Source organism: Gossypium arboreum, chromosome 11 (assembly GCF_025698485.1).
Source record: "Gossypium arboreum isolate Shixiya-1 chromosome 11, ASM2569848v2, whole genome shotgun sequence".
NCBI lineage: Eukaryota > Viridiplantae > Streptophyta > Magnoliopsida > Malvales > Malvaceae > Gossypium > Gossypium arboreum.
The window spans coordinates 20,819,323-20,889,698 of record NC_069080.1 but is presented as its reverse complement, the minus strand read 5'-3'; the positions used below and the strand labels follow the sequence as shown (position 1 = coordinate 20,889,698).

At 32.5% G+C, this 70,376-nt stretch overlaps 2 protein-coding genes and 2 long non-coding RNA genes across 7 annotated transcripts; 2 read left to right on the top strand and 2 right to left on the bottom strand.

The window, feature by feature from the left end:
• Positions 1 to 16,088: 16,088 nt before the first annotated feature.
• On the bottom strand, positions 16,089 to 21,796 carry LOC108470628 (3-hydroxyisobutyryl-CoA hydrolase-like protein 5). 3 transcript variants are annotated; one of them, XM_017771991.2, is made up of 16 exons: positions 21,713 to 21,796; positions 21,296 to 21,369; positions 21,093 to 21,176; positions 20,932 to 21,000; positions 20,771 to 20,834; positions 20,444 to 20,517; positions 20,248 to 20,331; positions 20,021 to 20,105; positions 19,836 to 19,921; positions 18,367 to 18,488; positions 18,030 to 18,090; positions 17,819 to 17,917; positions 17,261 to 17,362; positions 17,130 to 17,171; positions 16,572 to 16,678; positions 16,089 to 16,327 (listed from the first exon to the last, which is right to left on the bottom strand). In XM_017771991.2, exons 2-16 carry the CDS (start codon positions 21,326 to 21,328, stop codon positions 16,288 to 16,290), a joined length of 1,152 nt encoding a protein of 383 aa, XP_017627480.1. In that variant the 5' UTR covers positions 21,329 to 21,369; positions 21,713 to 21,796; the 3' UTR covers positions 16,089 to 16,287. The 3 variants fall into 3 exon arrangements, with proteins under 3 accessions (XP_017627480.1, XP_052878112.1, XP_052878111.1); XM_053022152.1 differs by having other exon boundaries at positions 21,717 to 21,780; XM_053022151.1 differs by lacking the exon at positions 21,713 to 21,796 and adding an exon at positions 21,490 to 21,641.
• Positions 21,797 to 45,645: 23,849 nt separating this feature from the next.
• LOC108473720 (protein FAR-RED IMPAIRED RESPONSE 1) lies at positions 45,646 to 50,453 on the top strand. Of its 2 annotated transcripts, none has more exons than XM_017775441.2 (8): positions 45,646 to 45,912; positions 46,365 to 48,595; positions 48,711 to 48,767; positions 49,303 to 49,371; positions 49,461 to 49,529; positions 49,759 to 49,827; positions 49,921 to 49,968; positions 50,050 to 50,453. In XM_017775441.2, exons 2-8 carry the CDS (start codon positions 46,433 to 46,435, stop codon positions 50,104 to 50,106), a joined length of 2,532 nt encoding a protein of 843 aa, XP_017630930.1. In that variant the 5' UTR covers positions 45,646 to 45,912; positions 46,365 to 46,432; the 3' UTR covers positions 50,107 to 50,453. The 2 variants fall into 2 exon arrangements, with proteins under 2 accessions (XP_017630930.1, XP_052877694.1); XM_053021734.1 differs by having other exon boundaries at positions 45,647 to 45,778.
• Positions 50,454 to 58,423: 7,970 nt separating this feature from the next.
• LOC128284327 (uncharacterized) lies at positions 58,424 to 60,633 on the top strand. The gene is made up of 2 exons (XR_008274735.1): positions 58,424 to 58,648; positions 60,485 to 60,633. It is a non-coding gene; the product is annotated as an uncharacterized LOC128284327 (long non-coding RNA).
• Positions 60,634 to 65,053: 4,420 nt separating this feature from the next.
• Positions 65,054 to 69,100, bottom strand: LOC128284346 (uncharacterized). The gene is made up of 2 exons (XR_008274765.1): positions 69,019 to 69,100; positions 65,054 to 65,326 (listed from the first exon to the last, which is right to left on the bottom strand). It is a non-coding gene; the product is annotated as an uncharacterized LOC128284346 (long non-coding RNA).
• Positions 69,101 to 70,376: the final 1,276 nt, after the last annotated feature.

Here is a 70,376-nt window from a genome sequence, read left to right as displayed (position 1 = left end):
TTTAATAATTTATCTTTCAAATTAAGATGAAGATTTTGTTTTATTTATTTATTTACTCTTTCCAATAACTTCCTTGTCAATCTAAAATTTTTCAAATATCTTCCAAATCCTTATTTGGTTAATTTTTTAATTATTTAAATTATCCTATCACATCTTTTTCTGAATTAAAATATAGTTCATGTTCCAAAATAAGTATAAAAATTAAAACATATAATTGATGAGAAGTATATCATGAGAATTAAAATGACTTTAACCTTTAAATAAAATCTGAAGAAAGTAAAGGCAACATGAGCCTATAGAGATATCCAAACTCCGTCTCCCAAAACCCAATAGGAGAACTTCAGTTTTTTTTTTCTTTTACCAAGAAACGACAGCTTCGACCAATACGCTAGGTTTAGCACAATGTCTTCAAGCCAAGGAGGGGAGGGGTATATGTACTGAGGTTATACAAGACCCTTGGTTAGAGTAGGTCAAAAATGATAAAAATGGGATTGGGCTGATCTTGTTTACCGACAAACAAGTTTAATGAACAACCAAGTGAAAATTATTTGAGAAAAGAGAGAGGCTCTGACTTTTCACCTAAGCAACAAACAAATAAACAATCAACTAGTTTCAGTTCATGATTTAGGGTTCGGTTCAAACTATTTATCAATTTTAATTTTATTTGGGGTTTAAAACAAATGCCTACTTGGAAATTCATGGTTTAAAACAGATGCTTAACTGGTGAAAAATTATAAAATTTATTTATCAATAACGCGGAAATATAAAAAAAAAAAAGAGTTAGAATGCGAACTTGGATTTACGTTACTCCTTATATTCATAATGACCAAAATAAAAATCTAAAATAAAAATTTATGAAAATTTGTAATTATTTGTATAGTTTACTATAAAATAATATTTATTTTGTATAAGTTTTAACATAATCATATTATAAGTTTATAATTATTTTTCACATGGTATAAATCAAAATTAAATCATTAAGTATGATAATTTAATTTATTTTAAACCTAAAAGTGTAGTAGTACCTATCATTGATTGACTCATTAAATTCATTAACTGTTGACGTCCCCACCCCAAACCCACTTCCCACTTCCCACTTCCCACTTCCCACTTCCCACTTCCCACTTCCCAAATCTGTAATCTATTATTACCAATTAATAAAAAATAAGACATGACACCCAAAAAAGAAAAAGACAGAAGGAGCACTGTTTCTGTTTTAAGATGTTGACACGTAATTTTTTTACTTCAAATAAAAAAAACGAAAGAGAAAGAAAAAATAAAGCAAAGAAAAAAATATCTTATCTGCTACTGCTGCCGCTGAGCGGCACACGACCAAGCGGAATCTATGGCCACAAATTTGTTAATGTTTTTATTTTTTATTTTTACACGTTCAAAGGCACACCAGATCTCAACTTACCGTGAATCCGTCTAGGTTCAATTTCAATTGAATTTGAGTTAAATTTTAACAAATTAATTAAATTAACTTAATTCCATTTAGATCCATATATTTATAATATGTGTAAAAGGAAGTCCAAAACTGCTTCTTACCTTCTTTTTCTTTCTATTTTTTTTATCAATAAATTATCAAGTGTTGTTTGCATGTCAAGTTAGTGAATTTGATGATTGAAATTGAAAATGTTAGTGATCATGTTAATATCAATGAGTTCGAATGAGTTTAAAGATGTTTGGATATGCTCCATAATGTTTGAAAATGATATAGTAATGTTTTGAGCTAAACTAGGTGATTTTATAGGTCATTTTTAGGTCTTGATAAATTTATTTTGATATAAATAATCAAATATATCGATATAAATAAGTTAGTAGCAAAAAAATGAACAGTGCTAACTAGATGTATCGACACAAGTACTCTCTTATATTAATAAGAGTGAGTCAAACAAGTATTCCTTCCCTATTTTGAGTTGTTTTAAACCTAAAAACCCGAACTTGATCTTAATCATCTCTGAATATCTAAAACTCATTTAAAAATGCTTCTAAAGTGTTTTAAATGACCCCAAGTTGATGGTCTTGTTTGAATTGACTATTTCTCAAGTATTTTTAATAAAACTTAAATAGAAACTAATCGGAATTGCTTTAGCAATGAATGAGATATCTCATATCGGATTCGACAATCAAATCGAGTATAAGGTATCATATTATTTTATATAGATAAGGAGAAATTTCACCGTTTTTGATAAATATAAATCTCAAAACCCTAAGCTAATCTTACTTGGATCACAAATTCTAAGTTTCCCTATAAAGGTTGTATTAGTGTCGATCATGGATTTGCTGTATATAATACTAATACTATAGGACCTCATTGGTACGTAAGTGCTTTTACTGTTGTGCGAAAAAGAAGTGTTTTTATCTTAATACATGTATTTAGTTTATTTGAAGCAATAACAAAAATATTTGTAGCTAAACAGAGAGAGTTCAGTTCAGCAATAGATCGAGAAAAATATAAAAAACAGCACACATAAAAAGTAGGAGAAAAACAAGAAACGAAATATGAGGAAAAACAATTCTTTATTAAGGCACCAGATATCTTACACAAAACATGTCTTTAGTATGAACTCCCCGAATGGCTTTCAGTTCACATGAAGCAGCATATATAATTTTCACCATCATCAATACAAAACTATTCATTGTTTCTTCTGCCCAGACTTGAGTTCCTTCACCCTCTCCTCCGTAGCCTTCAACGCTTTCCCGTATATGCTTACTAACTGCAGAGCGTAACGAGTCAAAGGGTTATTATTTATTATTACAACTCTGCTTAAAAACACCTAGAGTTGCTATTTCCATATGTCAACCAAGAGAAACAAAGGAGTAGCAAGTTTTCAGTTATTCATCTTTATGTAGTTTTGGCCCTCTACAGCACCAATATTTATAGCAATCACGATGAACATGACATGCTTCAAAATCTATACATAATTCAGCAGACAGAGGTAACATCCAATTAACTTACTTCATCAACCTCTTGAGGAGTAATATTTATAAGCGGTGGAGACATCATTATGTTGTCGCCTAAAACACGTGTTAGCAACCCATGCTTCTCACATTGTGCTCCAAGATATATAGAATATATAGCAGTCAAAGCTGTGTATTTTCAATTCACTACCTGCGTACTGTATATTCCTTGCTCTAATTACACGTCCTTTTTTTCGGGTCTCCCCGTTCTTCACTAGTCGTTCCTAGGGAATTTTGTTAGGAGGTGAAAAATTAAATTGTAATTTTGGGATAATAAAAATGTAATTTTATTATTTTAATAGTTTATATTTTTATAATTTTAAATAATTAAATTAAATTTTTATTATTTTAGGAAGCTAAAGTATAATTTTATCTTTACTAATTTAAAAAATTTATAGGACTTATATAGATTTTTTTTCTATTTTAGTGGGGCGGAGCTCTTGCCAGTCCCCTAGCTACACCCTGGTCATCCCCTTTTTCAAAATAATTTTGAGAGTTCTTTTTTTCTATGTGTGATCTTCTTTTTCTCATTTATTTGTGTTGTTTTTTAAGAGTTGTCTTTATTGTAAAAAAAATAGAAAATATATTTTTTTCAACTTTTCTATCCTCCTTATTACCCCTTTTTTTTAACCAGCCTATTATCCCTTTTTTTATGCTTTAAAACTCCTATTTTTAACTCCCATCAGGAAGTAAACTAAAAGAATTTTCCATTGCCCACATATGTACATAAATATTATAACTTTGGCCCGCGTGTATATATATTAAGAATAGATATATTTTATAATTATGTGGAGTGTGTCTAGCATTTTTCTAACACTTTGCATGTACTTATCGCTACCCGTGTCGCAATGTTGAAGACAAACGCAACCTCTTAAAAAGCAAAGGCGACGTCGCGATGAGAAAGCATGTGACGCTATGATGACACGACGTATTCCTCAAATAACGCAGTCGCATTTTGATAGTCAAGCAAGACTTTTTCTCTTAGACAAACTCTAATTACTCCAAGGATATTTTAGTCATATTAGTCTTCTGATCTTAGCCTATTTAAAGGGCGATTATAACATTAATAGATGTGAGAAAAATAACTTTTTAATTGAGAGAGGGTTTTATTTTCAAGATTAGGGATTTGTACATCTAGGTCATTTATTCTCCATCTTGTACCCTCGTTTGTTTTACTCATTAGTGAAAAGTCAAAGCCTACTTTTCTCATGGTTTTTTTATCCTTTTGGTCATATCGATTAGAGGAGTTTTTCCACATAAATTTGTGTACTTAATCTTCTCTATTTTTTTGTTGTTTATTCGAGTTGATTCCCAATAAATTGGTATCAGAGCTTGGTTAGGATTCCGCAATCGACTCGTTCAAAGAAGATGACAACAAAATTCGATATCAAGAAGTTCAATGAAATCAAAAATTTCAATTTGTGGTAAGTTTAGAGGACTATAATCCTAGTGTAGAACGACTTAAAGGTCATTACCGATCAAAAGTCTAAAAATTCAGATCAGTCTGAATGGGATGAACTTGATGAGAAGGCTTTGTCTGCAATTCAGTTGTGCCTTATGAATAATGTGTTGTAGGAGGTGCTGATAGAGAAAAAGAAACTTGCTTTATGAAGGAAGTTAGAATCCCTGTATATGGCAAAGTCTCTAACTTATCTATTGGTGTTGAAACAATGTTTGTACATATTCTATATAGTCAAATGTGAATCCATTGGAGCTCACATAAGTGAATTTATTACTCTCTTGAATGACATGAAGAATGTCGAGGTTAATATAAATGATGAAGATCAAACTATGCTATTATTGTGTTATTTGCCCCATTCATATAAGACATCCAGAGAGACCCTGATTTATAATAGAGATAAGCTCTTATTCGAAGAATGTGAAGGGTAATTTGTTGAGCAAAGAAAAACTCAATAATGATTTGGGTTTAGGTAGCAAGTCGGATCAACAAACTTTATTTGATTGTAAGAAGCAGACAACAATCTAAGGATTCATATCGGGGCAAGCCTAGGTCGAGATCTAAGTCGAGGAATCAAGAAAAAACATGTGGCTACTTTAAAAGGTTCAGTCATTTCAAGATAGAGTGTTATAAGATGCAAAATAAAAGCAGGAAGGCTACTAAGTGTGACGAGAAAGAGAAGGAGAAGGCTGAGGTAGCTGATGCTAGTGTAGCCAAAAATAAGGGTGATGATTTGTTGCTATTGTATACGGTTGAAAGGTCTAAACTTATATCCGAGTGGATCCTAAATTCGAAGTGTTCTTACCATATGTGTCCCAATAAGGACTGATTCTCAACATATAGTTTAGTTGAAGGTGGAGTTGTATTTATTGGGAATAATTCAGCCTATAAGATAACTGGTATTGGTACCGTTTAGATCATAATGCGCAATGAAATCATCAAGACACTGTTAGATGTCAGGCATGTGCCTGATTTGAAGAAGAACCTCATCTCTTTGGGTATTTTAGACTTGAATGGTTGTGAGATCATCATTGATTCAAATGGCATTAAGATATATCATTGAGCTCTCATTTTGATAAGAGGTTAGAAGACCGACAATCTATATATTCTACAAGGATCAACAGTGACTGGTATAACAACAATTTCCTCGTCTATTACGGAGTCGGGCTTGACTCAATTATGGCATATGAAACTTGGCCATATGAGCGAGAAAGGTATGACCATCTTCAGTAAGAGTGGTTTTCTCTTGAGTGCAAGAGTTGGAAAACTAGATTTTTACAAACACTACTACATTTATGGGAATCAGACACGAGTCAACATTGATTCTATAGTACACAGCACGAAAGACACCCTTTTTGTAACAGCCTAAATTTCAGTGGTGTCGGAATAGTGATTCGAGATCACTAAATTCCATGATTGGGATTATAAAATTAAAATAAAATAATACTTAGAAGTGAGAGAGATGTTAGAAATATTTTAAATAGGTGAAATTAAAATTTAAAGAGAAATTATTAAATAAATTAAGTTGAAAAAGAGGTATCGAGACCTCGATCTCGTAAAACAGAGCCATAAATATTTTTATAAATATTTATGGAGTGTTAGTAATATGATGTTAAAATTTTGTTAGAAAATTTTATCGTTTGGGTGGTTAATTAAATAAAAAGGACTAAATTGTAAAGGTGTAAAACTTGTGAAAGTGATTAAATAGCTTAAGTGTCTAATGAGGAAGGACCTAAAGAGAAAATTTTCCCAAGAGAGATATTTTGGACGGCAATAGCTGAGAAAAAGTCAGGAAATTAGTGAAATAAGGGTAAAATTGGAATATTGCCAAGACTAACTAAATAAAGTTAGGACTAAATTGGAATTATCTAAGTTTTTCTTCATTTTTTCTTCTTTCTCATCAGCTAAAATGCCATAGGAGGCCTTTAATAAGCTGTTTTTTCATATTTTTTCATCATGTGAGTTTAATTCTTGCTTTTTCTTTGTAATTTTTGTGTTTTTAAGACTTTTACAACTAGGTCCTACTATTAAATTCATTTGTTTTTGATTCTATGAGTGAAATTGAAAGTTTACATGAATAATTTATGTAATTTTATGATGATTTAGCATGTATTTTAATTTTTAATCTTATTATATGATGATTTTATTAAGCAATTTTAGTGGAAATTGATTTTTGGACCTAATTATGAAAAAGTTTGGAATTAAGGTCTAATGCTAAAATTATGATTTACAAAGGTTATTAAGTAGTTTAAAGTAATAGAATAAAGTGTTAATTGAGAAGAATTAGTTCAATTGAAGGGTTAATTGAGCAGGGACTAAATTGTAAAAATTGTAAAATTTAGGGTAAAAGTGAAATTTTGAAAATTAAAGTGCATAATCTGTAAATTAGAGTAGAATTTGAATAAATACTAATGAATAAATGAAAAAAAATTATATTATAGATCAAGAAATCAAGGATAAACGAGGAAAAGAGAAAATTTCAGAATAGTTCCAGAAATCTCTACAACTACTGCAAATTGTTCCGGGTAAGTTCGTACGGTTAAATTATTAAATTTAAATGTTATTTTATGAATGGTGATTAATATTTATGTATGTTAATTGTTGAAAATAAGTAAATTATGTACAAAAGTTACGAAATTGAACTGAGTATTTCGGAGAACGGAACGCAGGAAATGAGTACGATCGTTTAGTGAAAAAGATGAATTAAGTAAACCGAGATTCAACATTTGTTGCGAACTCTCATGTTTGCTTTCCGTTTAGCTCTTACGAGCTTCCGTTAACTCATATGAGTTTTAGTTAACCCTTTTGGGGTTTCAGTTTAGCTCTGATGAGCTTCAGTTATCCTTCGGGCTTCCGTTTAGCACTGGTGTGCTTCAGTTAGCCTTCGGGCTTTTGTTTAGCACTTGTGTGCTTCAGTTAGCCTTCAGGCTTCCGTTTAACACTTGTGTGCTTCAGTTAGCCTTCGGGCTTCCGTTTAGCACTTATGTGCTTCAGCTAGACTTCTGGCTTCAAATCACGATGTACTCAAATTCGTAAGCCATTCCTTGAATGGATAAGTTGGTAAGTCGTAAATGTAACATGTGGAAAAAAATGTAAGTAATGTTTTCATTATTATTATTGAGCTCAATTAAGTAAAAAAAATTTTAAATGAGTTTATGACTTACAGGATGAAAGTAACTTACTTGAAATGTCCATATGATTTGAAATTTTGGAAAACTAATATTTGGTAAGATTTATAGTTAAATCCGACGAACTTACTAAGCTATAGTTAGCTTACTTGTAATGTTTATTGCTCTTTGTAGATTAACGGGAGGGTCAGAGTATCGGATCATCACGCTCAAGTCACACTATCTCGATTTTCCGGTAGATTTTGTTATAAATACTTTAAATGGTTTATATGGCATGTATTGGAGCTTATATGACTATGTTTTATATTAACTCATGAATATATTAGTTAAGTTAATATAAGTTGATATATGATATGAATGGAAATTAACTAAGATGTTTAAATACTACTTGAAAGTATGAATGGATATAATGTTAGATAAAATAAGGACTAGTGATAATGATATGAAACGAATGTGATTTGGATGAAGATTGTATTTATTGAGTTGTTGTTTATGATGAATTGGTTGCAAATTTGAAATTGCAGGGAAGGTTAGATGTTTCTAAAGGGGTTATATTGAGTTTTTTTTTTTAAATAATAATAATAAAATAAATAAACACAAAAAAAAGTAATTATATTACGAAAAAAATTTCTGGAGTACTTGAATAAGTCCCTATTCATTTATAATACGTGATTTAGGCCTCGAGGGTTTATAAAAGAGACTTAATGATTTAATTTTAATATGTTTGTTGTTTATTCATAAATTTTTTGTAAATTAACCAATATGTTTGGTAATGCCTCGTAACACAATTCTGGCGACGGTTTGGGGTTAGGGGGTGTTACACTTTTGCTACATTCATTCCAATTTATGGGGTCTAGTTCAAGTCACCTCTAAAAGAGGTAGCGGATATCTCTTGACCTTTATTAATTACCATTCTAAGAAGGTTTAGGTCCATTTTCTAAAACACAAGAACGAAGTTTTCGGGATTTTTAAACAGTGGAAGACCCTATTGGAGAAGTAGACCAAGAAGTCAGTGAAGCGATTGAGTACAGATAATAAACTCGAGTTTTGAGCAGTTGAATTTAATAACTATGGCAAATATGAATGAATTGACTGACACTGCATAGTTTTCAGTACCCCCAGCAAAAAAGCATTGTAAAAAGGATGAACAGAACTCTACTTGGGAGAGCTTGGTGTATGCTTTTCAATGCAAGCTTAAGAAATGAGTTTTGGACAAAAGTCGTCAATCTGACTAGCTATTTGGTAAATTGGCCACCACATCGAGCATTGGATGGAAAGATTTTTAAAGAGTTATGGTTAAGTAACCTTCCAAATTACTCTAACATTAAAGTATTTGGTTGTCTTGCTCATACAGGTGTTAGTGAAGGAAAGCTTGAACCTAATGTTGTGAAATTATATTTCTTAGTTTTTCTACTAGTGTAAAGGGTTCTAAATTGTGATTCCCTAAAACTAAAAAAATCATGGTTAGTAGAGTTGTTACTTTTGATGAAATTGTGATGCTTCATTCAAGAAAAGAGTTGACTGTTCTGGTCAACACAGTAAAGTAGAGTGTTTTAAGTAAAGAAGAGCTAGATCTAAAGCAGGGGCAATGCTGTGACGAGAAAGCTTTCCATGTCGTAATGAATTTCTCCTTTATGTGAAGTTGGAGGTTCTTCGGAGTAATAGGAGGTTACTAAAGCCACTTCAGATCAGTTAGAGATCCATTTGATTCACAGGCATCTTCTACATCTTAACTACGAAATTATCAACTAGCTCGAGACAGGGAGAGACAAGAGATCAAACCACCACAGAGGTTCTGCCATGAAATCTAGTGGCATATGCTCTAAGCATCTCCGAGAGCATTGATTCAGCTGATCCTTCGAATTACTCTGAGGTTATTTAGGCTCCTGATTTTAACAAGTGGCTTGTGGCCATGAAAGAGGAGATGGAGTCCTAGAAAGAGGATTATCAGCTGCAAGTGGGTGTTCAAGAAGAAAGAAGGATTAAATCCAGGTGACACTACATATAAAGCAAGGTTGGTCGCAAAGGGTTACAACTAAGTGAAGGGAGTTGATTTCCACAATGTTTTCTCTCCTGTTGTGAAACATATGTCCATTGGGGCAATTACTGACCCTTGTTGTATTATACAACCTTGAATTAGAACAGTTAGATGTAAAGACTGCATTCTTTTATGGTGATCTGGAAGATGATATTTATATGAAGTAGCTTGAAGGCTTTAGGATTGAAGATAAGGAATATCATGTCTGGCTTCTATGGAAATCATTATACGACCTGAATAGTCTCCTTAATAGTAGTATAAGAAAATTGATTCTTTCATGTTAAGCATTGGTTTTGTTCAAAGAAGCATGACAACTATGTGTATCTGCATCGTATAAATGATGGAACATTTATATATATGCTGCTTTAAGTTGATGATATGCTGATTGCTACTAACAACTCATCTGAGATTGATCGGTTAAAAACCTTGCTTGACTCTAAGTTCGAGATGAAAGATCTTTGTGCAACTAAAAAAATTTTGGGATGAAAATTTCCAAAGATAGACACTCTGGGAATTGATTTTTGTCTCAGCTGAGGTACATGGAAAAGGTCTTGGAATGGTTTGTGATGCAAAACTCAAAGTCAATTAATACTCCCATAGCTGCACACTTCAAACTCTCGACTTCAGAGTCACCACAGACCGAGGATGAAAAAATGTACATGTCTAAGGTTTCCTCCTCCAGTGTAATAGTTAGTTTGATGTATGCAATTGTCTACACTCGCCCCAATATTTCACATGTTGTTAATGTTGTGAATACATACATGGCTAGACCCAACAAGTTACACTGGTAGACAGTTAAGTGGATTCTTAGGTATTTGAATGGCACATCTAATATTTTTTTGGAGTTCAGGAGAAGTTTAGAGGGTTTAGTTAGCTATGTAGACTCAGATTATGCAAAAGATTTAGACCAAATGAGATCTTTCATAGGTTATCTGTTTGCTTTTGACAACTGTGTTATTAGTTGAAAGGTCACGCTAAAGGCCACTTTGGTGTTATCAACTACAGAAGTAGAATATATGACGATCACAGAGGCTGTGAAGGAAGCCATTTGGTTGAGAGGTCTATTCAGATAGCTGGTCAAGGAAGAATAAACAATTGTTGTATATTGCAATAGTCAGAGTGCTATACATCTCACTAAATATCAGATGCACCACAAGAAGACGAAGCATATAGACATCAGATATCACTTCGTTCAAGAGGTGGTTTCTCAATGGGATGTTCAGATTCATAAGATTAGCATATAGAATAATCTAGCTGATATGATAACTAAAAGTCTTCCAATTTCCAAGTTCGTGCACTATTTGGACTTGGTTAGTATGTTGTAAATATCAAGTTATGCTAGTAACAAGGCCTAGAAAAGAAGGCATATTAAATACGAGTTAATATGGAGATTTGTAGAGTGTGCTTCACATTTTTCGGACACTTTGCAGGCACTTACCGCTGCCTGTGTCGCAATACCGAAGACAGACCCAACCTTTTGAAAAGCAGATGCGACATCGCGACGAGGAAGCATGTGACTCTTTCTCCCAGACGAACCTTGATTACTCCAAGAATATTTTTGTCATATTGGCCCTCTAATCTTAGCCTATTTAAAGGGCTATTATAACCCTTATAGAGGTGAGAAAAAGAAAAAAATAGAACTTTGTATTTGAGAGAGGGTTTTGTTTTCGGATTAGAGATTTGTACATCTAGGTTAATTTCTTCTTTATCTTGTACTCTCGTTTATTTTTCTCATTAGTGAAAATCCAAAACCTACTTTTCCCGTGGTTTTTTATCCTCTTGGTCATATCAATCAGAAGGGTTTTTTCATGTATATTCGTGTGCTTGATCTTATCTACTCTTTCTTTTCGTTGTTTATTTGGATTGATTCCCAACAACTTATATGTTAACTTAGAAGTTATTCAACCGTGCATATCTATATATATTATAATTCTATATTATTTTTATTATATTAATAAATATTAAAGTATAATTATAATAAATAATAAAAACTGATCCAAACAAAATATGGTTACTACAACGTTTAAACAACTAACAAGTTAATCTTGTATAACTTAGTAAGTACTCAAGTAATGTTGAGCCCTTTAGTAAGAACTATCCAAAGTTCATTTTAAAAGATTCATTTCTCACTACTGAATATAAGTGTTTAACTTACAAATTAATAATGAATCCCATTTTTGCCTTAGTTCTTAACATGTTCACACATAAATTCATCCCATGTTTATTTGTTCCTTGTGCAAGCCTTACTTTTTATTTTTAATTTCCTTATTATGGGTTTATTATGGGTTTGTTCTTAATTTTATTTCTTATGACTCATAGCTTAATTTAGTGTTAAACACATAATCCTTTAATTTTGTTGGCTTATTTCAAATTTCATTTTTTTCATATTGATTATGCCTTAGCATGCATGTGCCGAAGCTTAAGAAAATGCAATTGAATATCTGGATGAAGTGAAGTATCTGCAAGTGTAAATGTCAAATTGTAATATAGTAAATTTAAAATGAAATTTTGGAAAGTATTCTGAAAATCATACCCAATGGAGGTTTGTTTGTGATATTATGAATTTATTCACCTTATGAATTAATAAATATACTTCATGAGTATTGTGGTATCAATATTGGATTATGTTTTATATGTATAAATTTTATATTTGAAATGAATTGATATGACTAAAGTTTATACGAACTTACTAAGCATTTGTTGCTTACGTAGTTGTTCTTCTTTACTTTTTAGATTATCAGAAGCTCGATCGGATTGGAAATTTTGTCGGAGTTATACCATACTATCCATTGGTTCTATGGTACTTTTAGATATTTTGGTTTTGGTTATAGTGGCATGTATAAGTATTCTGGTTAATGTTGGCCTATATGAGTTTTGTAAATATTAACCACTTATTTGGCTTGTGTTTTGGTATGTTTTGGTTGGTAAGTGACTTGGTTTGAAATAATGCAAATTAGCTTAGAAAACTTTGGGTACAATTATGCATGTAAGTTAGTTATACATATGAATATATTGAAAACATAAACACACATGTTATAATCTGTCATCTGAGGTGCCTGAAGGAATAATTGTTGTATGTGAAGATATTATCTATATTTAAGGCTTGATTTTTACTTGTTTTGGATGTTATAATATGGCTTGTTTACATGTATGATGATAGTTGTAGATACATGCCTTGTTGGTTGAGAAAAATGGCTTGAAAAATAACCTATTTTCGTCCACACGAGTAGAGGCACGGGCGTGTGTCTCGGCCGTGTGTCCCCTATATCTTTTAAACGAATGCAAGTCAATGAGTTACCCGATCTTAGACACGGTTGTGTCTCTTGATCGTGTGAGTCACATGGCCTGTTCACGACCGTGTGACTCCTGCAGTGTTAAAAATATTAAATGTTTTCGAAAATTTTTCTGAGCTTTTGATTTAGTCCCAATTTATTTCTGACGTGTAATTTGGGCCTCGAGGGCTTGTGTAAGGGATAATATATATGATTTCAATTGGTTTTTGACATGAATGATATATGATATGAAATGTTTGCATTTTCTATCTGTTTGATTTGTAAACTCTAGTAATGCTCTGTAACCCTATTCCGACGACGGATTCAGGTTAGAGCTGTTACATTGCTTGCAAAGCAAAATAGAAGTAAATGTTGACTCACTAGTTGTCTAATATTTAAACCAATACTAAGCTGTATTACGTGGTCAAATTGTAATACGAAAAAACAACTTTTATTAGCAGACAAACCTAAACTTGTCCTTAGTTTAATCGAAAATGAGCAAATCAATTGAAAGACTAATATGATGCCTATCAAGTCCAATTGGGGAGATGCTTTGTTTTGGACATCGGAGCGGATGAATATCAGAATATAGATACATATATGTGATTTACCAAACTGATAATATATTAGACTAAACCCAAGAAGAATGAAAAATGAAAATGAATTGGAAATAAATTTATAATTTTCGAATAAAATGAAGTTAAAAAATGGAAATAAATAATTTGGTCATAATAAATCGTTGAATGTAGATATATTAAATATATTTTCTCATAGATTCTTTTACGGTAAAGCCGTCATGGTTTTAACGGAATTAGAATTAGGTTGAGAAGATTATTTAATTGGAAATTATTTGAGATATTTATTTTGGGAAATAGAAAAACAAATGTTGTGTTGGATCGAATTGTATAGTACTAGGTTAGAAGTCCTAAGTTAAAAGTCCTGAAAATACTTGTAATTGGACTCGATATGGGAGAGGCCAAAAGCCCCTCATGTTAAAAGGGAGGGATGACAAACCCTAGTATTATTAACTAGGGTTGTCGCCCCCTATACTTCTAGTTAAATTAGGAATTTGTTTTTCTGGTTGAAATAAACTTTTAAAATTCAATAAGGGTTTTACTTCTTTTTACTATAAATAGATGGTACCGACAGGGATGTTTAAACAACTTTAAGATATTGTTACTCTGCCCGAAAATAGTGATAGTTTATTCTCAAATATTAAAATTTTGTTCTGGAATAACAGTTTTGTCAATTTCTATTGAAAAAAGATTTTCGTTTTCACACTAAAATAATGAAAACTATTTATGGTTCTATGTTTGATTCGAATAGTTTGAGCCCACATTCAAAGCAATTCGCAGTACAAGAATAGCGGAGAAGGTTGTTCCGTTGAAAGCCAGGAATGACAAAGATCCGTCTAGCCGAAAACACATGTGCAATTTTGATAAAGTGTTTATTGTTATAAATATCACAAACCGACTAGGTTTTCAATTTTTTTCATTTTCTGCTGGGAAAGAAAATCGTTTTCAAACTAGATTTTTTCCAACACCTATGAATGATGTTGATCTTTGATTTGGCAAATAAGAAAATAACAAAAAAAAGTAATTAAAAGAAAACATAAATGAAATTGATATTAAAATTAACTAATTTTTAATAATTGAAAAGAATATTAAAATCTACCTAAAACCCTAATTAATCCTATGAAATAACTTAAAAACAGAAATCAAACCTTCCTAATATGATCTTATAAGCTAATATTTATAGTGTTTATGTTGTATGACCAAATTAGGTCAATTACAATCTATGTAACAGGTTAAATAAGATTTTATGAACTAAGATTGTTCAATCGGTTAACCGACCTGAACTAACATTAACTGAATTAACTGAACTTTTTAAACAATTAACCGTTAACAAAATTGAAATTTTTCAAAAAAAAATTAATCAAACTGAACTTTTTCGATTAATTCGACTGTTTAACAGAATTAACCAGAATTTATATGTTTTTTTTTTAGTTAAAACAAGTATAAAACATATAAAAAATTAACCGAATTTAATACATGTAAAATGTATATAAAAAATATAAATTTTCGGTTAATTAACCGATTTCAAACCGAATTAACCGTTAACTGAACTTTCAAAAAATTATTAACTGGCCATCGACCGAATTAATTCGGTTAACCAACCTATTAATCGAATTAATTCGGTTTGGTTGATAAATCGATTTTACCCAAAATTTGCACACATCTAGTATGAACAAAAAACAACTATTATAGATATATGGGCCTTGTCGAACCGATGTCGTGACTTCGATGGAAAATTACTTTAATCTTCGGGACTAGTTGGAATGTTGCGACTTTTGGCTTCATCATGTCGCAACATCGTTGGCAGTATGCCCCAAGTTGTAAAAATCAATTTTGATGCTTCTCTAAAAGGGAAAAATCGAGAAGCAAGGGCGGCTACAATTGCCAGGAACAGCAATGGAGATTTGTAGGTGGAACCAACGCGTTGATGCATGTGTCTATAGCATTAGCGGCTGATGCCGAAGCTATGAGGTTGGGCTCCATACTTGCGGCTGATAATAACTGGGAGTCCGTGGAATTTGAATCCAGCAATCTTCAACTGATTCAATGCTTATTGAAAAAGAACCAATGCCCTTGGGAGATTTTTGCAATTGTTTAAGATATTCTATCTATAGTTTCTAAACGTAAGAGATGTATCGTTTAAGTTTGCCAAAAGAAACAGTAATAGAGTTGTTGACTAGATCGCAAAAAAACTAGGATTAATTCTTGTCCGTCAAACTGGGTTCAAGTTCCACCTGTGAAACTAGTAACACTCTTATAATCTGGTTCCTGTTGAATGAATGGTTTGTTGGAAAAAACAAAGCCAAGAATGAGTCATTAAAATTCAAGCATGCCCTTTATTATCACTTATCAACTATGGTATTAATACTAGAATAAATGTTCGGATATGAGTATATGTTTCATACGAATATTTAAATTCTTTTCATATCCCACTCTTTAATATTCATGTCAGAAAACAAAGCGCCGTACATGAATGGTTCAAGTAAAATAAAGAATGATAACATAACTTATGAAGCAATTTCAGTTTGTAACAATTTTACCATGATCTATCTAGCTAATATGCCTTTATCCGGGCTCCAATCATATTATATTATAAACATAGAAGAGTCTGAATTTAGGACACCACTCAACATATTAACATGCATGTGAGGCTTTAAGTAAATTAATACCTTTATTCAAAGAGTAAAGATTCGAAAGTTAAACACAGAAAATGAACCCGGTAGTGGATACAAAAAGCTGTTATCTAAAGATATGAGATTTCCTCCATGGTGAAAGTAGTGTTTCAGGGAAAGCAGCAGCTCCTAACCATGAACTTTTTCTTGTACTTCATCCGTATCATCTCTCAGTCCTTTCATTTTGCGTATGCTGAGTTCTCGTATTTTCCATCCCACCTATAATTTGGTTCGGATGATAGACCAGAAGACAAAAAATACAATGAAAGATCAGCTATTTTAGATCCATCCTGATACTAATAAATGACATGAGAGGACTCAGGGTCCCAAAGTGTGGGTATACGTCAATGTAGGTATGTGCCGGAAACAAAGCATATTTAATTTCATTTTAGGTAATAGGAGGGTTATATCTCCATCCTCATATTTATATATACATGTCATAAGCAATATAGGTCATAGTTACCTGCAATCTTCCTGTTCTGGAACTTTGAGCTCCAAATCCTCTGTAAATGGCTGAAATACTAGGTCTATCTTCTCATCATCCACTTGATCAAGAATTGGTGGGTCCCACTGTAGTTGTTTGACACATGAGAATTTATGACATGCTTAATGTGAAAAAGGAATCCCCTTAAAAAGTAAGCTACCCACTTATCGGATTTGAGAAGTTCATCCAGTAATAATATGATAGTTTACAAATTCTTCCCAAGTTCAAAGTTTTTAACAAGTAAGCAACCAATAAAAATCATAAGTTATTTCACTAAGATTCTAGGCTGACATGCATGGATTAACACATGCAAAGATACATGAAAGCTATATCACTAATTGACCTGAGTTTGAGTTTAATTTGGATATGGATATGTTTTTGAATTGGACAAGTAATTTAATTTTCCAATTTTTTCCATGTATTTGGAAGATCCTTGAAGTTGGAGGGTCATCCATATGTGTCAAACACAAGTAATTCAAGAAAAGTAAAGAGTTGGAGTAACATAGCATACAAGGATGCATTAGTAAAAGAGGGTACCTTTGGAGCATTATCCTTGTCAATGGTGAGGGCTCTGATACCCTTTCAACAAAAACAGAAGCAAATCCATTCACGAGTTAGATAAAGCTCTTTTTGAAGTTTTCGTAAGTGGTTAAACTCAAATTAATTACCTCGTAGACATCTGCAGAGATTGTGGTCCGTAATATATTCATTGTTAGTCTAAATTCTTTCTTCAGGCTTTCAGCCAGAGTTTGCTTCCTCCCTTCACGAATCTAGAAATATTAATCCAACAATTAATGGTTGTGCTTTGTTAACGACCTTTTGGGGTAAAACCAAGTCAACCAGGTGTGCTTTGTTAAGTTGATACCAGTTCCATAGTTCTACAATTTGAAAAAGTCGAAACAAACACTCGTATGTATAGACATCAGAAAGACTTTGATGGAATCACTGATCTCAAGTTCCAAATCAAGACAATGCATCAATTTAAACATGAAAAAGATAGATGCTTTTAGGTAGACACCATACTGTCAGTAGAAAATGAGATGAACTTCATTCAGCTTTGAAGGATGGAATGAATTTATTTCGAGTTAGTTGCACTTGAAGCAGAAGCCTCATCCTTTACAAAAGTTTACCTTAAATCACTATCAAATGCCTATAAATATAAACCAAAGTTCTGCAAACCAGTTAAACATATGAATAAATGGTAGAATAAAGTAAAAAACTATTACCGATCTCAATGTTATTTTCAATCCTGTTGGCGATGATCTTTTCAGCCCTTTCAGTACAGGACCAATCCATTCATTACCCTCTTTGCTCGCCTCCACTTCCTTTCAGAGAACATTCAAAGAAAGTGAATATCATGAGGACCTTTTCCAATTCAAACTATGTTAATGTTCCTTTCTATGTTGAGAGATTAAAGAAGAAAGAAAAAGAACTTACAAATGATTTTATAATGTCTGCAACAGAATCCTTTGAGAAACATTCATCAATTATCTGCTTCCTGGGGAGTAACAAAAACTATCAGCTTTCACTAATGCTGAGGTCAATGACCTTTCCCAATTCATCTTTTAGTTGACACTTCTGCATCCAAGAATCAAATATAGCTATGTGTTTGATACATGTAAGTCCAATTTGCTCTAAGCTTTTTCATGTGTAAAGCGTCCTTGGAGGGTTTTATCCCGTACCCATGTTCAAATATGTATCAAACATGTCTGTCGAAGATACTTCAAACAAAATAAAGAGTCAGAGCTACATATGTTGACAGAGGTTTTCTTACTTGTTTAAAATACTGTCTTCATCAAGCTGCACATGCAAAGAAAATTCCTCAATTGTAGCCTTGACAGAGTTTTCATCACCAACGTTCAAGCTAATCAGACGCTTCTCAAGCTCAGGAAGTTTCTGATTACAATAGAAAATAAAACGTTATCATGATATTACTCAATCTAAGGGAAAAAAAGCATAGACAAATTGACAATTTACAAGAATCAGAAAACACCTCATTAATTTCAATCTACATATACACAATATTTAAAGATGGAAAGCTCAAATTTTAATTCACATTCTTTGAAGGCTCAAATTGATGAGGTGTTTTCAAATTTTAATATGGATAGAGAAAATGAGGTTCATTAAGAAAGTCTTGGAACTAATTTAAAAGATGAAAAGCTCAAATTTTAAGTCAAATTCTTTGTAGACTGAAATTGATGAGGTGTTTTCAAAATTTAATATGGATAGAGAAAATGAAGTTAATCAAAAAAGTCTAAGAACGAATTTGTTAGTAGATTATTGTTCCTTTTATGTATCCTCAACAGTCAAAGTGTTACTAATTTCAGAATGATTAGCAGATTTCGTATCTCCAACTCCTCAATTTTTTAATGAAGTATCTGTATTTGGTAGCTGTATCTGAGGACATGGTATGAGGATATGATGTTTCAAGACCCTTCAAATACAGAAAAAAAAAAAAATTTAAATTGAACATATGTGTATGTGTAGAACACATACTCATGCCCAAGTTCAAGTAATATAGTCAGACTGTTTAAATTTGCATTAGAGCAAAGTTGGGATCAGCTTCCCACCCAAGCCTCTCCCTATAAATTGTAAAATATATGATACTTCTTGAAGCCAGAAGAAAAAATGGAGATTTTTTTTTTTGTTTGTTTGTTTGAAGCGAACCCCAGCCGTGCTAGGTCATATACTTCTTCACAGAACTTCTTTGCATTCACTCATATACTTCTTCACAGAACTTCTTTCCAAAAGTGAATGCTAATAATACAGGATATAAAGAGAAATGTCAAGTAAATCTTTAACGCTTGCAGCAGCAGAAGGCCAAAAGAAAATGGATTAATGTCCGATGAGAATAGATGGAATATGATCCAAGGTAGGAAATTAAATTATGAAATCAAATTCCTTGAAACAAGCTAGAGCTCAGATTTGTTTGGGTTGTTATTTGTGAATTTGACAGGAGAAGAAACACTTAATACTAATTGTTTCTGTGCACAATAAATCTCACAGCTATTACATAACCATAGCCTATGCTACTCAAACTTGGGTGTGAATGTCAGAAATAGTTATGTATCAGACACGAGTATGTTCAATTCTTTCCATGTTTTTCCATGCATTTCCAAGAATTTCCATGCATTTGAAGAGTCCTTTGAGAGTTATATATCCATATCTGTGATGGCTATGTGTTCAAATACTGGTATTTCATGAAAAATAAAGATTCAAATCAACATAGATAACTGAACTCACCTCAAGAGGGACAAAATGGGTTGCTAGTCCAGCTACAACCAATTCCTTACCATTTAACCTAGCCCCGGTTAAAGCTAAATATTCCCCTGCAATGAATGACCAAATAGTCTTAAATAAGCTTCCAAAAAAAATACCATAACAAAACCAAATACAAATCTATATCTACTTTGGCAAGTCATTCTTACCCAAATGGCCAGGGAGATGGGAAAGCATGTATGAGAAACCACAGTCCACATGAAACCCAATACTTGCTTCTGGTGTTGCAAAGACCTAAGCACAAGCATTCAAAAGCGTACCATACGGAAGATTCAGCACATCAATTCAGTAACAGATAAAGGAAAGAAGGTAAGGTTGAAACTTGAAAGTATTGATTTATGTGCACAAAATGTCAAGAGAATGACTATATACACACAGTTTTTTCTGTTACAACTGAGAACTTCATCGGGACCATCAATGATGCACCACCTCCCATTGAAATTCCTTGAACCAGAGCAACCTGTCAAACACAATACATCAATTAGACTGGTAGATTTCCACAGTGAGCAGATCTCACATTCAATGAACTCCTTGTGTAATGGTATGAGAATACAGTGTGAAAATAAAAAAACCTGAATTTTCTTATAAGTATGAATGTGATAGCAAAGCCAATACATTCGATAGACCACTTCAAGGCAGGAATCCTCTGTCAGAAGAATAATTCATTACGAATCAAAATTCATAATGTTGTGCGCAATTGCACATATATGAGCAGTCATTAGGTGTTATGGAGGAAGTAATAGAATTTAAAACTTATGTTACGAGAACTTCATTATTTTTAAGGTTTTCCAAGTATTTAGAAGATCATATCCCATACCCCTATCCGAACAACATAGTTCAAAGCATAATAGAATAGAACCAAAAGTCCAATATCAGGATAAGACCGATAGAACATTTACTTGATTTCCTTCCCTCATAGAACATTTTTAAATCTCCACCAGCAGAAAATGCACGCCCGGCTCCCTGAATAAAAAGTTACAAACAATATAATTTAGAAATCATGAAAATTGACAGAGAAATCCAGAACTAGGAACCATTTGAAATGACCCAATTTAACAACCTTGATCAGTATAAGCTGAGCTTGCTCATCTCTTTCCCATTGTTCTAAGTATTTAGCTAGCAGGGAGACCTGATTGCAGTAAAAGAAACAAGGATTTCAGAAGATTTGACTTGAAGAACATAAAAGAAAGCCAAGGCAGTGTTAGTTTAAACATTACATACCACTTTGGATGAGATGACATTCAAATGTCGAGGCCTGTTCAAAGTGATGATTCTTACATGGTCTAATTCCTCTCCAACAACAACCTTAAATTGAGTAAAATAGGGGAAAACACAAGAAGTAGTCTTAAATTAAGGTTTTCAAAAAAAAAAAAAAAAACCAAAGAAGTACTTGTAACATTGAATCATTAAAAGGAGATAATTACCAGTTCATCGGGATTAACAACTTCTTTTGCCATTTGATTCGCCAGAACTGATTGTTAAAGTCGAAACCCACAAACTGCACAGAAACAAATAAATAAGTAAAAGAGAGAAGTTGAAGCTTGAAAACAATGAAATTGTAGATATTGTTTAGTTAGAGCAATTAAGTTCATAAATGAAAGGAGAGAGAGGAACATACAAAAGAAAAACTAGTGAAGAAGGAATGGAAGAATATGATATATATATATATATATATATATAGAGAGAGAGAGAGAGAGAGCAAAGAGTAGTTGGTAATGGCAATGGTAAAGGCAAAGGAGCAAAGGGTGGTTGGTAATGTCAAGAATGGTAAATTCAAAGGACAGTTGTGTGTCATCTCATTCATAAATCATAACACTTCAGCTGTGATTCTTCGTTCTTACCTACCTTCCCTGATTTCGCAGTAGTTGAGTGTTTGTGGGTGATAAACGCGCGCCTAACCCCCCTTTCATGCCATAATTTACACCATGGGAATATTAAATTGGAGCGAAAATTATTTCTATGCAAGTACGAATCTTTTAAAATTTATATATGATAATACTTTTAAAGTAATAAAATTTAGTGTAAATTATACTATTAATTTAGTAAATTCTCCTTTTCTCATTTAACTAAAAAATTTATAATTTAATATTACAGTTTTTGAAATTATATTTTTGTTATATGTAGCAATTTTTAAATTAATATAATAAGAAATTTAGTTATCAATTTTATATTTTCCATCAATTTGATTTTAATTTTATATAAAAATTATAAAAAAACTCAAAATTATTTAAAAATAGAATATGCTATATAAAAGTTCTAGAAAATAAAATTTCAAAAATATTGTTGTTGAATAACTAATATGCATGAGAAATAAAAAATTATCGAGAATCAAATAATAAATTAAAAAAACAAAAATGTGAGATCATTTACATGTTTCCTCAGTATTACTTGAAACCAAAATAGTAATATCTTTAAGTCAAGTTACATGTCCTTAAAGAACATCCAAAATTAATGTTACAGAGGTTTGTCAAATAGATTCTAATGTCAATTTTAGCCAAAAATTAAAAATTTTACCACAAAAGTTTCTTTTCTAGACACAATTTAAATTTTCAATTCATTTAAATTATTTTTAAATTGTAAAAATAAATTATAATTTTTTTCTTTTCTTATAACGAAAAAGTTATGTGAAGAAACATAAGTGGCCAAAAATAGAGAACTAATAATTTTAATTAATATTTTTTATTTTTTCTATGTGTTTTAAAGAACGAATCTTGGATATTTCTATAAATATAATAAAGAGAGAATTTGACAATTTAAAACAATTTCCTCTTACTTTCTCTCCTTTATCTATTTTCAAAATTTTTATATATTTTATTTTTATTTTTAGAATTTTCTAATTTTTTCAAAAAGAATTTTATTTTTATCATTTTAAATATAATAAGTGCCGATAGAAAGCATTAAAAAAGGAGAAAAATTGTTATTATACTAATTAAAAAGTGTCACTTAATAATTGGGTGACAAAAAAATTTAAAAATTTTAGTGACCAATTTGTAACTTTTAAATTATGTAACCAAAATAAAAGTTCATTCATAATTTAGTGACTAATAGTACAATTAACCCTAATATTTATAAAATGAGTTTTTTACCCAAATAATAAAGATATACTGAAGTAGGATAAGCCCCCACTATTTACATATCTAGCCAAATTCAACAGTATACCATCGATGTCGTCTGAGCAATCGACAGCACCCCTTTCCTCTGCCACCAATCATTGCTTCAATTATCACATTTAAAAAAAAATTGGGTGAAAGCAATTGACAGCACTAGTATTTGACACCAAAAAAATTGAGTATTTTTATACATGTAAAAAAAAAAAAATTATTCGTATCACCAATGTGTCTGGCGACACCCGAATATCTTAAAATAAATTTTATTTTTAAAAAGTAAAAAAATTAATTAAATGGGTATTGGAACTCGAACTCGTGACCGACGGGTGCATGACATTAGGCCGGTGCCGCCTAACAACTCGACAATACTAGCCTAACGACATGCCACAAATGTGATTCGTCAATCATGACTCCGGTTCCAATACCCGTTTAATTTTATTTTTACTTTTTGTTTCAATATTATTATATTATTTTCTTTATTATAAAAGGGGGTTGGTTTGGCTCCCAACCCCCACGGATTGTTCAATTGGAAGGATTTTTTTTTTGTTGAAGATTGGTGTGAAAAGTCCCCCGAAAATCAAAGTATAATGTATCTTGTATTTTTTTAAGTTATATTTTAGTAGTAATTTAATAAGGTTAGTATTAAGGCATCTTATTTGTGTTAAAAGGTTAGTATTAATTATTTTCTATTTTTTATTATTTATTTTTTATTACAAACATTTGGATGGTCCTTCGTTCCCTCCCCAAAACATAAGGTTCCCCAAAAAAAGGTATGTATTTTTTTCTAATAGTATATAAATAATTAGAATTGTGTTAATTTAGATATTTGTAATATTATATTTAAAAAAATTAGAATTGTGTATGCCAATTTTGTAGTGTATGTTTATTAAGATAGGTTTGGTAGTGCATATTTATTTTAGTAGAATTATTAGAATTGTTAGAATTTTGTATTAAGATACATTTGTGTTGAAAGTAATATTAAGATTGGTTTGACTATTGTATTTTTTAATAATAATTTGTATATTTTAAGATATAAAAGTGAACATTATATGTTTGTTTGATTAATTAGATTTTTGTTGATTATGAAAATGGGCTTCGAAAAAAATATTTTTCGTTATTTTTATATTGTTTATTTGTTAAGTCGATGACTAAAATTTTAATTGTTTGTACATATATCGACATGACTTCTTTAATTACTGCAAAACCTCACATAGCAAGGGCGATCTAATTGCCGGTAAAAAAATGTTATAATGTTGCACGTAATTTTCATAATAGTTGCACGTAATTTTTTATTTAATTGTGAGATATTAACCAATTCTGTAATGAAATATGATTAGGATGTGTACCCCATGTTGAGCCCGTGTGGCCATGGTCCGAGCTATCGGTCAGACGAACGGATTATGTTCTACCTAAATGCCGTGGGATTTGGATCAGCGACATTAATTTGTGTGTTTGAGTTAAGGGGCGACTTAATATTGGCACTGGTTGAGGGTGGTGCCCAGAGACGCACACCTTTCATTTCTCATGTGTGGAATGCACCATCACATTGGAGGATGTCGCAATACAATTGGGGCCCCCCGTGGACAGTGATACGGTAACCGATTCACGCCACACAGTAGATCCTATGGCTCTTTGCTATGACTTGCTTGGATGCTCTACCGATGATGGTACAACTAAATTTATGGGTTTAAAATTTTTATGGCTAAAGGCAAATTTTGAAACATTATCGAATTATGTGACCGAGAGGGAGAAGATGTCCGTTGCTCGAGCCTATTACTGCAGCTTATAGGGGGTACTTATGCCAGATTCCAATAATAATAGAGTCCACTTGATGTACCTGCTCTTACTAATTGATTTGCAATGTACTCATTCCTACAACTAGGGTTCAACAGTACTAGCGACGTTGTATTGTGAGCTTTGCCAAAGGACAAAGCACAAAACACAATATATAGGTGGCTATTTAATACTGCTACAATCCTGGGTGTTACACAAGATGTCATTTCTAGCATCAATGGGTCACAAAGTACATGTGTTCCTACTTGTGAATAGGTAAAAAAAATTGAAACTTGGATCAAGATTTTTTTATTATAAAAATATGTTCTTACGAGTTTGGTTTATATTTTTAGATGGTATACTTGTCTGAATATCGAGAAGTCGGAAACACTCATTGTATACTGACAGATGATCGAGGCATACACCGGGGATGGGGTAATATTTTTTTAATAAAATTAATTATATTTGTAGCAAGCCAATTCTGCCCAACCCGATAAAAATAAAATCAAAACCCAAAAATAAATAGTCCAAAATAGTCCCATTACAAACTACCAGCCTAAATTACAAGGGCCTAAACAGCCCAACAAAATAAAAAAAACCCTAGCAACCTACTAGCCCACAACATGTTCAGAGGAGGCAGAAACCTTAACTTCTTTGTGCCGTTGCCTCCTCGCACGCGTCTGACCCCTCTGTCACCACCGTCAACCACTACCATTGACACCTACAACAAGCAACAAACACGCGAGAGAAGCAAACAACGAAGAAACAAACAAAAAACAAAAACCAACAGTTGTATAATCCGGCTATAAAAGCCACAACAATCATGTTGTAATTACGAACGCACAATATTAATCAAAAAAGAACAAAACTTTGAAATAAAAGGTGAATTTTTATTATATGTCTGTCATTTTATTTTTATTTTCTTATTTTTTTCTTTTTATTTTTTTCAAAAGTATAAAATATAAGAACAAAAAGAAAAGAAGGGAACTCACCTGTGTTGCCGTCGGACATTATCTCCAGCGTTGAAATCAACAGAGAGAAGGCCAAAGGCCAAGCCTTTACTATTCTTTTTTCCTTTTTTAGGCATTTGCTTTCTTGATCTAAAACCCTTGTTAAAAAGGGTGTAAAATGGAAAATTTTGGGTCTTTTCGGCCACCGTGGACGGCGGCGCAGTCGTTGGGGACTGACGGCCGTCACAGTGGTCTGATGACCGGAGCCAAGGCCGGCCAATGGTTGGTGCAGAGAAAAAAAAAATGAGGGCTTTAAGTTTTTTTTAGAAAACAAGTTAGAATGTTTTTTTTATTTGAAATTTGGTTTAAATAGACCTTTGAAACGACGCCGTTTTGGGGTTGACTTTTTGACTAGCGCTCGACCCGACCCATTCTTGGGCAATCCACTTGTTTTCAACTATTGGGCTATTTGCGCGCGCGGTCCTTTCGCTTTTGCGACACGTTGCAATTTAGTCCTTTTTGTTTTTTCCCTTTTTAATTTTGCCCGATAATTTTATATTTATTTCATTTTCGTCCCTTAAGAAATGATGTTCATAAGGATAGGGATATTTTCCCATTTGGTCCCTATCCTTTTTTAATGCGTTTTATTTTTATCCTTGTTAGCCTATTTTTATTATTTATAATTTGTACCCAATTTCATTTCGATTTCAATTCAATCCTTAATCTGTTTAACTTCAATTTTTTGAAAATTGTTTTATCTAATATTTCATTTAATATTTTATTTATTTATTTGATTTCAATTTTAATCAAACTTATATTAGGTTTGATTTATTTATTTACTTATTATTATTTTAATTGGCTTGTTTTATTTTTATTTTTGCCCTTCTTATTGTTATCTTATTTCATTACTTATTTATTTATTACTTTTTATTTACTTTCAAAATTTTAGATTATTCATTATTATCATTATTATTATTGTTATTATCATTATTGTTATTGATATTATCGTTTTCATCATTATTATTATTATTGTTTATGCATATTAACATTATGATTTATTAATATCAATGCCGTTATTACTCCAAATTCATGTCGCACTATCATTATTCGCTAAGTATGATCCTTTTTTATGTTTTAACCGTTTTTATGCTATAATCGAATAGACTAAACATATCATTTTAAACGTTACATTAATTTTTACCCTAATTCGTAAAAAAGGGAAATTTTGAAAATAATGGCAATATTACGTGTTTGGAGCTTCGAGAAGTCGTACCCTAACTTACGGGGTTTCGATTTTCTCGTTCAACCTAAATGGCGGAATATCCTTTAAAATTAGAATATACAATTTTTAAAAAAAAATTTAAAAGGCAAGCTTGTTCTCAAGGGTTCAAAATGTCGTGTCCTGACTTACGGGATGTGACATTTTGTTATTTCAAGGCGAGAAAGTCTTTAACGTTTATTTTAATTTGTTCAAGCATTTTTCTAGTAAAATTAACATTAAAAAAGAGGAATCGTATTTTAATTTTTTCAGGTTTTCAACTTTTCAATATTAAGACATTAATTAACCATTAGGTACCAATTTTATGCGTTACGAAGGTGCTAATCCTTCTTCGTACATAACCGACTCCCGAACCCGTTTTTCTTGAATTTTGTAAACCAAAATTGTTGTTTTAGTAAATCAAAACATCTTATTAAAACGATCAAATTACGAGGTGATCCGATCACGCCTCATAGAAAAAAGTGATCGGTGGCGACTCAATTTTCGTTTTTTTAAATAAATCTACCTTTTTAAAAAAAATAGTTTCGACAATATTAGTGTCATGTAATTAGTTTATTTATTTAATTATGTTGTTGTGAGTATTTTAATCATGTGTTTAATTGTGCAATTCGAGTGGATGTCGTATAGTGCGCCGAACGTTGCTTCCGTCATTCCTCCGTCGGCCAGTGTCCATGCACTCGTGTGGTGTGTTAACGCACCCGTGATCAATTTTCAAATGGTGGAGTGGTACGCTAGGGATCGGGTGCTTCATCAATTTAGGTACCGTTAACATATTTCGAACGTTCCTATACATTTGGGCGATGATGTCCACGAAATTGACAAAAAGGGGAAACATGCAAAGAATTGGGAATTAGAGCATCAACTAAATATTGTGTTGTGAAACACCCAATTGGAGAGAAGACCTCATTTGGAATCATGTTTTCTTGCTTTCACTCCCTTAAGGGACTACCAGCAGTGGTACATGCGGAATGGGTTGCCCTTCTTATATGGTGGCAGATTGATAGTAGTCCATCTACATATGAAACGACGAGGTCCCCTACAAAGAAGACCTCGTTAGCCGTATCCTCCTCTATTACCCAAGTCGACACCTTCTTTGTCATACACACACTCGATTGATAGTTCTTATCATCCAAATTTGAGGAGGTTGCAGTTTTGCCTCGGAGTACTCGAGTTAGGCAATACATCCGAAGATGGGTGGTTGCAGTTCTTCCTATCAGAAACTGAGCTTACCAATGATGTTTAACATATTTAACCCATTGCAACCCCAGTACTACACCCCTCCCGAGCAAACTTTTGTGACACACGATTTCTCGAATTTACTCAGTACACCCCGAGGATTGCCTATGGGTGATAGGAATGTCGGTTTGAGTGAAATGGACATTAATGGTCGGGAGCACCCACAACATGAAAGAAGGCCACCACAACGATACACCTCATAGACAACTCCATCACACTATAAATTTTTATGGTTTTAATTCAGATTATATAACACCCCCTAACCCTATACCGTCACTAGAACAAGGTTACGGAGCATTTCCGGACATATCGAACAAATTACAAATAACTCATAAATAATTAACATACAAAGGATAAATTTAATCCTTAAGTCCCTATAATGGACCCTCGAGGCCCAAAACACGTATTAGAAGTGGATCGGGACTTATCCAGGTGCTCAGAGAAATTTCGTAAATTTTAAATTTTTTTAAAAAACTCAATATAACGTCATTTATATACATCTAACATTCCCTGCAATTTCAAACCAAAACCAATCCAATACAAATGATATAACCAATTCAATTCATACATGTAAACATCTAAAATATACCAAGATTAATACTAGAATTTACTATATGATCATTCATACCACTATTCAAATTAAATTAAAAGTTCTATTCAATTATCAATTCAAACATAATGTTATATATATATACCATTTCATTTATTTAATCTTTCATTTACCAATTTAAATCATCACATATTATCCTTACAATCCAAAACCACGTTAACTCAAAATACAACCTAGGTACATGCCACATATACTAAATAAAATATACATCACCAAGGTTGTTGAGATCAGGATTGGTTAGGATCTTTGGACGATTTTGACTCCTCTGACTGCTGCATTGGAAAATAACCGTCCGCTGAGTATAGACATACTCAGTGGCATTACTATAATTCAACTATAATAACAATAATGAAATATAAATATTAAACATATAACAATTGAATTTTCACAAATATTAACTCATTCTTAAACTTTATTCGTTAATAATAGTAACACAATTTCAACTATTTATCTGTTTCAATTAAATATCATAGACTTCAATTTTCTTCACTACATCAACGTTTAGTTCATGCCTTCCATTTCCAATCTCAATTTCAATCCACAATTTAAATTTCTCATTTCAGTTTTTCACCCTATTAACAGACCCGGACTTTGGCGGATACACAGATCTAACCAAACACACCAGAATGGCACCCAGTGCCTCATCGAATAGTTTAAAGCAAAGTTGACACCCAATGTCTCATCGGCCTAGTCGAAGTAAAGTGGTACCCAGTACCTCATCGAATCTATCCGAAGTACAATAGTGACACCCAGTGTCTCATCGACTCGAGGTCAAAATATCCCTAAACACTTCCTGTAACACCATAAATGATTTAGTGACTGTGACTAGGGGTGAGCAAATTCCGATTCGATTCAAAAAACACGATAAAAAATTCAATTTTGAATTAAATAGTTCGAGTTATTTGAGTTAATCAAGTTATTCGGATCAACGAGAATAAAAAATTAAGTTTTTCAGTTTAACTCGAATATGAATTACACAATTCGAGTTATCCGAAAATCCGAATAAGAAAAGACAAAACTACGTAGTTTTGATAAATGTTTACTTTATTAAAAGTTAAAATTCAAAATAAATAAGTTAAAAGGTAAAACTACGTCGTTTTGATAAATGTTTACTCATTAAGTTAAAAGACTAAATCATTATATTGTTCATGTAGTTAAATAATCTTGTACCTCATCTACTAGTTAAATAATTGGTCCATCTAAACACAACATTAAGTATAAATAATAGAATTCGTTAACTTGACTCGATTTAACTCAAAATTTTTTGACTCGATTCGATTCGATTCGAAAAAATTTCAAATTGAGTTCGGTTGCTAAAATAAGATTTGTCAACTCGACTAACTCGAAAATTTTTTACTCGATTCGACTCGACTCGATCGAATACTCACCCCTAACTGTGACTCAAGAAAGCAGCTTAACCAGAACATGTGTAAATGTGCAAGGGTTAGTTTTACTATGGAAAGCATGTTAGTAAATTGCTTATTATTATTTCATTCGAGCTTACTAAGCGTAAAGCTTACCTCCTCCTTTCCATTTCTTTTAGTGTTGTCAGGTTAGCTCAGGGTTGGAGATCGTCGGAGGCAACATCACACTATCAAACCAACACCTTGACAGTATAAACACATATGCTAGAATTATCAAGTGAGTGGCATGTATAGGGACCTAGTTTTATAACATGTGTTATTATAATTTGGCCAAATATATTGGTCTTTAGTGAGCTAATGATTCTGACTTATAAATCTAGCTATTTATGATATGTTTGATATTGGTGATGTGCATATGCTTGTTTGCCATGCATGGTTGGTAATATGTTATGTGTTGTTGTGAATGTTTAAATCCGTTAACGCCTCGAACCTTGTCTCGACGTTGGATACGGGTGAGGGGTGTTACACTTCCAATCCTATGGCATGCCAACTATATCCGACTCAACGCGACTAGTTAATAGGGTATTTAATTCACTTTCTCTATTTCAATCAATATTCACATCAAGTCCACTTAAATCACAATTTCTCATATATTTACCAATTCAAATACACTTTTCACTTACAAATCAATATGCAATTCAATTCCACAATCCAATTTCACTTTCATTTCAAAAATCCACTTTCAAAATCAAATACACTTTCCATTCATCAATCAAAATACAATTCAATACTAACACATATTTCTCATTCAATTCAACTTCACTTTAAATCCCAAATTCTCTTTCAATTCAACAATTCAATCATAATCCAACACTAAAATTTATTTAACAACCATTTCAATTATCATTCAATTCCATAACTGTAACACCCCAAACCCTGCCCAGAAGTTATGGTCGGATCCGACATGCCACATCAAAAACGTAAAAAAAAAAAATTTCCATTCTAAGTCCAGAAAATCGTACTTGATGTTCAAAAGATTAATTCATTAAGGGTTAAAGTGAATGGAAGCTGTGCACCAGGTAGGAAACCGAAAAGAGGTGGTGAGTCCATCGGATTGCTAAGTACCAAGCTCCTTCGGATCCAATCCTGAACATGCATATCGCCATTGCCACACCTTAACGTCATGGATATTTCTAGGAAACTGATTTGATTAAGTCATTTTTAGGAAAAGTGATTAATTTTGGAAAATACTTTCATTCGGAAGCTTTGCTTGTTGTCGTGTTATTTTGAAATCAACTGTTGTTTTTGAAAACGCATACCTAAAGCTATCCAATTTCAACAGTTAAAATAAGTATTACCTATCTTAGTAATACATATTAAAACCATCAAAAATAAATAAGCGGCCTTATTACATTTAAAAGCCCAAAACCTCAAACGTAATAAAAGGATGTCCAGTTCACGGAAGAAAATCAAACTTTCGAGCGGGTGGCCACTCAAAATTCCCTCACGACTCCAAGCCCACTATGGTTGGGGATTACTGCGTGGATGAAAATAAAAGGGGTGAGTTTGGGGAAACTCGGTGTGTAAATTAACCCAACCATAGCCTATATCAGCTCAAACCACGAAATAGAATAAGTTGGACTTAGCCGAGCAATTGAAATAAAGCCCATAGGCCCATAATGAGCGAGCAGATATTACATGTTTATGCGAAACCCAACCATATCCAACCGTATACACCCCATACCAACCTTACACCGTGTGGGGAGACAACTCGACCCACCCAACCGCTACACACCACGAATTTGCAGCATGGCTGCGAGCAGAATAATGTGACGAGTCACGGATCTGAATAATCGTGGCGAGCCACCGAAACAGAATATATGTGGCGAGCCACCGGATCGAATATTTGTGGCATAGCTACGAGCGCTTCCTCCATAATATAACCCATGTCCCCATGCAACAGATATATAATCATGGCATACATCATACGAATCAGATTGTCATGCTTTTGGTCAAAATTAACCCTAGGGGTATAACGGTAATTTTGCACCTAGGGTATAACGATAATTTTCCATACATAGGGTATTATAGTAATTTAGCTACTTTTAGGGTTTTCATGCATATCCTAACTATTTACGTACTATCGAACACTTACGCATACTTATCGAATTGGGCAGTTGGCCCATGAATCGATCTTTGGCCCATTAAGCCCAAATTATCAAAATGTACGAAATCACGCGTACTGCAGTTTATTACTTTAGATTACCAAATATACAAACTCAACTATCTTACGAGCATTCGCGACTTTCATAAATTCCCAAAATACCGACTTTTCAAAGATTTCACTTTTCGGCTTTTGCCAATCTAGTCTATGAGAGGTGTCGATTTACACACATTTGCGACGATATCTTGATGAGATCCACACGAACCGCCTACAATTGGATTACTAACACGTTAATCTAACTATTCAAATACAAACTATGTATTAACCCCTTACAATATTCGGCCAACCACACCTACAGATCATAGTAAGCTTATAAGAAATCAATAAGCAACTCATTAACAAATTTTTGTCAATGTTTACTACATAATCATAATTTCACTGCAAGCTGTCTTCCTGAGTAACAGTGACTAAATCATTTATAACTGGAGCTACGAAACTCCAAATCAAGTTCCGTTAATTTTCCCTGAAAATAGACTCATATATATTTTATCCATAAAATTTTCAGAATTTTTGGTTTAGCCAATCAATACCAAATTTTTCTCAAAGTTTCCCATGTTTCACTATTTGACTAATCTGACCACTCTTCATTACGAATCAAATTTCTCATTGTACAGAATTCAAAATATGTTCTTGTTTATTCCATTTTAAACTAGACTCATTAAGCTTTAATTACATAATTTATACAGCTTCTAACTCATCTCCCACAATTTATGGTGATTTTCCAAAGTCACGTTACTGCTGCTGTCCCTAGCAGATTTATTACCAAATCACTCTTTTACACCTAACTTGCATGCTTGTTATTTAAACATGTATATCACCAATCAATCATCACATATCTATGATTTTACTTAAGTATAATCTCCATTTCATCATTTTAAAGCACAACATGTTAGCCGATTTTTCCCCTTAGCATCTAAGGCACATGCATGCTCATTTGTTTGGCTCAACTTCACCTATCTTCCATTTTTCATCAAAAGAACATGAAACAACAACCATTTCCTTCATTTTAATTCATGACTAAATGCTCACAACACAACTAAAAATCAAAATATACTTCAAGAGTTAAGGTAGAATCAAGAAGAACTCATGAACCTCAAAATAGAAGCAAGGTACCAAGAACTTACCTTCAATTTTCCTCCTCCTAATGATTGAATACTCAAGAGCTTTCTCCTCTCTTTCTCTTCTCTAACTTTCAGCTATGATGAACAAAGATGGACAAAACTTTGTTCTTTTCACCCTTTTCTTTTAATAAAACTTCATATTTCATCCATTTAATTCTTTAATACAAAAGACATGATATTCTTATCATGAAACATTTACCTAACCCATTATCATGAAGCATTTACCTAACCCATTATCATGGAACATTTACCTAACCTATTATCATGAAACATTTACCTAACCCATTATCATGGAACATTTACCTAACCTATTATCAATTTGTATCAATTTGTACCATAAATTATGGATATCAAGTGTACATTTTGTCTACAACAACATGATGGCTGACCACTTCATGTAAAATGGGAGGTTTGTCATGCAAATCCTCCTATTTTGCACTCCTATTTATTTGGCCACTTCAATTTAGCCTATAGCATTTTCAAACATTTTCACATAGGTCCTATTTCATAATTTCACTCCCTTTTTCTTATGGAACAAAAATTAACTAAATTACCGGGTTCTATCTTAAGCTTGGGCCTTCTAGAGGCCCACTAACATAATTAAACCTATGCCAACATTCACAGAATTCTCGAAAATTGGGGCGTTACAATAACAACACTTACCTCATAATTTACTTACCAATTTATAAATTAAAATTAACATTTAGTAATAAATAATTTGAATTATAGTAATACAAGCCCGGATTTCGTTATTACTCCTCGATAACTTTCTCCTTTCCTTTTTGTGCCGATGCCTCGGGTTCTTAGCTAGCTACGAAAATAATAATAATTTTCACTATTAATTACAGCATTAAATTATAATAAATAATTGAATTTTATTCAATTCCTACTTATTCTCAATTTAATTCTAACTAAGTTTTCTTAATTTTCTAACTTAATTCATACTTCCTTTCTACTTAATTTCTTGCCATATTAAACTCAACTATTCAATATTCATAATAAAACCCTAATTTAAAATTTCTTACAATTTAATCCCTATTACACAAAACTTATAGCTTCTTTTACAATTTAATCCCTTTATCAATTCTAACTTGAAATTCATTTAATTAAATCCATAATTTCACAATTTGTTTAACATGAACTATACTCAAAAACTTATGAACTTTCAATATATCAACTTAATTTCATCAAAACCTTATTCTAAACCTTCTAAAACATCAAAATTAAATAAAAATGATTTAATTGACTTACCAATTAAACTCCAAACTTTTAATCCTTAGTTTCTCCTTTTCTTTTCTTTCTTGTTATTTCCATATGGTTCTCTGTAACTATTTCTCTTTTCTTTTGTTTCTTTATGACTTATATATATATATATATATTAGTTTATAATAATTATTATTATAAAATCTTCTTAATAACAAATGCTTATATTAAAATTGGTCAATTATATATTTTACACTTGTCTCCATTTAATTTGTTTATCTCATAAAAATCTTATAATTTAATTAATTATCTAGTAACATCTTTTATTAAATAATAATAAATATCTATTGTATAATTAATCATATATACACCTTTATACGCACACAATTTATTACATTTGTACATCATCTATGCCATACATTTGTCAAAATCATAATTTATTTATCATATAAAAATCTTATAATATAATAATTTAATTAATAAATATCTTTTAACTTAATAATAATAAATAATAAATATCTACTTACCAATTAAATATAAATATTACAAATGTAGTTATTTTTATTAATACACTTGTATTAAATCATCACCTTTCATTTGTCATGATTTTATTTATTTATTTTATGTAATTTAATATAAAATCTATTTGCTCAAATAATAAGTAATTAAATAGAAATATTACAATTGTATAAATATTATTATTACATATGTATCATTTAATCACCTTACATTTGTCAATTCATTAAACTATTTATTAATTTAATAATATAATACCAATTAAATAATAATTTATACTTTTTATCTTAATATTAATTAATATATATACAATAATAATCTAGAAAAATCTTTAGATTTTTAATTGTTTTACCACCTCAACTATGCTAAATGGTCTATTTGTCATTTTGGCCCTTTTATTTTTATTTTTGATCTACAATTCAACGTTTACCCTTTATTCACTTTAGTCTTTTTTCTTAACTTCTCTCAATTAAGCTAAATTTACTCAATTAAAACCTAATTAGACACACTAATAGACTCATAGGTATTTCTAATAATTATTTATAGGTTCAGTTAACTGAGACGAAGGCCCAATAATGTACTTTTTCAATGTCCGTGCATTTTAGGTCATTACTGATTATTTTAATGTTCAATTTATTTAAAGTTTATAAATTTATTTCATTATAAAGTTTGCCTAATGTTAATGAAATGATTGATATATTTTTAAGTATACGTGCCGATCAAGTTCATGCAAATATACGTGACAATCAAGTTCATGAAAATATGTTACAAGTTCATGCAAATTGTAACATCCTTTACCCGAGACCATTGCTGGAGTCGAGCACGAGACGTTACCAGACTTATCTTACTTGTTTAGGGCATAAAAAAATTTACTTTTAAAAAAATTAATTCACTCACATTCATCCAATAAATCCCTAAAAAGGGCCCTCGAGGCCCTAAAACGTGCAATTGGAACGGTTCGGGACCAAACCGAGAACATTAAAAATGTTCCGATTACTTACACAAATCAAAACAATTTATTTCACTATTCATAATAAAACTGTCTATTTGCGTAACAGTCACTAAATTAATTATAAATTGAGTTAAGAAACTTGAAATTAAAATCCAGAAATTTTCCCTGAAACTAGACTCATATATCTTCTTACCATAATTTTTTGGTTTGGCCAATTAGTACAATTTATTTATTAAAGGTTCCCTTGTTTTGTAGTTCAGCGGATCTGACCTCTCTTCACTAAAAATCAATTATCTCATTATACAGAAATCAGATAACGTTTCTATTTGTTTCTAATGAAAATAGACTCACTAAGGAATCTAAAAATATAAACTTTTAATTGTAATTATTTTTGTACAATTTCTAGTGATTTTCCAAATTTGGAATAGGGGATCACGAAGTCACTCTAAACCAGTCTTACAAAAATTTAAATATCTCATAATATAGACTTCCTTTGCATTCTATATTTCTTTCCTATAGAAATAGACTCAATAAGCTTTAATTCTATATCTTATTCACCATTTAATTCCATTTCTACAATTTTTAGTGATTTTTCAAAACCATGTCACTGCTGCTGTTTCCTAACTGTTCCATGACCAACTCTTACTCTTTCATAGTTTCTTTGCATCAAACCTCATTTAGGCATACATAATACCTAAACATGTTCTTAATTAGCTATATCATAAGCTAATCATTATCAAGTTTTCACATGCCATTCTTTAATCATATCATAAGGACATAAACACAAAATAGTCAAGTCTCTATACATGCTATAACTTAAAGTATTTCTAGTCACAAAATACCGAGATAACTCGTTGATGTTGTGAGGCGATCTTTGACGTCCTTACAATTTGCCGAGTTGGCTTTGCGATACTATAAAAAAGAGAGAAAAGAAAGGGAGTAAACATAAAGCTTAGTAAGTTTGCATGTAAATAAATAACAACATTCTAAATGAATTATCAAGATAACCTGAACCTTTCGAACATGGACTTATCTTACCTTCCCTTTGGTACACTCTTTGAATTTTCCGTTGAACCATTTGGAATACTAAGGATATACGGGTACCTTTCCTTTTTAAACTTACCATTGCCATGTCTTGACATGATCTTACGTGGTATCCTTGCCTTATGAACTCACCATTGTCATGCCTTGGCATGGTCTTACATGGGATCTTTGCCTTGTAGTAGTTTATCAATACCATGTCTTGACATGGTCTTACATGATTTATTTGCCTTGTAAAACTTACCAATTTCATGCCTTGGCATGGTCTTACTTGGTATCCTTAAACCCTAATGTCATGACATTTGTATCCTACACATTCCTAAGGTTCAACCAGAACTTTTAAATATCATTTCTCCGTTAATTCTTACTTGAATCATCAAGGAGTAAATTTACAAAATAAATATATAGATGCTTAAAAATAAAATCATTAATTATAAATAATAAAACATTGTATTTATTTATCGCAAACTTACCTCGATACAAAATACGATCAAATATTTTGATTTAGTCCTCAACCTTTTTCTTTCCTCGGTCTAACCCCGAATTTCGTCCTTCTTGATCTATAATAGCAAATTTAACTTATTTAATATTCACATTTATCAAAACAGTCCTTAACTCTAACTTTTCAAAATTATGATTTTGCCCCTAAACTTTTACATATTTACACTTTTGCCTTAAGGTTCGGAAATGAAACTTTATCCCTAATTCTTATGTTTTATGACATGCTGATCATTTATTTACCTACGGCAACATCAAATTCTCACTCTAACATGAACTTATGACCATTAGGTATTTTTACCGATTATGTCGTTTTACTCGTTTTTGCTTAAAATCGCTTAGCTGAAGTCATTTAACATAATTTCAAGCTTCATATTCTACCATAAAACATCAAAATAAACACATTTCACCTATGGGTACTTTTCCAAATATGAACCCTAGGTTAAATTATTGCTAGAATAAGCTAAATCAAGTTACCGGGACTTCAAAAACGTAAAGAACATTAAAAACGGAGCTTGGAATCACTTATTATGAAGCTTGAAAGCTTGACAAAACTCTAGCTATGAAGAACCCTTGAAATTTCGGCCTAATGAAGAAGATGGGCACATTTTGCCATCTTTTTCCCTTTTTTAATCTTTTAATTACCAAATGACTAAAATACCCTTCATTAAAACTTTAGTTATTTTTATCTGCGTATGTCCATTTTTTTCCATGAAAACCTAATGGTCTAATTACCATTTAAGGACCTCTACTTCAATTATACTCTTTAATTTAATCATTTAGCATCTAAAACTCATATTTATCAACTTTTGCAATTAAGCCCTAGTAGGCAAATTAAGCATGCTATCTATAAAATTTTCCATCGATACTTTAATACATGCATCTAATCACTCGATAAATTATAAAAATTAATCGGAATAAACTTTTCTATCTCGGATTCGCAGTTTCGCAACCACTGTTCTGTTTAGGCCCTATTTTGGGATGTTACACAAATATACATAACAATCAAGTTCCTGCAAATATATGTAAATAATTGAAGTTAATACATGAATGGAAATTCAATACAAAATAGGATACATAAATTCACATTCCAATCGACTGAAATGATTGTCCCAGGTGGTAGTTTCGATACGAGCATTTGTTTCGATTATGACATATTAATCTACACATGCCACAACGTTTAGTGTCGACCTTCTCCCTTATGTCCATGTCATTTTTTATTCGAGTGACATGTGGACGACCTCTGAGATTCTTCCGAAAACTGCAATCTGGGACTATCTCGAAAGTCAGTGAAGGAGCTTCCCACGTTGACACAACCCACATTATTAGGAACTCGTTTCCCCAAATACGTAATGTGCGTTCCAGTGTGTACACCTTATCGATATATTGTTCGACATTGATCGGGGCATCAGCGCATGCTACAATGACATGCGCACATGGGTAATGAAGTTTCTGAAATTTCTCACAGTCGCACCGCTTGTTTAGGAGATCAACTTTGTATGACTTAGACGTGATACTCGACCGACAACTGACGGTCTCTATAACCCGAAAGGTTTCAAATGACGAGAATATAATTGAAAGTTCATGGTCATCACTCTCCGGCCATTGACCTTCATTTCCTTCCTAATTGCCTCAACATAGACATACCCCACATTCATCTGATTTGCTTGTTTGAGCCTCATTCTCAGCATCAATATTGTAAGTCGGTAGAAAGAAGCTGAGAAAACAAATGAAATTGAGAGATGTCGTGTATGCCTCAAAACCGCGTTAATGATCTCTACCAAGTTGGTAGTCATATGACCATATCGTGAATTGTCATAAAAAATTTGAACCCATTGCCAAGGCTCCATGCTCTCAAACTACTCCTGTAATATATTTTGGGTTTGACCTTGCATATCATCCTGAAGGTCAATAGCTTCTGTCTAAACATATGGGGTTCCATCTCGTACCCTAAACCTTTAAAACTTGTTATGTGTTGTTTCGCAGACTCTAAACATATTTTAAAAAATGAAACAGATAATTACCCATCTTCAAAACTTGTTTGTGCCAATTCACATTTTTGAATTCCTTGTGGAAATTCATCGTAATATGTCTGATGTAGTTGACAGATCTCCACGGGACACCCAAACATCTAATCACGATAATTAGCCCCTTTGATCTACCAGAAATGATACAAATGTTATCTTGAGTGACAACATACCTGCATAAATTCATCAGGAAAAATTCCCACAACTTCATGTTCTCTTCCTCAACAATGAAAAATGTTATCGATAGCAAGTTCCGGTTCCCATTTTATGCAAATGTAATGAGGAGTATCTACGTATATTTCCTGTACAATCAGGTATCATCTACCTACACAAGTGCTTTACAGTGAGGAAAGACCCTAATGCATGGAACGAATTTCTAAAACATTCGATGAATAGTTTTTTTCCTTAGATGTAGTTAGTCGCCCTGGTTATATTAAGGCAACGCCTTCAACTTAACGACAGTCCTAGAATGTACTCCCATACTACGGCTATCCACCATTGGAGTTCGTTGTACGACGTATCCCAATCTTCGTACAACTGATCCATGGCCATTTGTTTAGCTACATATACCTTCTAGTATAAAACTCAGTACTGGAACCATTTTTGCATTTTGACATCAACACCAATATAAGAATGGTGGGTATGTCTTTAACCATTGACAAGATGCAGTTGCAAATGATTTTTGAATCAAGCTTGCAATGGTCCTATGTCATACGTGCAAAAGTGTATGTATGAATCCTAACATATTTTCGTATCTCCTACTATTGAGACATCTAGATAAATGCAGCTCGTACCCACCACTTGCACCATTCTGTCAACTTCCAACACTCACCAACATAGATCGTCAGTTTAGAGTCAACCACTTTGTAGTCGACATACACCTTCATACTATAACAATTGATGGCATTGATACATTCGTCTTTGCTCGCGAATCTTTGACCTATGAACAACTCTTTTGATTCAAGATCTACTAATATCAGGTGAGCAAGTATTATGTTTGAGTACTCGGGAAACTTAGAAACATGTCCCGCATCAATATCAACAATCGACATATGGTCCACAGGATCATTGCGTATGACAATGCCACGACTCAAGTTTCTGACTGAAGAGATATGATCATTTCCATCATCTGCTCCTTCATCGTTGATATCATCCGAGACATCGTTTATTATCTGATCACCTTCATAATCAGAGCAACCATTATTGTCGGGTCCATATTCACCATGTGCATCGATTTCAATAACGATTGGATGTATCTGAAAAGCAACATAGTTTGGATTTTGGGCCCATCTCGATGTGGCTCCACCACCATACTGATATGAATATTCAACATTAAGATCAATGTCAAAATTACACACAGAAGACCTCCTATCGACGGATGCTCTGGGAACCTCTGTACACGGGTTTTCAACTCCATACTGTTGACTTAATGGAGTTACATTTTCAACGGGCTCCGCATCGACTAACTTAGCGAACAATTGAATCGGTTAGGTGTTCACCTTCCTTGGCAGGCAATACAGTGCGACCATTGTCTCGTCATTGTCATCGTGTAAAAGTTTCATCTCGGTAAATTTGATAGGATTTGACGAAACTGAAAATTTGTAGAATAGTTTCGTCATCCTCCTTTTACAACATCAGAAATTTTTGCACTAACCTTCTTTTTCATATCACCAACGAACACATTCCTATGGAACCTCATTCTGATTTTCTGGTGAGTTTCAAAAATACAACCAATGGTTGTTTCTAAAATAATACCATTGAAATGAATGGCTGCAAAAAATTGGTTCTCCATTCATTTTTCAAAACTTCAAAAATACCATCAAAATGATCTTAATAAACAAACACTACCAAATAAGCATACACAATACTAATCTTAACACTAAATATATTTTTAACACAAATAGACTACTAATGAAAAAATAACTAATTATACTACTAAAAAATAACTTTAACACTAAATATACTACTAAAAAAATAACCTTAACACTTTTAACACTAACCTTTTCTTCTTATTTTTCGGGGGGTTAGTGTTGGTTTGTTTTTTTTTCCTTTCGGTGACTGATCTGAGGAAGGTTGAGGGACTAAACCAATTCCCTTTTATAATCATCAGAATATTATTTTTAATACTATTAATAATTTTTTAAACAAAAAGTACAATTTTTTTAAATAATCTAGTCTTGGCACTTGGACCCGTGACCGATAGGTCACATTGGTGGCAAGCCGTCAAGTTGATGTCGTCGAACTGTCAGGTGGCACCAGCTTGACGGCCTGCCACCAATGTGACCTGTCGATCACGAGTTTGGGTTCCAATACTCGTTTAATTAATTATTTTTTTACTTTAAAAAAATCGTTTTAAAATATTCGGGTGTTGCCTGATACATCGGCGGTCTTATAAAAAAATATTTTTTTCTGTTTTTCTTGTATAAAAATACCTAGTATTTTTTGGTGTCAGATACTGGTGCCGCTGATTGCTCAGGCGACACTGGTGGTACACTTTTGAATTTGCCTAGATATGTAAATAATGGGGGGCTTATCCTATTTCAGTATATATTTTATTATTTTATATTATTTGAGTAAAAAAAACCCCTATAAAATACTTTAAATGAAATAATAATACAAATATGATATAGGAAAAAACGGTACATTATATTTCTTTTTTGATTATGGAACTGGGTAGTTGAGACTCAAAAGTCTTTTCATTAGTTGGATGAGTTGAATCAAATAATTTAATTAAATAAGTAATTTAAATATTAAATAAATATTAAGTATAATACATCTATACTATTATTTAAGACTCTTATTAAGTTAGTTTCACGAGTCAACCAGACCCTAACTCAGTTAAGAAAAGTACTAAAATAATTATTCAACTACAAGTAGACATGATATTAATTAAATATATATTTTATGATTGAGTTTGTGTCACAAGTTAATCGGACACTAAATCGATTAAAGGAAATACTAAAATAAATTATTCGACCACAAGTAAACATGATATTAATATAGTATGTATCTTAAAACATTTTTTATAGTATTGCTATTGCAAGAGCATATTTGAATTACGAAAAGTTTAACAAGTTCTAATTAGCAATATGCTCCCACATTATTTTAATTGATAACTTATCCTAAATATTGCAAAGTTATACTTACTCACACTTTTAAAATCTTGCAACCAGGGGTGAAGCCATAATTTTCTTTTAGGGGCTAAAATTAAATTGTATATTTTTACGATAGTAAAAATACAATTTCACCATTTTAATATCTATTTATTTATATTTTAAAGGATTAAATCAAATATTTTTATCATTTTTAAGGGGTAAAGTGCAATTTTACCTTTACTAGTTTAATTTTTATATAAATTTTAAAGAGGCCTAAATAAAATTTTTCATTTTAGAGGGGTCGGAGCCCTGCTAGCCCCCCTAGCTACGCTGGCGTACTTGCAACTTTCATCCAATCATAACAAGTTTTAGATAGAATTATTATATTCCGATGATGGTATATTTATTTTAAATTGTTCCATATTCAAATATTTTACATTATATGAGGAGGAGACAAAAATAAATCATAACAAATGATGGCAATCAATTCTATTTTTCATATAAGATTTATCTCAGTTATCATTAATATGCATGTATACAAAGTTAAAAATATTGACAATACGATAGAATTTCAATATATATCAAATTCAAATATGCTTAAATTTTTATCGAAGTTTGGCTTTAATATGTTTATAACAAAAGTAACTTTAATTAAATTTATGGATATAATTTTGTTATGAGTTTTAAAATTAATTGTTGAAACTTTTATAAATTAATTTTAATTTTTATATAATTAAGATCATTTTGACATGATATATAAATGTTAAGGACTAATTTTTTCAAATGAGTTCTAAACCGATACGATGTGATTTTTGTATCTTTTATAATTGGATGATAAAAGATATTAATAGATGGATAATTACAAATATAGCTTATTATTATTATTTTTAATATGATCATCTTTACAATAATAATGTTTAAGCTCTTGACATAGTTGATTTCACAAATCAACTCAATTAAAAATGACTGTACGATTTTTCTTCTTATAAAGCAATAAATATAATTATGAAAGTTTTTTTTCACACGATTTTAACCAAAATGAATTTAAACAAATATTTGGAATTTGAATTTAATGTTAGGAAAAATTGTGGTGCAAGAAAATAATATAAAATATAGACTTAAAGCGAGACTGTTTTAAGACTTTTATTTTGCTTGTATGATACAATAAATCTTAAAACAACAAAACATAATAATAAAAAGGGCACATTGTATCTCAAAGAAACTGTCATTTAGTACATAACTTGTGGCACAAGTTAACATATAATTTTTAGAAAAATTATGTTTTATTCATTATAAGTGTTTTATGAAAGTTGTCTATCCGAATATATTTATTCATATGCAAAGAAAATAATAATCATTATAATTATTTTGAAAATAAAAAGTAATCGTTATATATAAAAATTATTTGCAAGAATAAATTGAAGCCCAAGTTTCAATGCACTTCTTTTGAAGTTACAAACAACAATACCTAAAATTCAATAAGTCCACTTATCCAATAGATTACATATCTAACTCGATTATGTAAATTATAAAGAATTGTCTATTTAAATTATTTATACTTTATATATGTTAATAATATGAGATTACAACATTTCATTCTTTTAACATTTAATACACCTTCTTTCAAAACCAATACCTTATTTATCCTTCAAATAATTTCTTTTTAATTCATATCATAAATTTATCACAAGAATAAATTATGTTGAAAGTCACCTAATTATTAGTAAGTTTTTTAGTCATTTAATTATAAAAATGTACAAAACGGTTATTTAGTTATTCAATTTTTTATCATCTGTGATTAAATGATGGAAAGTTGACGTGAGCTTTTAAAATTGGTATAATAATGACTTTAACTCTCAATATTTATATATTGTTCTATTTTATTCTTGATTTTAAAAAATAAACTGTCAATGTTTACACATTGTGTGATCTGACTATTTTGTAACCCTTATCAATATTGTCATTTTCTATGATTTAATGAAAAAATGAACAACAAAAGAAACATAATAACCCAAAATTGAAAGAATAGCCAATTTAATTGTTTAAAAAAAACATAATTAATTCAATCCAATTGTAAGTCTAACATCTAGAAAACAATAAATTTTTGGACTTTGATTTGCTTTATCAATGGCAGTCAACTTAAGCTAACAAAAAGAATTAATTATCATTGAAACATATCAAGTTCTTAGTCATTTGGAGTATAAGAAAAGTAATATATTTGGGGTTTGTCTAGTTTAATTATAAAATAATTTTTTATATTTACTTTTATTTTTAATTTACATTTCATGTATTAATTTACATTTTCATGTAAAAATAAGATAATTTTATAATGTGTGAACATTGAGAGCTAAATTTTAAAAATTAAGACTAAATTGACACAATATGTAAACATTATAAACTAAATTTATTATTATGTCAATTTTAAAAGTTACTACATTAATCTTCTCCTAACCATTTAACATCAAGTAATTAAAAATAAAATGCTAAAATATATTACAAGTCTTTATATTTTTAGAAAATTAGGAGTTTAATTTTGTACTTTTATTCCATAAAATTTAATTTCTCTACTTTTTAAAATTTAAAATTCAGTTTCAACTTTTACCCTTGTTAATTTTTTAAAAATTAAAATTAATTACAATGTTATTTTTTAATTACATACACCTAGTAAGTAAATATGTTTTTATTTAAAAATTTAACAACAACGGATTTTTAAAAAAAATTAACAATATTAATAGTAAAATTAAAAATTAAAATCTTTTCATTTTTGCATTAAAGTTTAGACCTAAATATTAAAGTTCCCAATTTTCTATTTGATACGTAAAATTCCCAAATTCCACAATCCTGAAAAATTCCTAAAACTCTCTGGCTCATTTCACTCTGCAATCTCTCGCTTAATCCACACCATCGCCGAGTTTGCTTCCCTTTACTCATCAATTCTCCTCCATTTTTTTTTATTTCTTCTGTTTCGTAGTCAAAACTTAAACTGCAACCTTAAACGAGCGATATATATATTTATTTATTCTCCAGCACCTTGCTTCTTCTGATGTATGTAATGTTCTTTTTCTTCAGTTTGTTGAAAATATGTTCTTACCCTAATTTTAGTTTTCGTTTGAATTGTGTATATACTGTTCATTAACATTTCTTGCTTCCACGTCTGAATTTGTGACAGTTCAATCAATATCGTTCTAGGGTTATCGGTCTTGTTAGTTTTCTTAGTATTCTGTTCTTTCTTTTCTTTTTTTTTTCCCCTTTTGAATGCTGTTTTTCTTTAGAACGAAGTATATTTTCAATTACTTTGTTTGACTTACTTGCTTTTGATATACATTTTTTTTCCTTTCACCAAGTACGGGTCAAATTTAAGCATGCTAATCGAACCAATAACCTAAATATTGCGTGATAGGTTTATAATTCGGGGTAGCTTAGTTATGACCAAATGCATTCTCATTGTTACTGACATTAGGTTTGTAAAAGTTGTCCTTATTTTGGGTCTTTACCAGGTACCACTGGATTATCTGTTGGAAAGTGGATTTTCTCATGAAAGTAGGGAGGTAGCTACCATTTGGTAATGATGATAAAGATTGGGGAAAACCAAAATGCAATTAGTAATATGGTGGATTGCAGAGATGCCATGCCTTGTAATGATGGAGTAAATGAAAATATGGTTGATATTGTGGATGAAACGGCACGTAGTAGAGATAGTGGGATAGTTGACACCTCTAAAAGGGCTGTTGTCGGATTTGAAGGGGATGCAGAATTTGAGCCACATAATGGCATCGAATTTGAGTCACACGAGGCAGCCTATTCGTTTTATCAGGAATATGCCAAGTCCATGGGATTTACTACCTCAATTAAAAACAGTAGGCGTTCAAAGAAATCTAAGGAATTTATTGATGCTAAATTTGCATGTTCCAGATATGGAGTCACGCCAGAATCAGACGTGGGTAGCAGTAGAAGATCAAGTGTAAAAAAGACAGACTGTAAAGCCAGTATGCATGTGAAAAGAAGGCCGGATGGGAAGTGGATTATTCATGAATTTGTCAAGGAGCATAATCATGAACTTTTGCCAGCCCTTGCTTATCATTTTCGAATCTATCGGAATGTAAAATTGGCTGAAAAGAACAATATTGACATTCTAAATGCTGTTAGTGAACGGACTAGAAAGATGTATGTTGAGATGTCTAGACAGTCTGGTGGATATCAAAATGTAAACATGCTTCAGAGTGACATAAAAAATCAGTTTGATAAGAGTAGGCACTTGGTTGTGGATGAGGGAGATGCCCAAATTATGCTGGAATATTTTAAGCGTATCAAGAAGGAGAACCCTGACTTCTTCTATGCAATAGATTTAAACGAGGAGCAACGGTTGAGAAATTTGTTTTGGGTTGATGCTAAAAGCAGGAACGACTATCCAAGTTTCAATGACGTGGTTTCTTTTGATACCACTTATGTGAAATTCAATGAGAAATTACCATTTGCACCATTTGTTGGGGTTAACCATCACTTCCAGTCTATGTTACTTGGATGTGCATTGCTTGCTGATGAAACTAAGCCCACATTTGTTTGGCTAATGAAGACATGGCTTAGAGCAATGGGTGGACAAGCTCCCAAAGTTATAATTACTGACCAAGACAAAGAATTGAAGGCTGCAGTCGAAGAGGTCTTCCCAAACACGCGCCATTGCTTTGCTCTTTGGCATATATTAGAAAAGATTCCCAAATCTCTAGCACATGTAATTGGGCCACATGAAAACTTTTTGCCTAAATTCAACAAATGCATTTTCAAATCTTGGACTGATGAAGAGTTTGATATGCGATGGTGGAAAATGATAACTCTATTTGAACTCCAAGATGATGAGTGGGTTCAATCATTGTATGAAGACCGCAAAAGATGGGTACCTGCTTTCATGGACAATGTCTTTCTTGCTGGAATGTCTACAAGTCAGCGTTCTGAAAGTATGAACTCCTTCTTTGATAAATATATCCATAAGAAAATTACTCTGAAAGAGTTTGTGAAACAGTATGGGGCTATTCTGCAAAATAGATATGAAGAGGAAGCTGTTGCTGATTTTGATACCTGGCAGAAACAGCCAGCACTAAGATCTCCATCACCATGGGAAAAACAGATGTCAATTGTTTATACACATGCAATATTCAAAAGATTCCAAGTTGAAGTCTTGGGTGTAGTTGGTTGCCATCCCAAAAGGGAAAATGAAAATCAAGGAACTATACCGTTTAGAGTTCAAGACTGTGAAAAGGATGAAAATTTTATGGTAATATGGAATGAAGAAAAGTCAGAGGTTTCTTGTAGCTGTCGCCTGTTTGAATACAGAGGTTTTCTTTGTCGGCATGCGATGATTGTTCTCCAAATGTGTGGTCGTACAAGTATCCCTCCTCGTTATATATTGAAGAGGTGGACTAAGGATGCTAAGAGTGGGCAATCAACAACTGAAGGAACAGACCGAGTACAAACAAGGGTGCAACGATACAATGATTTGTGCAAACATGCAATTGAATTGAGTGAGGAAGGATCATTGTCTGAAGAGAGTTATAACATTGCTTTTTGTGTATTGGTAGAGGCTTTGAAAAATTGTGTCAATGTTAACAACTCTTGTATCAGTGCGGTAGAATCTACTGGCCATGCTCAAGGTCTTCGTGAAGCAGAAGAAAAAAATCAAGGGAGTCTTGCTTCAAAATCAAGTAAAAAAAAGAGCACAAGCAGGAAACGGAAGGTTAGTTGTCAAATTGGAAAGTTTGTTGATGTGTATATGTTTTAATGTTGTTACTGTTGCCACTAGTCCCCAAGCAAAAAATGCAATCATTCAAGAAATGAGTTTTATGTTTCAGGGGCAATCAGAGCCAGCTCTCATGTTTGTTGATACCCAGGACAGCTTGCAACCAATGGTTTGTCCTAGCCTAACTCTTTTTACATGATGGATGTCATAGTTTCTTTCTTGTTGCATTGTTATTGGTCTGTGAAATTATTTTATTAACATTATTCATTGCATGTTGTACACTTCATCTATTTTCATTTTACAAAAGAAGTTTATAGCTTCATTCTAGTTGCGTTGTAATGTAAATGTTCTATACTATGGTGCATTGGGCTGTGAAAATGACTATATTAACTTTATTCTTTGTGTCGTGTTAACTTTATCTACTGTCTTTTGATAAAGAATGCATTGGGCTGTGAAAATGACTATATTAACTTTATTCTTTGTGTCGTGTTAACTTTATCTACTGTCTTTTAATAAAGAACTTACTATAAATTGTGGACAGTGATGTTAAGTGGTAGTCATAATGGGTTAAACTTTGTACTATTGAATTTTACTGAAAAATGAAGTATTGAAAATGATTCTGCATCTAATTCTTCCTGCAGTTTGGTGTGGATTCTCATAATAAGTTAATGTGGCTTTGTGTTATTTTGTCCTTATCTGTGTAGGAGAACCTGAGCTCAGATGGGATAACTCTTAATGGCTACTATGGTGCACAACAGAATGTGCAAGGACTGGTATTTCATATTTTAATAATTTGAAAACCTATGGAGATTTCTAAAACTGTGGTAGTTTTAGCAACGATTTTAAATTGGGGTAATTGCAGGTACAGTTAAACTTGATGGAACCACCTCATGATGGTTATTATGTTAATCAGCAAAGCATGCAGGGTCTTGTAAGTTTTGCTTGCCTTATAACCATAATAATCAGTTAGAGAAAAATGACAATAGCAAATACAACCAAACAGCTTCCCAACACAAATGAAATCATTACCCCAATAGATTTGAGAAGTTTAACATCCTGAACTTGGTCTAATCTGAATCCAGGCACCACAATCTATCCAGCATTGCCCGGATTGGCTAAAAAGAACATGATGATCTAATCTTTTTGGGTTGCATTTGTAGGGACAGTTGAACTCTATGGCACCTGGCCATGACAGTTTTTTTGGCACTCAACAAAGCATGCATGGTCTGGTATGAAATTTTGTAATGCCATTTTGTTGATGACTTTGGTTATGTAAAATGGTTATGACAATAAAAGTTTCTTTATTGTGCTTTCTCATGTAGGGACAATTGGATTATCGACCTTCAGCTAGTTTCACTTATGCTTTGCAGGTTTGTTTGGAAAACATTTGTCAGATAAAATTGTTGAGCTGGCATCTGTTATTGAATATTTGTATTCCCCTATTACTGCAGGATGAGTCCCAATTGAGGTCAACACAATTGCATGGTGGTGTCTCAAGACATCCATGATGAAGAGACAACGTAATGGTACCTGGAATTGTCTATTGGGAAATTTGACATTAGAGTCGGGGGGCTGTATATAGTAATAGGAAAATTGTGTCAACAATACAGTATATTCTCTGTTATTCACTTCTGCTAATTTCGTCGAACTCTAAACTAAAATATAAGGCATCCGACAGTTTCCTATGGGACATTGTGGGCTGAAATTTGGGTTGCTTTTATCTTTGCTAATTCTGATATGCTTCTGCCCAAAAGTTCTGGAGAACTAAAGCACGACTTGCATTTTTACTTGTCGCTTTTAACAGCAATGACAATGATTTGAGAGCAGTTGGAGCAGGCTGGATTCTTTTCCTAAACCTCTTTCATAGTTTTAACTTTCTAAGGTTTTATCGCAAATGGAAATCCCAAATAAGCAATGCTGCTTTTAAATATTAACTTCTCACCTTTATATGCAGTGGAATTTGCTAAAATTTTCCAGGGACTTCAGGCTTATAAAATCTGTTTCATGTTTAATGTTGTATGCAATTCTTAGCGCTGCCCCAGCCTATTTGTTTTCCCCCTTTTTTTTAGAGTCCTATTGTATTTTTTAGCGGAACTTAGTAGAATGTTTTAACCTACGATCTTTATTTGTGGAAGGGATCTTTGAATGTAGCATTTTATTGAAATGTCTGGTCCTATTCAGTGAGATATATTTGAGGGGGGAAAGGTAAAGTTCAAATTGCTGTCACAGTTGACAACAGGTAAATGTAATATGTTAACTGTCACAGTTGACAACAGGTAAATGTAATATGTTAATGTAGCTTCCTCTTAACAGCTTACATTAAGATTTTCACCATGATGATTATTAGTGTTGTTTTGGGTGTGTTATTTTTCTAGGTGAGATTTGTCATTCTTACTACCACCTTAATTGCCAGTGGATGGGCTCATTACCAAGGATATCTTTTAAAAAACTAATTGTTATATATCATGTATTTGCTTTTATCACTCTTTATTTCATTTCTTAGATCCGTTGAGCATTTGTCACTGGCTTAAAACTTTAGTATCGCAAATCATTTGTCTTTAGGCGATTTTTTTGCTCTAAATTCGTCTAAGTTAGCTTAATTCTTGCAAAAGTGAAATTTCTTGTAGAAAATTTTTAAGGTACCGAAATATAGTGGAAGTAAACTCGAAAGAAAAAAGGGACGAAGAACAAAAAAAGCTAAGTTAAAGGAAAAATAGTGCACACTAAGTATTTAAGTAAATGCTCTTAAATATATTTACAACTATTAATGGAAAGATTATAAGCAAGGGGGAAGATTTTTATTTATAATTGAGTTTCTCTAAAAATAACAGTATAGATTGAGTTAACATCGATGGTTAAGATTAGAGTTTATCTACAATTGAGAGTCTTTAAGGGATTTAAATTTATATAATCTTGTCTTTTTATAATTTACACTATTTACCATGGGGAACTCAGGTTTACTGGAGTGTTTCATTGGGCCGCTAAGATTTCAAGTAAATGGGTTTCTCCATATGTTTCACGAGTTGAGCTAGTTTAATTGGGTTAAATGAGCTTTGTTTCATCAATTAACCTCTATGGGACACTTTTTGCATATTAGTTAATGGACTTTAATTCGCGGGTTGTGACATTGTCCCCCACCCATTCTCATAACACCCTTGTTGCGTTATCAGAATGACACTTGTTTGACTTGCCTCAGAACTTTCTCGATGTCTCGGTCGATTTTTTATTACATTTTCTATTAGGTGGTCTTGCCTCTTGGAACATTTGCATCGGCTTCTACCATCTTCTAATTCAAATTGTTATGCTTTTATTTGGTACATTTGTTTGCAAAAGCCCGTCGCTCTTACTTGCCTACATTGTGACTTGCCTCGGTCGAGATCCCCTTAATTGAAACAAATAGGCTTTAACGTGTCCATATTGAATATTGGGTTAACCCTGAGTTGTCCTGCCAACTCTGGTTTGTAAGCCCTTTAGCTTACTCGCTTCAAAACACTGAAAGGTTTTTCGTGTCATTGCTAAGCCAACAGTAAGTCAAAATGAAAAACATTAGAAAAGTGTTTGGGATGTACCTCACTCACAAAATTTACTCGTCTCAAATGCCCAGTTTACATCACTACTTTTTCCCCAAAGTCTGATGTACAACCCACCTCTCTCATAGGTAGTAGCCCCACTAATAACTCAACAGGCTTCCTATCGATTTGTCGTACCTCTAGCATTTCCACAAGGGTCTCCTTAGCACTCTGAACTACTAAGTCAATATTCCCACCACTTAAAACATCTTTGACTAGTTAGATTACCGACAATACCATGGTCCTACCCTTCTCATCACGTCTCACCAACACCATGCATTGTCATTGACGAGTACCTAAGATACATATACAATTGACAAAAAGAACCAACATAGTATCAATCCAGTCAAGGAAATTCAAGCCAAGAACAAAATCATAATCATCTAGATGAATTACCTTAAAGTTTTCCTTACCTTTTCCACTCACCGATTTGTAGCTCCACTTATCGTGCTATTTTCACAGTTGGGTCTCTTCAGAATTTATTGTATTGATTTTCTTAGTCGATTTTCTAACTAAGAGGCCAAGTTTACCCATTGCTTTTTATGAAATGAACAGATCAGATGCCTTCGTATCAACAAGAGCATTCCTTCTTTGGCTTGTGATGTTGATGTCCACAAACAACAACCCTTTTTGCTTGCGATCCCTCATTGCCTTAAAAAAACTGAGTATCATTGACCCGAGCTTCAAAGGCTCACTCTCTGGCTTCGCTTTATCTTCTTTAGTGACTGTGGACAACTTAGATCGCTTTGGATAGTCCTGCATCCTAAGCGGACCACAACATAAGAAACACTTCACTTGCTTCTTACCATTCTCTATTTCCACTCTTGTCTTTGAAATCCAATGCATGATCTAACCAAGCTTTATGAATTTTTTTTTGGCTCATCATCCTCTTTGATGACAGAAAACATGGATCGCTTCGGACAATCCGTTACCATATGCGAACCTTCACATAAGAAACATTTTATCTCACTTTTCTTTTCCTTCAGGTTGTTAGGCTTCCCTTCTCATTTCGTGGTTTGTGATTGCCACCGTTATCATTATTATACTCAATTTGTCTTTCTTCATCTTCCTCGCAATTTTCCTTATCCATGGGCTTGTAAGATTCAAAGCTGTCTTTCCTCAGAATAAGTCGACTAAAGACTCTATCACGATCATGGCTTTTGGAAGTTCTTGGACCGCTTGGCATTCCAATTCTTGTTTGACTCATAGCTTCAACCAATCCATGAAATAGAAGAATGCCTCCTTACGCAAATCCGTAATTTGGAGCATCAGTTCACCGAACTCCTTCACATTCTCTCGAATTGTATCTTGTTGCGAAAACTGATGTAATTTAGGCCGAGCATCCTTATTGACATATTGGGGGTAAAATTGCTCCTTGAACATATTTTGGAACTCCTCCCAAATCTCAATTGCAGCTTGACTATGCTTTTCATCTATGGACTTACATCTTCATCATAAAAGAGCAAAATCAGTAAAATATCGAGCAATAATATTTACTTTAGCATCATTATCCTTGATGCCCACGACACGAAAGTATTACTCTATCTCTCATAAGAAATTGTCTACTTCCCTTGTGGACCTTGCCCCCTTGAACTTCTCTGGTTTGGGGACATCTATCTCATGTTTTAGTGTTGCACTCAACACTTCTCTACCCAAGGTGGCTTGACACATAATAAGCTCTCCCTCGAGCTCCTCAGGAGTGGAATTGAACACCTCTCACATATCTTCCATATTGGAACCAAGAGACTCCAACAAGAATTCCTTGAGTTGCTCTTTCATCAAGTCTAGCTTTACAATGCATCTCTCGACTACCTCGAGATTGACCATTCATTCTTCCAAAGCTAACAACATGTCCCTCAATCGGCTAGCTTTTTTAGACCTCTCATGGGACTCCATAGGCTCAATCTTATCTTCTACTCATTTTTTCATCTCGATCGACGCCTTCGAACCTTAGCTCTAATACCAACTATTATGGGGCTAGAACTTTAGTCTCGCAAACCACGTGGCTTTAGTGATTTCTTTATTCGAAATCTGCCTAAGTTAACCCAACTCTTGCAAAAGTGAGAATTCTCGCAGAAATTTTCTAAGGCATCGAAATATAGTGAAAGCAAACTCGAAATAAAAAAAACAACGAAGAATAGAAAAGCTAAAGGAAAAATAGCGCACACCAAGTATTTAACCAAGTATTTAAGTAAATGCTCTTAAATATATTCACAACTATGAATGAAAAATGATTACAAAATGAGGGGGAAGACCTGTAACACCCCTAGCCCGTATCCGTCACCGGAATGGGTTACGAGATATTATCAAATGAGACATAGCTTTTAGACAATCACAAACATGCTCACATTGTAATTCCATATCAAATCAAATAAATATTTATATGTATCATATATATATTCAAGTTAACCCAAATATTTATTTAAAATTTTACCATTTCAATAAACAAACCGAATCACCAATCTATAAATACAAGTTTTAACTACAACAAGTGATACATCTTTCACTGATTACAACAAGCAATAATCACATCTAATTATACACATACATATTTCATAACCGAATATGCCAAACACATCCAAATATTTAGACCACATCATTTAATCAAAACATAAACCCATATTTAGCAAATGAACAAACCATAGACAGCTCAAATAGAATTATTCATATCTCTTAACACATAATCGAATGACCGTACTTCATTTACAGATATTTAACTAACATATATACTTTCACATTAATAGTATATATATTTCCACATCAATTAAAAGCCATATCATGACAGAATTATTTCATGTTCGAACATAATAATCAACCTGTAAGCATTGAAACAATTATAATTCATTGACTTAAAACAACCACCTCAATCACTTATAACATATTCTATAAATACCTTAGCCGAATCACTCATATATTCATTCAAGATCATTAACCATTTCCAAAACATAAAAATACCTATCATGGGCAACATCACTTTATATCACATAGTAATATAACTAAAACAGTTTCAAGTCACAACCAAAAATAACCGAAATCAAGCATAAAAAATTAAGCCATTTTCGCATGGCCTTTATACAAGTTCAAAATCAACACTTCAAAAGTATATTCCAACCTATACATGCCATAAGTTTGAATTTAAAACTTGCAAAAGTACCGAGAATAAACGATAGTGTGATTGACTATACTGACGATCCCCGAGCATGTAACGATCTCAAAAATTTATAAAACAAAGACAAATATATACACACAAAGTAAGCTAACTTAGCTTAGTAAGCCTTAAGCAAATTAAACAATTAATGCAAAATAACATCTCAATTACTAATCATTTCAGTTAAATAAATCAACTTATGCAGTTGTAATCACATTTAATTTCAAGCTTTTAATTCCATACATATATAACATATTCTTTCATAGGACAATTTCTCCTTGGCCGAATATACATATATACATCATCAATATAACTCCAAATTTCGAAACCATGTTGTCTTATATAATCAAATATACATATGTATTTATAGACATATATTCATCACTCAAACTTTAACATTACATCATATACAACTATAAGGCCAAATATATTTCTCATATTAACACATATACTACAACAACTTCATATATCCTTTTTCATCACATATCAAAAAATCATTTCACCTTATTTTCAAATAGGTAACCAACTATCGCGTACCTGATCGTTTTAGCTCGTTTAATGTATTCAATTACCACATCAACACAAAGTCTTTTATGCATAAACTTATAATAATTCATCGGCATAAAGCCTGCTAAGCCTAAGCCTGTATCACACACCGAAACAAGGCCTGTTAAACTCAAAGTCTGATTTTATACACTGGCAATAAGCCTGCTGAGCATAAAGCCCGATCAAATTCACCAGCACAAGGCTTGTTAGGCTCAAAGCCCGAATATCACTATTATAAAGCTGTCTCATACACAAATCATATAACAAAAATTCCAGATATTTCATATAGTTCATACGGACTTTCAAATGTTATAACTCAGTCGAATTAAACTCAAATACATTATTTTCATGCTTAATCATATTCGGCTAACTCTACTATAAATCTATAAATTCCAAATCAGCATATTAAATTAAATTACATTCAGAATTAATGATGTTTAATTGCTTAAAGTCTTACCTCGAATATCGACGAACAATGTAAATTGGCTATTCGACTATTTTTGCTTTTCCCCGATCCAAGTCCAATTTCTTTTGTTCTTGATCTTGAATCAAGCTTGAGAATGGCCGAACCTAAGCTTTGTTTATTTTTTTTCTTTTCTTTAGTTTCAGCAAAAAACTATGTATTATGAAAGCATATTTTTAATTTTTATGTTTTATTATAACTTATTATATTAACCATTTTACATAAATAACCTTTGTAATAAAATAATAAACCATGATATAATAAGGCCACTGTCGTCCAATGCATATTATCATGGGAAATTTGCAACATAAATACGTCATATAAGAAAGACATCATCAACTCTGCCCTTTTAAAAATAACCATCAAAATTTTAATTTACGCGATTAAGTCCTTTTATTAAATTAAGCACACAAACGATCAATTTTTCATACGAAACTTTCACACATGCAAATTCACATATAATAAACACAGAAAATAGTATTTAAATGTTTTTATAACTCGGATTCGTGGTCCCGAAACCACCGTTCCGACTAGGGTCTAAATTGGGCTGTTACAAGACCTCTATTTATAGTTGAGATCCCCCTAAACTAACGGTACAGATTGATTTACATCGACGGTCAAGATTAAAGCCTATCTACAATTGAGAGTCCTAAGGGATTTAAACTCTACACAATTTTATCCCTTTAGGATTTACACTATTTACCCTAGTAACTCTAGGTTTACTGGAGTGTTTCATTGGGCTACCAATGTTTAAAGTAGATGAGCTTCTCCATATGTTCCACAAGTTGGGTCAAATCAATTGGGTTAAATGAGCCCTATTTCATCAATTGACCTATATGAGACCATCATTATGCAGTCTTCATGGGCTTTGATTTGTGACCCATGACACGTACAGAGGCTAATATAACACACTTATATACAAAGATCAATTTATAAGAGTAGTTTATGCTTTTTCTTGGTAGATTTTTTGTTAAAATACGCCATTAGTCTTTATACTTCAACAAAATTTGATATTTAGTTCTTATACTTAAAAAGTTAAAACTTAAATCCTTTTTTTTATCTAAGAATTCGAGTCTAATCATTAAAATAGTAAGTATTTTCCATCAAAATTTGTTAATTTGGCATGTTGATTAGATTGCCTTAATGGGACATAGAATATGATTAAAAGAAAATAAACGTATTAATTTGATAATTTTAAAGAAAATTACCAACGTACTTTAACCTAGACTTTTTAGTAAGGATAAGGTAACATTTAATTCTTGAAATTGCAAGGTTTAGCGCCTAGCCATTATTATTTAATACAACTTATGAATTTAATAATTTACGTAGTCATTGATGCGAAAATACAAGTTTAGCAGTTGATGGCAGTTCATTCAAATGTTGAGAGTCATAAGTGATCCATTAAGAGATAGGGATAAGGGAGAAGAGCTCTTCCATTTCCATGGCTTTCTTGTGTTGAGAGAATGAAAGGAGTCCCCCTTAAGTCCCAATGGGTGGCTTATAGAGCTGTCAACTCTTATTGGAAAAGTAAGGGGCATATAAGGCCACATATAAATGGTGTATAGCCCACATATCTATAGTCATGCAACACTTTGGCAAGGTCATCTTTGAGTTTGATCCAACGAGGTCTGGTGTACGTGATGGTTGTGTAACGCCCCAATTTTCGGGAATCCGGTGAATGTTGGCATAGGTTTAATTATGTTAGTGGGCCTCTAGAAAGCCCAAACTTAAGATAGAACCCGACAATTTTAGTTAATTTTTTTGTTCCATAACAAAAAGGGGGTGAAATTATGAAATAGGACTTATGTGAAAATGTTTGAAAATGCTATAGGCTAAATTGAAGTGGCCAAATAAATAGGAGTGCAAAATAGGAGGATTTGCATGACAAACCTCCCATTTTACATGAAGTGGCTAGCCATCATGTGGTTGTAGACAATATGAGTACTTGATATCCATAATTTATGGTACAAATTGATACAAATTGATAATAGGTTAGGTAAATGTTCCATGATAATAGGTTAGGTAAATGTTCCATGATAATGGGTTAGGTAAATGTTTCATGATAATAGGTTAGGTAAATGTTCCATGATAATGGGTTAGGTAAATGTTTCATGATAATGAGTTAGGTAAATGTTTCATGATAAGAATTTCATGTCTTTTGTATTAAAGAATTAAATGGATGAAATATGAAGTTTTATTAAAAGAAAAAGGGGTGAAAAGAACAAAGTTTTGTCCATCTTTGTTCATCATAGCTGAAAGTTAGAGAAGAGAAAGGAGAGGAGAAGCTCTTGAGTATTCGGTCATTAGGAGGAGGAAAATTGAAGGTAAGTTCTTGGTACCTTGCTTCTATTTTGAGGTTCATGAGTTCTTCTTGATTCTACCTTAACTCTTGAAGTATATTTTGATTTTTAGTTGTGTTGTGAGCATTTAGTCATGAATTAAAATGAAGGAAATGGTTGTTGTTTCATGTTCTTTTGATGAAAAATGGAAGATAGGTGAAGTTGAGCCAAACAAATGAGTATGCATGTGCCTTAGATGCTAAAGGGAAAAATCAGCTAACATGTTGTGCTTTAAAATGATGAAATGGAGATTATACTTAAGTAAAATCATAGATATGTGATGATTGATTGGTGATATACATGTTTAAATAACATGCATGCAAGGTATGTGTGAAAGAGTGATTTGGTAATAAATCTGCTTGGGACAGCAGCAGTAACGTGACTTTGGAAAATCACCATAAATTGTGGGAGATGATTTAGAAGCTGCATAAATTATGTAATTAAAGCTTAATGAGTCTAGTTTCAAATGGAATAAACAAGAACACATTTTGAATTCTGTAAAATGTGAAATTTGATTCGTAATGAAGAGTGGTCAGATTAGTCAAACAGTGAAACATGGGAAACTTTAAGAAAAATCTGGTATTGATTGGCCATACAAAAAATTCTGAAAATTTTATGGATAAAAGATATATGAGTCTATTTTCAGGGAAAATTAACGGAACTTGATTTGGAGTTTCGTAGCTCTAGTTATAAATAATTTAGTGACTGTTGCTCAGGAAGACAGCTTGCAGTGAAATTATGATTATGTGGTAAACATTGACAAAAATTTGTTAATGAGTTGCTTATTGTTTTCTTCTAAGCTTACTATGATCTGTAGGTGTGGTTGGCCGAATATTGTAAGGGGTTAATACGTAGTTCGTATTTGAATAGTTAGATTAATGTGTTAGTAATCAAATTGTAGGCAGTTCGTGTGTGGATCTCGTCAACATATCGTCGCAAACAAGTGTGTAACTAACACCCTCTTTCTTAGTCTGGATCGGCAAAAGTCGAAAAGCCGAAATGCCGAAACCGGTATTTTGTAGATTTACGAGTGTGCGAATGCTCGTGGGGTAAATCGATTAATTTTTTTGGTAAGCTACAAAATTTGGACTGCAAAGTGCATAATTTCTGTGCCCTCGATATTTTTGGGCTTAATGGGCCAAAATTGGAATGATGGGCCAACGGGCCCAATTCGGTAAGAACCCTCGGTACGTGATTCTGTTAGTACGTGAAAAGTAGGAATATGCATGAAAAACCCTAAAATAGATAAATTACTGAAATACCTTTAAAAGTGGAAAATTTACGCTTTACCCCTAGTAGATAAATTACCAAATACCCCAGGGTTAAATTGACCTAAATGTATATTTGACTGTTGTTATTTACTGCATGCTATGTTGTTATTATCTGATGCATGGGATTGGGATATTGATGGAGGAAGTCTTGAAAGTGGCTTGTCCACATCTTGGAGGCTTTGCCTCAATTTATCGATAATCGAGCGTGAAGGTCAAGAATCGTGGAGTGTTGAGTGGGTGGGTTGAGCTATTCCCACATGGAGTGTATGGCTGGTACGGGTGGAGTGTAGTGGTTGGTGGGTTGAGTAGTCTCCCCAAATGGGCTTGCATATGTTATTGATGTTGCATGTATTTTGAAATGGGCCTATGGGCCATCTTTATTATCTGAATAAGGGCTAAGGCCCGTTATTGTAATCTGAAAGGGCTCGCCCAGACCACTATTACTGAATGGGCTTAGGCCCAATAGGCTTGAGCTGACTTGGGCTTTGAATGGGTTTTCCTTACACACTGAGTTTCCCCAAACTCACCCCTTTTATTTTCATCCACGCAGGAAATCCTCAACCATAGTGGGCTTGAAGCTGTGAGGGAATTCGGAGTGGCCACCCGTTCTGAAAGTTTGATTTTCTTCTGGTGAACTGGACATCCTTTTAATTACGTTTGAGGTTTTGGGCTTTTAAATATAATAAGGCCGCTTATTTATTTTTGATGGTTTTTATATGTTTTATTAAGATAGGTAATATTTATTTTAACTGTTAAAATTGGATAGCTTTAGGGCGCGTTTTCAAAAACAACAGTTGATTTCAAAATAACACGACAACAAGCAAAGCTTCCGCAATGAAAGTATTTTTCCAAAATTAATCACTTTTCCTAAAAATGACTTAATCAAATCGGTTTCCTAGAAATATCCATGACGTTAAGGTGTGGCAATGGCGGTATGCATGTCTAGGATTGGATCCGAAGGGAGCTTGGTACTTAAGCAGTCCGATGGACTCACCACCTCTTTTCCGGTTTCCTACCTGGTGCACAGCTTCCATTCACTTTAACCCTTAATGAATTAATCTTTGGAACATCAAGTACGATTTTCTGGACTTAGAATGGAAAATTTTTTTAACGTTTTTGATGTGGCATGCCGAATCCGGCCATAACTTCTGGGCCGGGTTTGGGGTGCTACAGGTTGACTTGGTGAGACCTTTTAAGTGAGGTAAAGATATACAACAATAGCTCCCTTGTCAAAAGGAAGGTTATAAAGTGACCTTGGTTGAGAGAAAATAATGTTGAGGATGTCGTTGTGTTTGTTGGAGTTTTAACCATACTTAATTGTTCCTATTTATGTCGAACTTATATTAGAATAACAATAACATCTATGTTCTGTCAAAACTCAAAGGTGACATTTTGACATATTCGAGCCTAAATGTTGCACTAGTATTTATGATAGTCTTAAACCTACATCCAAAGGCTTGAAGGCATAGAACCAATCTACATTTCGTGTGGCTTTGGAAAGAGGAGATATGCTTAAACAACTTGAGCTTTATCCTTATCCAATAAGATGATGGTATTTGATGTGTTTTAAACTTGTTTATGACTTAGTCATGAATTTTCCAAAATTTATCAATGATAATTTCATCATTCATAGAATGAAATAAGGAGCATTTGAACCAGCTTTGGAAAATTTGATATTGATACAATTTATGGGATTATTTATTAAGATAATTATTTAGATGAAAATCAATGTTTAAAATTGTGATGAATACTTATATTTTAGTTATTGATCACGTTATCTATTTGTTTGTTGAACACATTGAAGAAAAGCCTATAAAAAGGTTGTTAATTGACTTCCTAATTGAGCCATTTGGGGTATGTTTAGACATTCATTGTTCAATGATTTTTATGGATAGATATTGAATGTAATGTAAAATATTTGAGGGTAGTGATTTGTAACAATTTTGGTTAGATTGAGCCATTTAGGGTGTGTTTAGACACTCCTTGTTCAACTTTGGGATGCAATTATCTATTGGGAAATGGTAGATTGAGCTTTAGCTAATAGTTGTACCATATGAATTATTGAATAAAATCATTCTTTAAGTGAGGCTCCGCAGATGTAGGATTGGTGAATCTGAATTGCATTAACCAATATCATGTGTTGATTCTCTCATTACTTATCTCTTTTACTCACGTTTTGTACTTTTTATGCAAACTCTCTAATTGTGTCCCAACTTCTCTTCTAATAGAAGATAGAACGAAATTTGTTTTGAACATTAAGTTGGAACGAAGTGCAAACTAAAGGCTTTTTCAATGTTGTTGGCAAAATGCTCTCATAAGCTGTTGCCAATATAAAGATAATCTTTTTAGAAAAATTTTATGTATAGCCTTACTTGCAAAATCAAGAAAAAAATATTATTAATTTTGACTAGAATTTGACTACTCTCGTAAAACCTAAAAATGTGTTAAGCCTCGGAGGTTAAACTACTTGGAAGATAACTTGAAAGGTAAGATTTCCTTGTAGGTAATGCACCTTGTAAGCAAGTGACCTGAAGGTATGATAGCCTTGGAGGTAAAACCATCATCTTGTAGGCAAGTGAACTTATAAGGTATAATGGCATTGGAGGTAAAGTCGCCATCATTCAGGCAAGTGAATTTGAGAATATATGATAGCCTTGAAGGTAAAGTCGCCAGCTTGTAGGCAAACAAACCTAAAAGAACATGATAGGCTTAGAGGAACCATTGACAGAGAGAGGTACTAGAAAGGATACACCGAGTCACATATTTATCTATCAAGACTATTCCTTTTTAAGGGGAAAATATCGAGAAAGTACCAACCAAAGAGTTAGTTTTGTAAAGAACCATTATATGGGAAAAATAGAAAACTCGAATGGAAGTCTGTTGAATATTATAGACCAAAGCGGTCCACAGTAAACGGTTAGGGCAGCTCATAAGAGAGTAACCTAAACAACATTGCAACCAGGATGAAAGGTAAAATGAAATCTAGCCCGCCAAAATGGCGAGGGTCTTCCTTAGCCAGATCCGTTGGTAAAGTATCAGTAAGTCCTATAGGATTGAAGTAAGAAAAATTGAGTTCGCCAAGAACGGATCAAGTTGCTATGATCGCCAATGAAAGCAAAACAAAAGGGGCTATTAGGGTGGTAGGCAGGACTTTAACTTTATAAATTCAAGGGTGAAAAAAAGGGAATCTATACTAGTAGTTAACTACCTAACAATCTGAATAAGGGCTGAAAACTATGAGTAGAAATATGTCTGGGAAGGAAAAAAATAAAGAAAAGAATGTACGTAAAGAAAAGACAGAGTTTGCGGTTATGGCGAGACATTTGAAAAGCTATCAAGACTTGTCTAATGGCTATAGGATCAACCAAGGAAAGATCCTTAGCTACCTATCCGCTTATAGATGAGTTAAGGGAGAAAACTAAAGACCACCAACCTGGATTAAAAGAAATTATCTTAAGAAAACCATGGAGTAAAATATGTTAAGTTTCTATTTTTATTACCTCGACAAGTTTGGGGCTAACTTGCGTAGTAAAGAAACTTACTGAGTTCTTTTCAACTTATAGAAATTTGGCTTGTGTCTATAGGACTCAAATAGTGATCGAGGACCTTGAGGAGGAACTAAGTCAGATTGTGTTAGATTAAGAATCATTGTCAGTAAAAGGGTCATGCACATGGAATGTGGTACCTTTAGAGGCTTCGCCTCAGGGTCGAATATATTGTATTTAAATTGTTTCCCTTAAAGTCAAGGTTAGAGATAGTAAATTTTTGTATTAAAGTATAAAGTTTCTGATGTAAGAGATATTTATTTTTCAATAAAGTTTGTCTATATATTATTAAGTTTCGAGTATGGTACTTAGTCCAAATCGGTCCTGTCAAAACCAATTTTTTGAAATCAACTTTTTTTTATTTTGAAAACGAAAATAGGAGTCGCCACCAATCCTTTTTATATGAGTTGTGACTGGATCACCTCGAAACTTGATTTTTTTAATAAAAGGTTTAATTTATTAAAATAATATTTTTTGGCCCACAAAAATCCAAAAATAGGTTCGGGAGTGGATTACGTACGAGGAAGAATTAGCACCTTCGTAACGCCCAAAATTGGTACCTAATTGATTAATTCATGTCTTATTCCGAAAGTTGAAAGTTTGAAAATAGTTTAAAAATATGATCCTTCTTTGTATTAATGTTAATTTTACTTAAAAATTGCTTGAATAAATCGAAACAAACGTTAAAGACCCTCTCGTCTTGAGATAACAAAGTGTCACATCCCGTAAGTTAGGACACGACACCTTGAACCTTTGAGAATAAGCTTGTCTTTATCTTTTATTTGAAATATTATGTGTTTTAATTTTAAAAGGATATTCGGTTATTTAGACCCAACGAGAAAAATTGAAACCCCGTAAGTTAGGGCACGACTTTCTCGAGTTTCTAAATATAGAACATTCCTTATTTTGAATTTTTTTTTTTTTGAATAATATCAAACGTAATAGTTAAAAGGATGTATATTTATCATATGTATATTTAAATAAGATAATATAAAATGGCTATACGTGTAACACCCCTCACCCGTATCCAACTCTAGGACAGGGTTTGAGGCATTACCAGACTTAAACATTCACAAACATACAAAACTGGGTTAACAAATTTCGCCCAAAATTAAAACTTTTCAAACACGTGCATATTGTCCCTTATACAGGGCTTCGAAGCCTATAACATACATCGGGGTGGTTCGGGACTACACTGAGAACTTTCGAAAGTCTTTGGGCAACTTAACAATTTTCTAGCTTTGGAGAGTCAAACGCCCTTGTGGGTTGGGCCGTGTGGTCGCACACGTCCGTATGGCTTGGGACACGCCCGTGTCCTCAGCCTGTGTAACTCTCTATTTATGACATCAGCAACCGTTTAAGGGTACACGGCCAAGGCACACACCCATGGCCAGAGGCCGTGTCCTCCACACGGCTTAGACACACGGTCATGTCTCTACCCGTATGGTCAAGACTTAGGCTAATTTCCAAGCCTTTTTGTCATCTTTACATACACACACATACACGATTTCAATGGCATTCATCATGTACATATGCCATATACTTCTCATACATAGTGAACAAGCACAACCACATAACCACATCACAAGACATTAACACATATCATGGATAAATGGGCTTACAAGCCAAAATCATTATAAGCCATATCTCATGGCTATAAACAACAAATCAATATAAACTAATACCTTTGGCTAATCACAACAACAATCATCATAGAAAAACTAAGTCCCTATACATGCCACTCATTTGAAAACATTTAACATACACATATCAATACTCCATGGATAATGGCTCGATAGTGTGATGCTGTCTCCGACGATCTCCAACCCCGAGCTGACTTGACAAAACTAAAAGAAATGGAAAGGAGGGAGTAAGCTTTACACTTAGTAAGCTCGCATGAAAATAATAAGTAATGCGATAACATGCTATTTTCATATTCTTTCTATTTATTCAAATTCCAGCTAAGCTATTTTCCTGAGTCAAAATCATTAAATTATTTATATCCGGAGCTAAGGAACTCCAAATTAAGATCTGTTAATTTTCCCAAAAACTAGACTCATATATCTTTTTATCATAAAATTTTCAGAATTTTTAGTCTAGCCAATAAGTACAGTTTATGATTCAAAGTCTCCATTGTTTTGCTGTTTGACAGCTTTGACCTTTCTTCACTAAAATTTATTTATCTCATAGTACGAGACTCGGATAATGTTCCTATCTCTTTATCCTAAAATTAAACTCATTAAGGATTTCATTAATATGAATTTTAACTCATAATTATTTTTGTAAAATTTCTAGTGATTTTCCAAAGTTGAGACAGGGGAGTCCGGAATCACTCCGACTCTGTCTCACAAGAATTCAAATATCTCATGATACAGAATTCTTTTGCTTTCACCGTTTCTTTTATGTGATACTAGGCTCATTAAGATTTAATTTCATATTTTATTAAGCTTCTAACTCAATTTCCACTATTTTTAGTGGATTTTCAAATTCAGACCAATGTTGCTGTCCAAATCTGTTTTGGTACAATATAATGATCACTATCATAAGATCATTTCCAACTATCATGAACTTACCATTTCATGGATCCCTTACTCATTTTTCACAATGGAGCTCAATATAAAAGTTATTATTTCTCATGGGCACACTTAGTCATACATTCCAAGTATAGGATAATTCCCTATCACATACACTCAATCATCAAATTAGTCTCATGACAATGCACCATGTAAATTTGTCTTAGAAGAGCTCATCATTTATCATTTACTCATTGATATACATCATATTAATCCCGTTGAGTTTCTAGGAAATTCCGATGGATTATCCATGTAACACCCCCTACCCGTATCTGTCGCCGGAATAGAGTACGAGGCATTACCGAGAAGCACGAAACACTTACAGATAATTTAAATACATTTTCATAACAATTTGTTTCGATTTCATACTATTTCATATTTAAGCTTTATTCACTAAAGTATTTGAAATATCATCTTTATGCAAATAGCACACATGAGGTACATAATTCTATAATTATGAATGAACACATTTATCAAACATATTCCATGTTTTTATATATATATCATAGTTTCATATTTCCATGTATCAATTACCATCACTTCCTCGTATTTCGCACAAATACGTGTAACAATTCATAAATATGCAATTCATTAACTCTTCCTACCAATTACGATTTAAATTTCCAAATCACTTATTGAGCCCAATTTCAATGTTCACTAAAATTTATCATATAAATTTTGATGTACGTATTCATCAATAAATTCCATGTACAAATATCATCATCTTATATTTCCACGCACATTTGCTTTCCACATTTATGAATTCAAATGGCATATACAATACATGCCAATGTATTTCAAGTACGTTTTCATGATATTTCATTTCGAACTCAGATTATTTCATACTAGAAGTTTTCTCATTAACTCATTTGGAGTACCAATTCATACGGATAATACACTCAAGGCATAGAAATATATAATCACAAATGAATTCATCCATCAACTAAGTTTTATGCTCATGTCTCATCAACTCGTATTTCCTTATGTCACATAATTCCATGTAATACTTACCAAACTTCTTCAAATTAGTGAACATCTTACGGAATTGAGTACTTCGTTTTTTTCGATGCTATAGTTCAACTATGGTCTTACACATCTTTACATAATGATGCCATAGCCCACTATGGTCTTACACATAATCACATATCACATATCATATCCCGATATGGTCTTATACAGTAGCATATATCACACCGATGCCATATCCCAGATATGGTCTTATACAGAAATCACTTGTCACTTGTCACTTGTCACTTGTAGCCAAAGCTACCACTATTCACTGATCAGGTAGCTGGTGCTACCATTTTTCACTGATCAGGTAGCCGGGGCTACCACTTTTCACTGATCAGGTAGCCGAAGCTACCACTTTTCACTGATTAGGTAGCGGCTACCACTTTTCACCGATCGTAGTGAAACTACCACTTTTCACTGATCAGGTAGCTGAAGCTACCACTTTTCAGTTGTCATTTGCCATTGATCAGATAAGTGTAGCCGAAGCTATCACTTATCACTTTCATTTGTCCTTGATCAGATAAGTATAGCCGAAGATATCACTTATCACTTGTTTCCATGGTCCAACCATGGTCTTTTCCTTCAATTCATCTTGTCACTGAACTGAAATGCTCAATTTGATCATTTATTCAATTTTCATGCTTTTACATTATTCACGATTTTATCATCAATACATATGAAATAACTCATCATAAAATTCATAAAATTAACAAATAATCACTAAAATTTAGCCATATAAACTCACAAGTTCAATTTTTGTATTATAACGATAATCATAATTTCATAATAAATATTCCAAATAAAACATTATATAATTTCTAATCCAACACTCATCGATTATAACCGGGCATGTGATCAATTTATACACGAGTCATTCATATATATGTATATTTTTCCTCCTCCTCCTCTCCATCCACATCCTTAGTATAAACAACACACTTGTAAGTAACATTATCCATAATTTTCATTATCTACTTATGTGAATATTCAAGCTATCCATCTGTGTCATAGTCACTAAATTATTTTTATCTTGAGCTATAGAACTCCAAATTAAGATCCGCTAATTTTCTATAAAACTAGACTCATATACCTTCTTACCATAAAAATTTCATAATTTTTGGTTGGGCCAATTAATACAGTTTATTCATTGAAGTCTCCCCTGTTCTGCTGTCTGACAGTTCCGACCCTTCTTCACTAAAAATTAATTATCTTCTTGTACAGGATTCGAATGATATCCTCGTTTGTTTCTATTGAAAATAGACTCATTCAGGATTCTAAACATATAAATTTAAGCCCCTAATTATTTTTATCCAATTTTTTATGATTTTCCAAAGTCAGAACAGGGGAACTCGAAATCATTCTGACCTTGTCTCACAAAAGTTATTGTATCTGATGATTTACAATTCCATTGCTTACATAATTTCTTTTATAAGAAACTAGACTCAATAAGCTTTAATTTCATATTTTATTCATCCTCTAATTCGATTTCTATAATTTTTAGTGATTTTTCAAAGTTAGACTACTGCTGCTGTCTAAAACAGTTTTAGTGCAAAATGTTTATTTCCATTTTGCTCCAAATTTCACAATTCATACAATTCAGTCCTTGCTCAATTAACCCCTCAATTAAGATAATTTTCTCAATTAACACTTTTTCTAGACATTATAAGTTATTTCATAATTTTGAAATTCAGAATTTCCATATGAAACTTTAACTTCAAACTCTTTTACAATTAGGTCCCAAACATTCACTTTCTATTCAATTCTTTCAATAAAATCAGCATATAAATAATTTAAAGCTCTAATTCCATGCCAAATCATCATATACTTCCAGCACATATTCATAACAACTTTCAATTTCTTTCATAGAATCAAAACTAATGAATTCAACAAGTGGACCTAGTTGTAAAAGTCACAAAACATAAAAATTTCAAGGAGAAAGCAAGAATTAAACTTACATGAAGCTAAAGTATGAAAACCAGCTTGAACCCTCCTCCATGGCTGTTTTTCAGCTGATGAATATGAAGATAAATGAAGAGAATTCTAGATATTCCAATTTAGTCCCATTTTTATTTAGCCAATTTTGGTAATTTTCCAATTTTGCCCTTATTTCATCCATTTCCTGATTTTTCTCAGCTATTGCCGCCCAAAATATCTCCTTTAGGACTATTTTCACTTTAGGTCCTTCCTCATTTGACAATTGAGCTATTTAATCCTTCTAGCAACTTTTTCACCATTTTCAATTTAGTCCTTTTTATTTAATTAACCACCCAAACGTAAAAATTTTCTGACTAAATTTTAATACTACCTCACCAACACTCCATAAATATTTCTAAAAATATTTATGGCTCGATTTATGAAGTTGAGGTCTCGATACCTCATTCTCGACCCAATTTACCTAATTAATTTTTTTTTAGATCACCAAATTCACTAATTCAAAAATGCTTTTATATTCGTATTTGACTCATAGGTATTAATTTATTAAATTTTTAACTCACCTGCCGGATTTAGTGATCTCAAATCTCTATTCCCGATACCACTGAAAATTAGGCTGTTACAACTCTCCCCCCCTTTAGGGATTTTCGTCCCCGAAAATCTTATCAGAAAAGAGGTTAAGGTTTCAGCATAAATCCTCCATCCTGTAATGTTGCCTAAGAACCTTACACTGTACTCGATTTCTTTAAATTTTCTGAATGTCATTATACAATATTAATTAAGTAATCATCACTCGCAAAGTAAACAAAACTTCATTACTCAGAGCATATATATCTACGTTTACTCTTCTCAAAGGTTAATCGATAGCTACTCACAATCTTTCAACAACTCAAATCATCATCACTGTCTTAAATTCAAATTTTTCTGTAATATTCGACACTTTAAACTCTTGGAATCAAGAATTTTTTTTTTTTTTTATTTTTTTTATTTTCCGGACTATCCGTCTATTTACCCATGAATACATAAAATTCATTTCCAAACTCGAGGATCGATTTACATACATATATCTCAATTTACCTTCTAACTGAATAACTTGTTCTGATTAAAACATCTAATTCCATCTTAACTGTCAAACAATATTAACCTTTCAAAACAATTTCCTCTTCAAGTTGTTAGAACAACTCAAACACATAATCTTTCACAATTTCCGTAATATGCTAGTCAAAAAGCTTTACTAACGGCATTAGTTCAAACAAAACACCACATCTCGATTTATCTCATTGACATTAATCAATATTGCCTAATAAAAGGAAATTAATATAAAAATTTAGCTTGAACAGTCACAATCCACACTTTGTCAATGCCAATCTTCTTAAGAAAA

Coding starts and splice junctions, on each gene's coding strand:
- LOC108470628 (XM_017771991.2), bottom strand. CDS start 21,328: ATGGCAAAAGAAGTTGTTAATCCCGATGAACTG. Junction 19,922..20,020: donor CCATCTCCCTGGCCATTTGG/GTAAGAATGACT, acceptor CATTCATTGCAG/GGGAATATTTAGCTTTAACC. Junction 16,328..16,571: donor CCAGAACAGGAAGATTGCAG/GTAACTATGACC, acceptor ACCAAATTATAG/GTGGGATGGAAAATACGAGA.
- LOC108473720 (XM_017775441.2), top strand. CDS start 46,433: ATGATGATAAAGATTGGGGAAAACCAAAATGCAATTAGTAATATGGTG. Junction 48,596..48,710: donor GCACAAGCAGGAAACGGAAG/GTTAGTTGTCAA, acceptor TTTATGTTTCAG/GGGCAATCAGAGCCAGCTCT. Junction 48,768..49,302: donor AGGACAGCTTGCAACCAATG/GTTTGTCCTAGC, acceptor TTATCTGTGTAG/GAGAACCTGAGCTCAGATGG.